The 72,089-nt window shown below is 39.2% G+C and overlaps 1 protein-coding gene across 1 annotated transcript; it reads right to left on the minus strand.

Moving 5' to 3' along the window:
- Window positions 1-27: 27 nt before the first annotated feature.
- Window positions 28-45,513, minus strand: LOC149771702 (uncharacterized). The gene is made up of 9 exons (XM_089948192.1): window positions 45,099-45,513; window positions 42,630-42,944; window positions 41,057-41,356; window positions 39,819-39,896; window positions 37,979-38,056; window positions 36,095-36,169; window positions 2,822-2,917; window positions 1,133-1,918; window positions 28-282 (listed from the first exon to the last, which is right to left on the minus strand). Exons 1-9 carry the CDS (start codon window positions 45,187-45,189, stop codon window positions 83-85), a joined length of 2,019 nt encoding a protein of 672 aa, XP_089804318.1. The 5' UTR covers window positions 45,190-45,513; the 3' UTR covers window positions 28-82.
- Between the last annotated feature and the right edge of the window lie 26,576 nt (window positions 45,514-72,089).

Raw genomic sequence — 72,089 nt, forward strand, 5'->3', positions numbered from 1 at the left:
TATTCACGATCAAATATGATCCTTTGCCCTCTTCCTTCTTTTTCCCTTCTTTGTTTTCTCTTAAAGATGATACGATCAATGTCTAAAGGGAATCGTGACAATCTGTCCTCATACAAGACCTGGCTGATTTTCTCTTCGACCAACGGACACTTGCTATAGCCATCATATCACCAAGTGACTGACTCCTTCGATGTCTTCTATCCATGGCAGAGGGATGGTAAAAATAACTTCGAGGATAATCATAGTTCCAAAACTGGGCAACTCTTCCGCTTTTCGATTTGGCTGAAGCAAAACAAAACTAACTGTGAATAAAATGTAAGAATTAGGACACAATAATTAAAATGTCTAAAGTTTCTATATAGAAACTGTCTCTTACTTTAGTAATATTTCGTTTAAAAAATATCTAGGATTTAGTAGGAATAATTAGACTCAACAAAAGACATCAAATCTGTCTGTTCCATATATATACATATATATATATATATATATATATATATATATATATATATATATATATATATATATAGATATATATATAGATATATATATAGATATATATATATATAGATATATATATAGATATATATATATATAGATATATATATATATATATATATATATATAGATATATATATATATATATATATATATATATATATATATATATATATATATATATATATATATATATATATATATATATATATATATATATATATATATTATATATATATATATATATATATATATATATATATATATATATATACATATATATATATATACATATATATATATATACATATATAGATATACATATATATATACATATATATATACATATATATATATACATATATATATATATATATATATATATATATATATATACATATATATATATATACATATATATATATATATATATATATATATATATATATATATATATATATATATATATATATATATATATATATATATATATTCGCATTAGCAGGTTTACATCATTTGTAAATATCATTATATATTAATTTAGAGCTAATTATCCTATTCTTACTTGGTATGGAGCAAAATGGTACACTCATTAGTTCTTAAAGTAATAGGGAGTCAGTGAATACAAATGCTATACCTCGAAGCTCCGAAAACTCTGATCGTGGAACAAAGTTGCTTGAGTTCACGTTCTCAACCTTCCTCCAGTTTGGACCTCCACCATATGTTAACCAACCTGGCGAATTCATAGTGTCCGTTGCCCGAATACCTTCTAACTCGAAATAACTTGAAGGACCTAATTGGTTGATAAAATCACGGCTTCCTGGCTCTGCGCTGGATACTGTGCAATTACTTTCTCTGGACCTTATTTTGTATAATGTTAATGGATCTACTCTGGATGCTGATTTTGTATTTAATCGTTGATACCACGATATGGAATCAGCCCTTGTACCTCTATCCCTGGTCTTCCTGGTTACAACGGGGTCCGGTGCTGGTGGCCGTAAAGTCATAAAACTATGCTGAACCACGTAATCGTTTTTAAAACAAGGTTCTGCGATGCTTTCTGTCGAATTCGGACTTGAACGCAGATTTGATTTATATGACAAACAGTGATCATGGTTTTCATGAATATAGTCAAATACATGAGCATTAGAATTTATCTGAAAGTTGCGTGTTATTCTCGGGGAAGAGCCTGCGTAGTCAAGTCTTCTATGGTAAATATTTTCTTCATTTAGCCTGACTTTGACCTGGCCTTTATTGCTCGACTTATCGATCAGATAATCTGCATCGTTGTTTTCCTCCGAAACCATTCTGGTTTCTTCGGGAGGAATCGCTTCCTGGACGTTCTGGTACAAATTTTGAGAACTGTTAGCGCTAGGTTCTTCTCTATTTCTATATGTGATATGTTTACTCTCGGTATTTGGTACTGCAAAGGATGAAAAGGTTAAAAGTTAAAAGTCATTTTTTTTCTCCAAAGCCTCAAATATTGGGCTTAAGAACTGGTCTATCGGCATGCCCATTTCAAGACATATTTTGCTGTGTATGTATTTTCTAATGTTAAAGTTTTATTTTAATCAGCCATCTTTTGAAATATAACCAAATATTTTATTTATTTTTTAAATAAAATACTTTCATTAATTTATTTTATTTTCGGTCACCATGTTTTATTTATTGCAAGGACATATTGCTCCAATTTCTTCTGCACAATATAATCTAGCATGTAATCAAAAGTGACGTTAAACACCAGTCAAATGGTCAATCAATCAACCATATACGGACTAATTCATTTACATGCAGTATCGTAGAAAAAGAAAGACGTGGGTTTTCATAATCAAACCATGCGTCATGGCCTCTCAAAAGCGAGAAGTAGATATCTGTGAAATTTACTTGAAATGTTTGCTATTAATTTTTTCAAACGTGACGTTGGAAAAATGGACAATTTTATATATGTTTTGCAACATACATTCAATTTCAGATTTATAACCGTAAGAATGAATGGACATGTGTTATGGCATAAATCTCAATTTGGTTTCTTTTGTTTTGATTCTTACTTGTTTCTATTGAAAGTATCACGTATTGTAAAGCTGAAAATCTACTGGACGTATTTTCACAAGACTGATTATGATCTTTATATTTTATTTATTATTATCCAGCTTGGGGTTTGTATTCAACACATCGTTAGCATTTACCAATTTTAGGAAAGATTCTCCAGTACTCTGTGTTACTATTGCAGGGTGGTAGCAATAATTGCAAACATATTTCAACACTCTTGTTTTTTTCCATAAGCAATTTAGAAACAAGATATATCATTATTAATACAAATTTGTACCTGTCCCATGTCGAATCTTTCTGAGGGCAATCATGGCCAGGCAAGCCGCCACAATTACAACAACTACCGCAGACACTAGAAGCAATGTTGACTTGTCTGAAAGGCAATAAATATAACGTATGCTGGTATTGCAAATAGACTAATAGAGATCGATAAATGCAATAGGTTAAAAACCTATTTAACTACGAACGTGCATATAGGCATTCAAACACACACACACACACACACACACACACACACACACATGCACTTGTATGTTCATTTATGTGTATGTGAGTAGCACCAAACGCTGCTTGAATAAATGATCTACACATATTACATGGCTGTCCCAAAAGAAAGAGTTTTATCTTTAATGAATAAAATAGAATGCATTACATACAGAAGATGCACTTTGGAGACACGATATACATTCATTTCAAAAGTGAAAAATTCATTCTAAGAATCGATGTAGCGATTCATTTTTGAACAAGAAAACAACATTGAAACGATACATTCCATTTAATAGTATTGAACATAATAGGTCCCTTAAGTTGTATACATTGTTGTATTTCAAATGCAAATCTGAGATTAAAAGTATTATTCTATTCCATAATTTTAACTTTTGTATTCCTACCTACTGTTGGATCTTGGTGGGTCATGGCTGAATATTGCCAAAATTGATGATGTCTGATACTCATTTCTAGTTTCCAGGTTTAAACCTTGAATATCAATAAATATCGAATCCAAAAGAACCTTACTGCCATTATAGGCAGCAATTATGGTCCCTTTTAACCATGATACGTCCTTAAATGTGAATGAAAAGTTGTCTTTACTAATTGCACAGCCTTGTATGACAGCCGAATAAGCATTGTGGATCGAAATGTGAGGGATGTTTAGAAATACCTTCCTCCTCTTCAGCTGCATTATCACCTGCTCACGAAGGACCTGCCCCCAAAATCAAAGTCCAAGAGAAATCGGGTATGTTACAGAGTTTACTGGATTCGCCAAACAAGAACTGTCCCAATTTAGTCCGTTGCGAACCCCTCCACGACGTGCGATGCCGTCATCAAGTTCATACGACGTAAAGACAATCAGTGGCGACGCATTCCAGCATAACAAATATTTGCGATAAAGAATGGGGATTAGTGTTTTGCGGTCCTGAACCCCCAAAGATGTCCCCTAAAAAAAGTGCACACCACTCTCTGGCTAAAAAGGGAAAGAAAAGGAAAGGACTTCCTCCATATTTAGCCAAACATTGGGACATGTTTTCTATCTTGTTAGCTCCTTCACCTATACGAAAGCAACTCATTCAAACAGACTCTGACGGCAGCGTCGATACTTAGTGTGAATGTTTCGTGAATGTCTTGAAAGGCACGAAACCTTTGTCTCGACATCAGAAAGAATGCTTAGCCAATCATCGACACGTTCATTGCCAAAGGGTCCAAAAGAAAATAACCATCCGTCAAAAGAAGAAGATGTTGTTGCAACGCAGAGGAATTTATCCAATGTTGGTAGGACCCTTGCTGAAAGGAGTATTAGGAACAATGCTGAGAGGATGGTGGGAAAAAGATAAAAAGACCCAAGAAGATAAAAGGGACCTCTGGAGACAAAAATATCAGGCTTGACCATTCAAATCGAATAGAAGGACGAAAACTGGCTTGAGAGCCTTACAAACGATGGATGGAATACCGTCGTTGGCAATAACAACGGACCCCACATTTGCCTCCCTATCATTATTTGACCGAAATGTCCCAGTTACAACACAAATTGCAGTCGTTGATAAATCGCAACGATGTGTCGAAACAAATTTTTTTGCAAAATTACGGTCAACTATTAAAACGACTGCAACTCTTTCACCAGAAAGCTGTAGATAAATATATTATATCCACTCTGAAATATTTTAAGACCCTGATGACAAATCCATCACCATGACTACCAATACCACGCCAGAGGTCAACACACAAATGCCTGAGGAAGACGTGGTACGAGACGTCTTTCAAACACCGTCAACAGCTCCCATTCCTAGTAAGATTGCAGAGTCCTTGTTGCTCCTTTACCCGACTCCCCAACGAGAAGAACTTAAAACTTCGGTTAAAATGATGACGTTCACTCCTCCTTCGACAGAAGTCAATAACAAAATGGGGAAACCAGAAGTAAAAAAAGAAACGAAACCCAAAGCTATTCTATTAAAACAACCCTTTACTTGCCCGAGTTACAACGCGTGACCAACAAATAATATAACGTGAACGACATCGAAAGCATTCTCAAATGAAGAACCCGTCAAGTGGGAAACGATGTGTCAAAGAAGTCAAAGTACGTTGAAAAGGATATCCTCCCAGTTTTGATTCTTGGATCGACGTTTCACAAGTCATCGGCTATAAAAGGAAGTCACCCTCATGACCTCCCACACAGCCTCAGCTACCGCTACCACCATGACCACTCCTTCACCGAGTCCTTCTCTACAAGTTCTACAAAAACAAACCTTGTGGGTGTGATGTGGAGAACGTGTGTCCAAAACGCAAATTGTCTTTTTCTGCAAAGCTTTGTGGTTTATTGTGTCATCAGTGCTGCCATTGCCAATTTGAGTTTGCAACAAGGAAACGAACAATTGTGGATCATAAACGCTAACGAGGAAGGTGGAAACATCTATCAAATTCACAGCGAATTTGTACATCCTTATTATTTACCCGTCAGTAAGTCGTAATTTGACACTGTCAACAATGCTATAAAAGGAGATCGGAGACAATATATTCCGTTAAATAAAGAGACAGTCACGTTGAAATTCCATTTTCGAAAATGATTCTCTAACGACTCATAAGTAAAGTATCATCTGTACCGAGGCGTCGCTCGACAGCAAGGGCATGGTTTAGGAGACATGTTAAAATCGGCCTTTCTTTTGATGGCCCCAGTTTGAAACCGATGGTAACACGAGGATTGCACACCTTGGACGATGCCGCATTGACGCAAGGTAAACAATTTATCCAAAATGTCATCATCGATAAACAAAACCCTAAAGAAGCTTTCTTGAGAGCAAACAAAAATGTCCTGCTTCAAACGGGCAAAGACATTTGGGCCGACGAGAAACTCTTATAAATTCCCTGTACACTGCCGAGTCAGGTATTCCTGCTTCCCTGACGCCACAGCAATCAGAAGTCATAAAGAGACGACTAAATCACCCCCTCAAAAGCCTTACTCATAAAGCTAGAAAGACTAAGAAAAGAACCGTCCCAGACTTAGACGTTTTTTAATTATAGCAGCAGGGGGGCGAATCCGACATTTTGTCCAAACGTCATTTGGTTTAATTGTTACTTTCTGCACTCAGCGGATCCGGTGTCGTCAGCGCCTGGTAAAAAAAAAACGACGTCGTCGTCGTTGTCATCGTCGAGGGGCCAAATCGACAATTGTCCGGATGTCATTTGGTTTAATTAATACCTTCTGCGCGCCGATCCCCAGCGTCGTCAGCGTCCGGTAAACACAGCGACGACCGCGTCGATGTCATCGCCCCCCCCCCCTGCTGCTAAGTGGTTATTTACAATGAAGATCTTTATGATCTTACAAACAGAGTGATCACTAACTCCTCCTCTTGTAGGTCAATTAGGTTATTTGACTGATCGGTAATTCTAAAATTAATTCTCGTTAAAAACCGATCATGGCATCGCATATAGACCGGATTAATTGGACTCTCAACGATTAAAAATCCCGGAGGGGCTGTTGGTGAAAACGAATAAAGGATATACCCCTGTTGAGCCTGATTTGATTGCTTGGTATCCACCTGGTAACTCCCTTCGATAACATCACACACTAGATTAATCGCTATCACCGATGCGATATTTACGTTGTATGGAGCAATATGCCTACCATCATCTCCGTTATCGTGTTTGAGGATGTAAGTTGATGGACCGAGAAAATCATTAAGAGACTTTCTTAGTTTTGGCGCGTTGTATCCTGGAACCTTTAAATCGGGTAAATAGGCTTCTGTGATATTAAACTCGGTTAGGAATTTTTGTTTATCATCATTGCTGTTAGCAGATATTATCTCAACGATTCGTTTATTAATATATTCCATGTCTGATATAAGTTGATTTAACACCTCAACGTGTTTTCGTTCTTTTGTTTCCCGTAGCTGTTCTAGTTGTAATTGGTAATAATGATTAATCTCGGCAAACATATCAGTGATATTCCTTAAACTAATTACGAATGTGGTGCGCAATTCAGGAGTTTCCCCATACTGAAAATACCATTGCATGTTATTCCTGTCTTGAAATGCAAATATACTGGGTAATAACGCGTTTTTCATAATAGATAATTTATCTCGATAACTGGGATTAATCTCATGATACGATTGCGTGTCCGCGGGGATTTCATGAGGTGGATTCTTAGGCCATCCTAGTATGGTTCTTATTGAACTGTTATAAATATCAACCATATACCCCGGTGTGCTTATTTCAATCGTCGACGATAACGTCGGTTCATGAACCGTAATAGCGATTTTTGATTCTTTTCCTGTGATCGATTTTATCCTGCGTTGAAATTCTTTATTGATTTGTTCTATTTGGTATGACCCAGTTGGTATTGTAACCTCCTCCCAGTCTGGGGTCCCATCGGGTTTATTTGTCCGTGCAAAAACCAGCGAGTTATTAGGTTGTTGTCCGTTAAATGCGTCCGCTCGAATATTAGGCCAACTGTGATATATTCGCAATTTTGCCAGCGCTATTTCCTTCACTGGAACCGGCGATGGGAAGTTCACACTGAATTCGGGTTTCGTTGACGTTATCGATATCATATTTGTTTGTACCGGAGTGGTGTTCTCCGCGATCCGCTGAAGTAATTGAAACCCTTCGGGGTTCAGCGACATTATTATTATTCGTTGTTTTTAGTGTCTAATTTCAACAACCAGGTGGTTCCGGCTTCCAGTTAAAAATCCTCGATTTTTGACATCGCGGAGCTGTACAACTGGACCATCGTGGAGAATTCAACATCGGATATGAACAAATTATCAATCGACAACGAGATCAACCCGGATAATTTCGAGTACGCGTCGGATACTATTTGATGTTTTACTGTATACTCGTCGAGTTTTTTCTGAAAACACGATGATATCTTTTTAGTGATTGCGTTGGCGACTCCAGCAATTGTTGTCATCGCAGAGATAGCGATTGGAACAGCGATCGGGGCTATCGTGGTCACCGTGGATAAAATAACACCGGTACCGGCTACTATACCCGACACCGAGTACACGACCGCGTCGATGGTGGTTATTTTTCTGCGGTATTTTTTTATTTTTGCACGGTATTGTTCGGAAAGCGTTTTCAAGTTCGCGGAGAACTCTTTTGCGGTATCGAATCGATATTGATGTGACGTCGGTGATACCTCTGATTCAATTACCCTGGTGGTCATTTTTATTTTAAAAGAGCTAGTGTTTTTAATTACTTAGATTCGCTACAAATTCCACATACCATGTGATGTTTGCCCCGGCTAAATTTCCATCAACGGCATAAATTGTAAACTGTTCAGTTGCGTTCCTGTCTATAATTGTTGATATTGTATTGTTAAACCCGGATGAACTCGACGATAATATATTAAACTGCATCATTGAAACCAGTGTCAATCGATAAATGCCCTTAACAGTTGCGGTGATATTTACTGTATTCTGTGTAGGAGTCCAATCGAATGATCCATGCCGAATTGTGTATACTGTGTTGATGGTGTTCTCATGAGGGATTTTTATTTTTTCGTATTGCTCTGCTACTCTCGGTAGTCCGTCTTTGATCGCTTCAACATCAGTTCCGATTATTTCTATTCTCCGCCAATTCGCGTCTATATTATTCTTGTTCGCTGCAACATTAGTTTTGATTGTTTCTATTTCCCGTGTATTCTCGGTTATACTTTTTTTGTTCGCTGCAACATCAAGTTTGATTGTTCCTATTTCATATGTATGCACGTCTATACCTTTTTTGTTCGCTGCAACATCAGTTTTGATTATTCTTATTCCCCGCCAATACGCGTCTATATTTTTTTTGTTCGCTTCAATATCAGTTTTGATTGTTCCTATTTCCTGTGTATGAGCGTCTACACCCTTTTTGTTCGCTTCAATATCAGTTTTGATTGTTCCTATTTCCTGTGTATGCGAGTCTACATTATTTATGATTGTTGTAACATCAGTTTTAATTGTTTCTATTTTCCGTCCATGCGAGTCTACATTATTTATGATCGTTGCAACATTAGCGCCGATTATTTCTATTTCCCGTTCATGCACGTCTACACCATTTCTGTTCGTTGCAACATCAAGTTTGATTGTTTTTATTTCCTGTCCATACGCAGTGATATCATTTATAGTTATTGTAATCTCATCCGGTTTGACATTTTTTTTACCAAGGAATTTATCAACGGCGCTATCAAACCTGTTAAAATTTTTTCGTAACGTGTAAAATTGGCCCGACAGCGTTGTAAACTCCGAAATAGTATTTTTTATTGTTGCAAGATTCGGTTCGGTTACCGTCGGGTCCCCGAAAAAACTAGCGGTAGTGAGTTGTATATCGGTGATAGATTTTTTCACCTCGGTGGCAGATTTTTTCACCTGCGCGTCGAGTTCGGTTACCGATCTACCCAACCTTGTAAAACCGTCTCGGATTAATGTTATCGTCGATATATGTTCACCCGGTTTGAGTCGTCCGTCGCTGGTATACAACGCGATAGCGTTCTCGGCGGCATCACGCTGTCGTATTAAAACGTCATCCAGCGACACATTACTGGATTTCAATTTACCCTGGCGGTCTTGAAATACAACTATTTCGCCCGGGTCAGCACTTGTTAAATTCAACGTTTCAGCGATTTCATCCTCGATTAGTTTTTTTATGTCATCGGTGGCGAGCGTTTCCGTGGATTCTTTCAGCGCCGAAACCGGTCGTCCCCAAATATCAATCATCGTTATTGTAAAAAAAAACGGCGTTTCTAATTAACCCGCCGGGCCTCTACGACCCCACTAGTGTATTCGTTTACAACCACATGAGGTGGTTTCCGCGATGATGAAATCGCCGCGAGTACGTTCAATACGTCACGGCCGCATATCGGCGGGTCGCTTAACTGCTGTGTTGGCAGCGTGGAATAAAAAACCCGGGCTGAACACGCCCGGATATACCGCATGAACTCGTTTGGCGGGGCTAACCCGTATGAATCAAAATAGACGATCGCACGCGGATCAATCGCGTACGCAACCCAATGAGTCCCCGCTCCGGAGGACCCATCGAGGTTAATTATGCCTGTTTCAGCATTCCTTGGCGCCGCCGGTAATTGATCCCTCATAAAAACACCTCTGAAGTTTTTTATCGCTAGCGCGTTTGCGGCGTCTATTAAATCAAAATTAGACATGGGAGTCATTGACTCCTGAGTCAATAAACGGTTCCCGGTAGTCTTAGACCCTTTCCCGAGTACCATGAATACGGGGTCCCCGGTAGTCTTAGACCCTTTCCGGCTACGGGTCGTTTTTTTTTTATAGCCTTTCCCGGTTGCCTTTTTCAGTGCCATTCCCGCCGCGATACCAACGGCCCCCAACGCCGCCGCCTTAGCCACTGCTGGTGCGGCCGCGGCAATCAACGCTGGAATCGTAGCTAACAGCGGAAATATCCCACCGGTCTTTTCCATGTTTTTGATTGCTGCGGCCGAAAAATCTATTTGAACAGCCTTTTTATTCTTCATCGCATTATTGAAATGTTTTATTTGACGCGCCGTCAACGATATCTTATGATTACCACCCGCCATCTGCGACGGCTTCAGCGTTATTGTGGTCCCGCATTGTTTAGCCGACTTTGATCGTAATTTCTTGACTTGACCATCAGTCAACTCTACACTGACGACACTATACGACATTTTATTGTAAACGTGTTTGTGCTTTCAATTACATGTTTTCCACTGGCGCATCAACGATTCTCATTCGTCCGCCAACACCTTCCAGCAGCATTGATTTATCGCTGAGAATGACAGAAACCGCTCTATAATTAACACCAGCCGGGGCTATACGAGCTCGGAAGTGTATATCAACGACGGATTGTCTCGTTAAATCAAGATGCTCCAACGAAAAATAATAAATCGGATACAGGTTTTTAAAATCAAGTTGTGATATTTGCAAACCAGTGTCGACGTTTTGATCACGGCCCATATATGACAGCAATCGATGATACACACGTGCGATATGGTTGTCGCCGTAATTAAGCTGTATATCCTCGGATGGTTCCTGTTGTCCGTTTATTCTCAGCGAAACATCCCTGACTCCTAATTGATCAAATATCATATGGCTGCGTTCTTGACTGCCCAATCGTTCCCTATTCTGTAGCGCTATGAATATATGACGCGGGGCTGAAACACCCTGTTTTGACGCCAAGTGCCATGTAAACGTATCGGCGACGTTATCCTCTTTAGCATCAGTTGTTACCGCTAGCCAACTCAACAACGATTTCCCTCCCTGTTCCATAAATGCTAACAATCGTGCTTCCGTGGTAACTGATGGAGTCAGCACCGGCATCCACAATGCCATTTTAGTTAAAACGACTTTACCGGCAGCGACGCCAGCAGCACGCCATATTGCATTGTTATCATCGCCCCTTCGCGTCAGCGCGATTGTATGCTTAGCCCCATAGATGACATTTCTGCAAAATCCAAATATGTGATGGAGTGGAATCGCGCATGAAAACTGTCGGCGTGGTCTTTTTAGCATTAATATTCGTGCTGCGAATCCCATATTGTAATCATTGTTGATACTCTTTATAATATTGAAATTAGCGCCTGGTCTTGCTCTGCGGTCTGGGTTATTTGCTTCAGCCTGTGGGTCAGTTGCGGTATCTCTTTCCACCAGCACGTTGATGTACTGAAAATGATCAGCGTTATCGGCGGTGTCCTTTGCAAACATCATAGATGGGCCCGCCGATCTTGTATAATCGTCCGAATATCTCGCTAACCCAATTATCGTCGTTGCAACATCAACCTCGCGTTCTATTGACTCAATTTCTCGCCCGTCAATAAGATATCTGGCGCTCTCAAATAACGCCATGATACCGTTGTTGACGAAGCCAACTCGAACACGATCGTCATCTGCGTATGGTGCATTATCGGCGGCATTTGTCACGAGTTCTCCCTCGATTTCGATAAACGCTTCACACGGCAAAAAATATTTACTGGTATCTTGGACTTGAAGTTCAATTCGCGATCGTAGGTCAGGTTGCGCTGCATAATAAGAATAATATTGATAATCACGGACAGAATCATCCCTGCGCACTGGGGCATCCATATCAAACGCGGGATCAGCGGTTCGCGCAAACATTTTATTATTTATCATGTTGATGTTTTCAATTGCGATTTTTTCGTCGTAAATTCTTTGAATTCTGTTTAAGACCACTCCCCCGCTATTGTGTTTATGGGCGCGTTGGTGGATGACTGAGCCGCCAACGACTCTAATTTTTCTTCCACGGCGTTATTTATTACTTTACTGACATTTGCAGGCATCACTGTCGTTGATGGCATCACCGGTGGTTTTTGCTTTTTTCTTCTCACCAACGACATTAGTTTGTTCCGCGCGGCTGAAAGCGCCTTTCCGGCAATATCTCCAATAGCGCTGATTCCCTTATCACGAATAACATCAATAGCCTTCATTCCTAATTGTTTGGCTAACGGCGCTACTTTTGGAGCCATTCTTGTAAATAACCCCGCAATGGTGCTACCGAGACCATCTCCATAGTACGCGCGGTAAACAGGCAATCGCGAGTTTACCACGTAGACGAGTACTGGTTTATCGTGGTTGTAGTGTATGATCATCTTTATTATAAAAACACCAGTTTTCCAATTAGTGATTGTGATCACCAGTAATTGACCCCCCTTCCCACCGCCGTGTGGAAAACCGGAATAAATTTTATCAAAATTTCCTTGGGTTTTTGCCCTCGATAAAAATCCGGTTTTTTCCGGTTTTTTCTTGATTTCTAGTCATTTTTGGTCATTTTTTGTTGCCTGTAGTCGTTTTTTTTTCGATTTTTTCAGCAAAAAATTCGATTTTCTCTAAATGATTTCCTGGGGTTTTCACCCGTAAAAACCGACCAAAAACTGTCAAAAAACGACCAAAAACGGTCAAAAAATGGCAAAAAACAGTCAAAAAATGGCAAAAAACGGTCAAAAATGGCAAAAAACGGCCAGAATTAACAAAAACGATAATTTTTTTAATCATCCACGAGTTCGTCTATGAGCGTTCGATACGCACTAACGTCCATGATACCGCCCGTAAATAACCGCTTCCAAATATCAGCGGCCTCATTGATTATTTCCGGAGAGTTACTTCCGGCTCGTTTTCCTCCGATTAGTACCTCTAGCCGTGATATATCACTGAGAACACTGTTAGGACAGGTAACGCCGTAGGATTCTTTGCCAACAGAGTATCCTTTTCCTTTTTTTGGTTTTACCCTTTTTTCAACTTCCTTGTGGAATGCGTCGTAATCGGGATCACCACGATGTGGTAATGCATTCTCGTGTTTACTCGCTAAATACACTATTCTTGTCCAATCCTTTAACGACTTTATATTTTTCTCGTGATCGCTATTGATATGCTCCTTATCTCGTATGCTCTTAGCAAAATTGGAGGCAGTAAAATCAATTAATTCTTCCCTGCTGCTGAAGCCTCTAATTTGATCTATTGTGCTCTTCTTAAGTACATTACGGGGTATATTCCCCCTTTTCTCTTTTTCTTCCGGTATTTCTTCCGGTATTTCTTCTTCTGGTTCTCTTGCGGTAGCACCTAGTTCTTCTTCGTCGGCCATTGTAACATAAGGTTCTTGTGGGTCCATTATAGCGAGTGGTGGTGACCTCCGTGTTGTGGCAGCCGCTATTTTTGCAGGGAGTGTTTCTAAAGACCTTTTTGTTTGTTCGGTTTGAGCCGCTATCTTTTCAAGCGCATCGAGGACGGGTACAGTTGCCGCCGTAACATCTTTGGTCGCTTTAGTTACCGGGGCAAAGAGTTGTTCGCTTCCAACAGTAAAATCGGTTTGTAGTTGCTGCCGCGTTTGAAGTTGCTCTCGGACCCTGTCTCGTAACGGTATGAACTTTTTAAGCGCCGCTAGCCGCTCTCTGGCTAGCCGAGTAGTAAGTGATTCGCCTACCATTATTGCAATTGCAAAGCAATTTCTAATTTCCCGCCGAGTGTACCATCGGGGGCTCCACGGAGTTTTCGTCTATAATCCTTCTAATGTTTTTGATCTTGCTAGAAATCTCCCGGCGTCGTTCATAAACACGTCCGAGTTTTTTTCGTATTATTTCAACGGCAGTAAATAGTCCAATGAATGCATTTGCGTCATTGTGGTACAAGTTTTCATTAATCGTATGTTGTAATCGTTTTATAAAAAAGTACTCGCGGGCCAGGGTAAAACGCCCCCGTTTCGATTGTTCGTTAATAATCTCATAATCGGATAATATTTTTTCGCTGTCGAGACCATCAGATAATTCAATTCCTTGATTTTTTAATTTTGAAATCTCGGCTAATATATTATTGATGTCTTCGATATTCATTATTCCTATAAAACATCTTGTTTTTAAATAAAAAAAAATGAAACCCCGCGTATCAATCCCGGGGTGTTTAACAATTCGTTTTCTTTGAAACAGACGTGACCTTGTCACGATGACTTCGTATCTATATACGAAAATCGAATTCTGTGTCCGGTCTTTTTTGAGATCGCTGTTTGATATACTCGTTCTGCAACAAATCGTACTGCGGGCATACAAATATCAAAATATTTTCCTGCCGCATTCATGGAGTGAAAAGTTTTTTCCTCGTGAGTTATTGTATTAAATGACCTTACGGGTTTTGCTTTCTTTGGGTATTTACCAGTCTGGCCTTTTTTACTGTTTTCACTCTGAGAGATAGCTTGCAAATTACACAGTCTGTTATTTTGAGGGTATCCATCAATGTGATCAATAACGAGACTATCTTTGATTAATCCGTGAAAACATTCATAGATGATTCTGTGACAGAGATATTTTTTTTTCCAGCAGTAAACATCAGATACCCCTGATTATTTACGGTACCAACCGGCTTCTTCAGTTTGCGGTTTCTAACAATGCCGTCGCGAGATGCCTCGTAATTAACGAGCACAGGATGCGGCTGAAATTCTTGGCCCATTTGTATAATAATACTACTTGTCTAATTCATTATTTGGTTTAATTATAAATCTTTCAACGTAGTCCTGAGGAGTTTTGATGACGAAGTCGGCGGTGGGGTCAATGAAGGCGTTTTTAATTCGCTTGTCATAATAGCGTTTTAACTCTCTGTATCGCTTTCCGCCACAATTAATACACAACTGCGATTTTCCTCTTACACCGACGTGGCAAACCAAGCACGGGAGGGGGCCAAGAGAACCATTACGAACGCTTTGTAAATGATACCCGCAGAATTCACCTCTACATGATTTATTGCACGGGGTTGTCGACCCAATCATCAACCATTTGCAGTGATTCATTATACTATATTCTTTCATTTAAATACTTGTTTTAATTATATGGATGAGTTCGAGAGATTGGCAGCAATTAAGCCCTGGAAAAATATTAAGTTCAATCTCGATAGAGTCCTCAGGGACACACCAAAAGCGTTAATAAACGATAGAATCCTGTTGAGTAAAATACGCGATTGTATCAATGAATTCAAGCGTGATGGTGCATCTCATAGTTGGTCAACATTTCGAATTGATGGCGTTGTTGATGCTACCATGAACGACAACCGCGCAGCAACGATAATATCACAACTTGACGGTAAAAAGTATTTCTTCAGAGTAAAATTCATTGTCTGGGTGGAATCAGGTGATTGGATCATACGTGATAAATTTGAACCAGTTCTCAGCAACAAGAAAACAGTCATTGTTAGCCGCGACTCCAAGCCGGGGCTGTTAACCGGAATTGACAGACCATACTATGAACGAGCGTATCCTGAAACAGCAGTTGTTTATGGAATATACCCGTTAAATAAGAAACCTGATATCGGAAAACTAGCGCCGATGAAACAGTCAACGGGGATAAATTGTGTAGCAGAACGAATAATAGAGCATTTTACAAATGCGTGTCGAGGAAACAAATTGACTGATTTACGACGTAGCAAAATCAACCAGTGGGAGGAGACAGTGCGCGAGCGAGGAGCAACCATCAGCGACATAGCGAGATTAGAAACATCGCTGAGATTTCCAATAACCGTTACAACGATAACCGGTGAAGTATTACACGAATCAAAGTACAAATCAAATGGGGCCCCAATCAAAATTATTGATCATAACGAACACGCATGGACGCCCGCGATCACAGTGTTTCCACGGGATAGAACAGTAAAGTATATCCCGGGGGAATTTATACAGGACGGTTTTCTCGCGGAGAGGAAACTATTTGATGCTATCGCTTGTTTGTGTAAAAACGACCCTGTATCAATGTGGTCACTTCGCAGCGCTGATACCTTTGATCAGTTTGTAAGACCAAACGGTGAATTATATCGCACTGAAGCATTTCACAACAGGATGAAAAAAACCGCCATGGAATTTGAAGAGCATGATGAACAACTGCTAACAAATTATTTTACGATTCCATCGGTTGTAGCTCATGTTGCAGCGAGGAAAAATGCGTGGGGTCCAACACGCAAGGAATTTCTACCGGATGTACAATCCAGTTGTTTGGAATATTATCACGGTGGACTATGGAACACTGAATACAACCGCGACGCTATGATTTCCGTTGATATGGTTGCCTGTTATCCAGCGAGTTTTCTCGGGTATGGATCCGCCGCTGAGTATTTCAAACGATTTGGACACCCCAGACATGAAATGACTCGTGTTGCTATTAATGGACCACTGCCTGATTTTGATTTAACCGGATTCGCTCGCATAGTATCATTTGAGTTCGCGGCAGGACTTCATCGCTGTTGCTATATTTGGATCGGTAGACACATGGCTGAAAAGAAGTGGCTGCCAATAGCGCTGCTACGGTATATGATTGATTGTAAAATGCTAGTTTCGTTGATTGTCAGTGACGCGATTATATCATACCGAGCGCAGACTGAAGTCTGGTTACCAGAACCGGAGCGTCTAGATAGCATAATTGACGAGTCCAAAAAACACATCGATGCCGACGAGGAATATATCGTCGAATGGTCCAGGAGGATATTTAACCAACGAAACCGCGAGGCAAAAGATCTCGGTAGAAGAATAATCGGTAAGTTCACACAAGGTGGAAAAAACTGCGACTACAAACGATATTGCTCACGGCTGATTATAGATGACGCAGAATATGATTTCGTAATCAAGGACGCAGTGGCGAAAAATAGATACGTGAACTGCGAGACAGCTTTCTTGTCCAATGGAACAAAGTTGGGTACAGTTGTTACCTACAGCGATGGAGACAGCCCGGCATACCCGCATTTGAGGGCGTCTATGCTAGGTTATGCCGCTATCAATTTATTCTCGATGATAAATAGATTCCCCGACACCGCGGTTAGAGTAGCCGTTGATTCATTTTATGTTGACGTAGCGTATAAGGAAAACGTAGCCGGGTTTACTAGTCCGGACGAGTGTTGGGGTACATGGAGAATTAAAAATGAAATACGACGCGATTATTCCCCGTCAGCGGATGTCACCGTTGAAAACAATTACCTACGCGGTGATAAATTGTCAGAGTGGTCTAATGCACCACCGTGTTCTGATCCAATTTGTAGACACAAAACGGTTTATTTAAGCGGCTGTGGCGGGTCAGGAAAGACGACTCGGGCAATTGAATTATTTCGAACGCAGGCAAGTATAATCGTGCTTACACCAACCCATAGACTAGCGCGAGAGATAAAACAACGAAATGTTGATGCCGTTACTTATCACAGCTTTTTTCGATACAGCGGCGGTGAGTGGACTCCTGATCGAATGGGTGAAAAATTTATTCCTGAGGTTATCATTTGGGATGAGATATGTACTGTTTCGTTAGATGTTTTACAAATGTTTCTTGATTGGTTGCTGCTCGCGAATACGGCGGTAATCATGTGTGGCGACCATGGCCACCACCACCATTTGTCGGCGAGGGTCCACATGATTGGTTAAAGGGTTTTGTGGACTATTATGAAGAAACCGATACTGATTACCGGGCACTTGATGAACAACTGCGCGAGGTTAAAAAATTAATCAGATTGCAGCCGGATAGAATTCAGTGTGAAATAATCCGCGAGGTGATTCCGGAAACGCCGTTAAATGAATTCTGGGAAACATGGAGACCAAACGATTTGATTGTAGCGAGTAGAAAGATAGTCAGAGACACACTTCAGCGGAAGTTGTTTACGTTGCATAAGGAAAAGTTTCCAACGCGTCCAGTGCCGTTATGCTATAGACCCGCGGATACACGGCGGCAGAACATTGAAGTTGAAATTCCAGGCCGGACAGAAAAACAAATTCTCGTGCTGAATGATATCGTGCTCGTTGATATCAGCGTCGTCGAGGACGCGCTACGTGCTGATAAATCCCCGTGGACGCTAGGATACGCAACGACAATACATTCCTCGCAGGGACTGACCATCACGGACACAATTGTTTGGATGGTTGATAATCGCATCGAATGGTCAAATCTGGTCTATCTTGCAGTGTCCAGAGTACGGAGGATAAATCAGCTTCGAAGAATTGTTATTGACGGAGTCACTGACGAAGTCACCAATGACATCATCGATGCAAGCGTCATCGATAGAAAACTCTCGGGTTACCGCCAACAGGATAAAAAAAAACAGCGGCGTTTTGATATTGATGCCGAATTAATAATTGCGTTACGACAACAACAGAATAATCACTGCGCGAGTTGCAATTGTATAATGAGTTGGCGTTATTCGGATAAAGACGCTCGCCAATTTACCGTGGACAGGATCGATAACAGTCTCGGTCATGTCAAAAACAATGTGAGGTTGACATGTCTTGAGTGCAATAGACGCAACGGCGCTAGTTAAGACCACGCGGGGGTAATTGAGTATCGTCAGGTATCACTTGTAGTTGCTCGCGTGTAAACCCCCGCTGCGGGGCAGTTGAATCCAGTCTATAGATCGGTGGTCTACCAGTTGATCGTGTTATCGTTGATATGTTATGTGTGGTAACACTCCAGATAGGATCAGCAGCCCTTTTTTAACCGCCTTCAAGCTCTCCTGGTTCATACAGATATCTAACAGTGACATCGCCGAGAATCGGCTTGGAAACGCTATCTATTTTTGATCTTCCGGGTATATACTCGTGTTTAATCGCGTCGCTGGGCTTCATGTTGATTGCTCGGGTAATCTCGTTATTTAACGCGGAAATTACGCCTGGCAACCTTTTGACCCATTCACGAGATCGTTTTTCTTGGATGAATTCCTTCGCGTATTGATATCCAAATAACCGTTCAGCAAGAGTCCGATTGAATCGTTCAACAATTGCCTGATCACGATGTAGCGCAGTATGACCTCGTCGTACCGCGACGCTATGATGTTTCAGCGTTGATAAAACAGCGCCGCGAAATTCACTACCAGGATCAACTTGCAATAGATTTGGCCAGCGCAGAGGACCTCTTCGATAAATTCTTTCAAACGCAGCGGCTACTTCAGTTGCTGACTTTGTTTTTAACGGCTCCGCTTGTTTGTATCGACTCGCAACATCAACTACGGTTAGCGCGTATTTGTAACCGTTGTCATGCGGCAGAAATAGTATATCAGCCTGATGAACTTCATTAGGTACGCTAACATCAAAGCGCGAGAAGTTGATTTGTTTAGGCGGTGGTAGATAGATTTGCCATATAGCCTGTTTGGATAACCAATTAGCCGCAGTGGCCCTTGTTACCTTTGCAGCGCTTGCAAGCTTACCAATTGCGGCCTTCCCCTTCCAGTATCCTCTCGGAGAATAATAGATGGATTCCATATTGTTATTATAAACGCTAGCGTTTTCAATTACCAGCGCGAGAAGCTCCGCTTCCAATCATTAATTTACCTTTCATAGCCGATTTTACCAACCATGAGGCCAATTTTTCTTTGAAGGATTTATCAGGAATACCATTTAGCGCGTGAATTAATTTTACGTCCGCGATATGACGCTGTTGCAGATCGCTACTTTTGTAAGCAACATCATGAGCATGACACGCCTTATCGATAGCGTTTATTGGATACTCACCGGGCCGGGGTTGATTTTGATCATCGAGTCTGATATCTAATCGTGTTCCGGGGCCACAGTAACTATATCCTGGGAGGTGTTTTTTTCCTGGATACTTTGCCCACGGGGTTCCGGGGAGTTTTGATAACTTGGCTGCAATATCACCTCCTCGCTTTTTTTTAAAACATCTCCGGGTTTAATAGAAATAAATCTAAATTTCTTTGTACCGCATTGTACACACTTACCAGTAAGCGCCGATCTGTTATTTTTTGTTGTAGCGGTTGTCATATCATTTGTGCCAGTACGCACTCTACACTTCACACAATATAGATCCATAATTTATGTATAGAGACATGAATATAATTGCCTCTCCAGCGACTAAAACAAGAGAACCAGTTAAGCATGTTGCAGCGTTACCAAACTCGATCCGGATGATTATCATCGGACCATCTGGATCCGGCAAGACGCAATTGTTACTTAATTTAATAATGAGATGGATGAAGTGGGATAAGTTGTATTTAATCGCCCCTAGCGTAGATGATCAACGATGCTACGAGGTGTTGAAAGATTTCAACGAGAATGCATCAGCGATCGCTAAAAAAAATGTCATCGAGTTTATTACAGATATCAATGATGCACCAGGTATCGATGATATTGATGGCGACGTTAACAATCTAGTCGTGTACGATGATGTTATGTTAGACAATCAAAAAAACCCAGCTAGGATATTTTCCAGAGGCAGGCATAAAAACACTGACGTGATATATGTCACTCAACGATACACTCAGATTCCAAAAGTAATCAGAGACAACTGTAATATTCTTGCTGTATTCAACGGCGTTGATACACACACGCTACGAAATATTTGGCAGACATGGTGCGGCGGTGACATGGACTTTAATGTTTTTCGAAACTTTTTTAGTCATGCTCAGTCGACCCCACATGGATTTGTAACGATAAATTTACATGATCCTCGGACACGATATCGTATCGGACTTGACCAAATATTCGGTTAAATTGTAAATAACCACTTAGCAGCAGGGGGGGCGATGACATCGACGCGGTCGTCGATGTGTTTACCGGACGCTGACGACGCTGGGATCGGCGCGCAGAAGGTATTAATTAAACCAAATGACATCCGGACAATTGTCGATTTGGCCCCTCGACGATGACAACGATGACGTCGTCGTTTTTTTTTTTACCAGGCGCTGACGACACCGGATCCGCTGAGTGCAGAAAGTAACAATTAAACCAAATGACGTTTGGACAAAATGTCGGATTCGCCCCCCCCCCCCGCTGCTATTATTAAATCACAAATAGAGCCAGAAATAAAACAAACAAATCATCCAGAGTTTTGCTCCTGTTCCAAGCCGAAATTGGATTTGTTTGCCATGCCACCCAACATGATGACGATGCAAGAATCGCAATGGGTCCAATTTCATCCAATCTCCTCTTTGACGGCGTCAGCTCCCTTCGATTTTAAAATCAAAGGACAACCCGAAGATTAAATCGATCTTAATAGTAGTTACTTGTACCTGAAAGTAAAAGTGTTAAAAGCGGGCAATTCCAATCCAGAGGAAGACTTTACGGTAGATCCAGTCAACAATTTGATGCATTCCTTGTTCAGCGAAGTGGATTCGTACTTGAATAACAAACTGGTCAGCAGCATGGATACCTACCCTTAACTGCAAAATCTCTTAACGTACGGAATAGAAGCCTTGATCACCCATCTGTATGCCTGCGTGCTATGAAAATCTGACACAGCGAAGAATTTCGACGATGACGATGGTCAAAATAAGGAATTCATGGACTGTAGAAACAAACTGATTAAAGATGTTTATTTAGAACTGACGGATCGTTTGCATTTGGACATGTGGTTACAAGAGAAGTACTTGCTGAACGGTGTAGATGTCCACCTGAGACCGAATTGTAGCGGTACTGCTTTCCATTTGATCACTGATGATGCCAAATACAAAAATGTCATCGATGAAGCCAGACTCTACGTGCGCCGCGTGGAAGTGTTACCTAAAGCGGGAAACGATATCAGTCGTACTTTGAGCAGAACGACCACAAAGTATCCAATTCAACGCGTGGAAGTTAAAACTTTCACCTTTCCCAAGGATCAGCGATCTATGATTGAAGATCATCTGTTCCAATTACAGTTACCTAAACGTTTAATCATTGGCATGGTGAGCACTGAAACCTTCAACAGAGACCCCACCCCACCCCAAAAAAACAAAAAAAAAAAAAGATTTCCACTTTCAACACTTTGGCGTGTCCAAGATCAAAGTCAGTCGCGACGGCAAAACCTTATGTACCAGACTCTTTGAACCTGACTTTAATGTTAGTAAAGAAGAATAGAAAAAGAAGAAGGCCAATTACTTGAGATCGAACTTATCCCTGTACGAAGCCACTGGACAGTTAGGGACCAACACCAGTCATTGCATTACGTTCGAGGATTATGCAGTAGGTTATGCTTTGTGGGCTTTTGATTTCACTCCTGACTAAGGCAACGACAAATGATATTTCCACCCTATAAAATGCAGCCAATTTCGTGTGGATCTTCAGTTTAAAGTACCACTGAGGGAAAGAGTGGACGTCATCATGTATGCTGAATTTGACAATACCATAGAAATCAATAGTTTGAGAGAAGTAATTCCAGAACAGTAAAGCTATGGCAAATTCTAAACCCTCTTTGAAAAGTGAAGAATCTATGGAAATGGAATGGGAATATACCGTGGAAACAGATCCCCAAGACAAAAACGAAGAAGACATGGTCATGAAGTGTTGATGGCCAGAACAAGAACAACATTTAGTTTCATGTTTTACCAAACACAAGGCAGAAATATTTACGGAAATGATCAAGAAAGATTGCTATGGATGTCAAAATGAACCTTCCAGTCAAAGTCAACACGATACATGTCTGATGCTGAGTCAAGAAGAAACATTGGGCGGGTATCTGGATCAAGCTTGGAGTCTCATCTCGGAAGAAGCCGTGTTGCATCAGCGGTATAAAGACTTGCGTGATCATTCCTCTCCTCCATTGATGGCTCTAGAGACCCATCACATCGAAGCTCATTTGGTTCAGAGTGCGGATACCAAGCGAAGAAACAGTTACTTGTCAGACATTTTCAAATAAAAAGTTTAGATTGAATTGATGACTTATCATTACCTGTGAAGTAAACAAAAAAATTAAAAGAACACAAACAAATGTATACCTGTGTACTTTATTACATTTTGAACCACAGTTCGTACACTTCTTGGAATCATGTCGTGTGTGCTAAAGATGAAATGCCTCATCGCAAACCTCAAGACCATCAAGCTTATGTCATCAACATGGACGAAAGTCATCTCCCAGCTACCCACTGGGTAGGTGTCCACTTCCCTAAAGAGGGTTTTGTGGAGTATTTTGATTCGTATGGATGCCACCTTTGGAAGACGACATCATTGACTTTATGAGAAGAAATGCCCAGGCGACACGATTCAATAATGTGAAATTACAAGGCACAGATTCCAGGGTGTTTGGACAATATGTTTTGCATTTTCTTTATCAACGCAGTCTTGGATATTATTTAGAACATTTAGTGACTTATTGTGATCATCACTCTTCTAGAAACGATGACAAAGTAGATCTATGGTTTTGTTACCATTATGGATATATTATGCCTTTAGGGAGTAAACATAGTGTACATCAATGGCCTAATGAATTCCATCAGTGGAAGTCTAGCTTCACTTCACAACGTTGTCAACCTAGTCAAAAGAAGTTTCTTAGTTGAAAAATGTTTGTTAGAAAAAATGTTTTATTGTTAATTGTTGGTTAGTTATTTTAATAAAAAATTTATTTTGTTTTCAATTCTTAGCATGATACATGATCTTTGACGTTACTCTTTCCGTCACCCAAAAATGAAATTATCAAAGCGTTCCGACCCAAGAAAAAATCGTTGGGGTGTTTTCTTTCGCATCCGCGCTTGAACAATATAAAGCGAAACAGTCTCCAGTCTGACCATCTATTTTTGACTAATCCTCCTATGAAGATACCTTCTAATTTAGCTTAACTAAACGAAGCCCACGTGCATTTGCACCGAGTCAGACAAAGCATGATACCCAAACCTGAAGAGATAAGGACTATCCTAATGTTGAAAGTGGTCGAATACCTGATAGGAGAGGTCTTCAGAGAGGAAATCAAGAAAGAGCAAAAAAAAGTGGTCGGAGAATTACATACTTCAGAGGGAGAAAGGGCAGAGAAAACATATACAGCAGCAACAACAACAACAACAGCAACAAGACAGAGGATTTATTGACTGCCGTGTAGACACGAAAGATTTCTCATTCTCTTTCCGAAGAAGCAGACCATATCATGTGGGAAAGCCTGTCGTCAGACTGGGACAATCTTAGACGATAAAAGATTGCTATCATTCCCCGTCCACAAGAAATAACTCTTATCTGAGCTATCCAAATTCTCTATAAAAAAATACATCCTAGTTAATTTGCCAATGGAAGTGTGTATATAATCAATTGGTTTCTATGTTTTATGTAAAGATAGAGGTGTGTCTGTAAGCCCTTTGTTTCTCTAGCTTGTCAGATAGTCTGTGTTTATGTTTGTAGTTAGTGTTTGTAAAGAAAAAGTGAGTGAATGTTTATTTTAGGTCCGCGAGTTCCATGTTTTTGGGGTGATCATATGAACCGTACGAGTTTGTTTTCTTTCACGTCCGCGCTTCACAAATATAGATCGAAAACATTCATCAGTCTGGCTACCATCGTTGATTCATCAGCTGAAAGAAAATGGGCAGACTCACCAAGCTTTTGGAACTCCAGATGCGCCTGAAATATGCCAGGCGCTTCTGGACAAGCTGACTATAGAGACAATTCAGGAAAGAGTTAGGCTAGAAGAGGAGGAGGAAAAAAGAAGAAAGAAGACAAGAAGGAAAAGAAGAGAGAGATCCTTCCTCGTCTGAAGATAATACCTCCGTGTGAGGTGAAGCCAATGGTCAGTATACCTCCACAGGCAATAGCAGCACTACCACACCCACGTCAGCTACAGCCACAGCCACAACAGCCACACCATCCACTACCCCCATTACCAAGAGCAGTTATCCCACACACGGAATACAATGAAAATTAAATAAGAAGGCCACAGCATCCACGAGTACGGTATAGGATAAAGGTAAAAAGTCTTCACTACCCCTTAAACAGAGGAGTGGAATAGTGAAGCCACTCAAGTCCCGTTTGCACTTCCAAAAACAACAATCGACTGGCACAACGATTGGAGTCGGTGTTTTGCCTGTGGTGCCCGGCCTTGGAGGTTAAAGCATTAAGAAAAGTGTATTTGGAGTTAAAAGAAACAGCCCTTCTCAAAGCTACCCAAATATCTTGAAAGCAGACTATTAAATTTGCCATTTTGTATGAGTGTGAAGTATTGTGATTAGAAACACTCACTCCTTTACTGATATGATAGTGTGTGTGTATGTGTATGAGCGCGTGTACGTTTGTGTGGATAGTAGAGTAGAGTGTGTGTTTGCATGAGTGTGCATACGTTTGTGTGGATAGTAGAGTGTGTGTTTGTTCCAGTGCGCGTACGTTTGTGTGGATAGTATAGTGTGTGTTTGTATGAGTGCGCGTACGTTTGTGTGGATAGTATTGGGTTTTTCCTTTCCCTTCTGTGTGGATAATATAATTGTGTTTGTATGCGTGCGCGTACGTCTTTGTGGATATTTATATTTTAAGGTGTTGTTCTCCTCCCGCGTGTGGATAGCATATTTTGGTGTTTGTGGACAGTATATAAGTTTTTTCTTCTTTCCGTGTGTGGATAGTAGATTTGGAGTTTGCGGATAGTATATAATAGTTTTCCTTCCCTTCTGGTAAGTCAAGTCAATTGAATTATAGTGGTGTTCGTTCATATAGAACATGTACCACTGGTTGCTGATGCCAGAGGCATCTTTTTAATTACTCCTGGGGGAAGGAATTGGAGCCACCTCCCCCAGGCTTTACTGTACTCACGGAGTACTATTAATTGGGCCGACAGATCGAGGTACTATTGTGTGCCTGTCGATCTGAGTGTAGGACCAGAATCAGTGGGATTGGACCCAACACACACTCAGTTTTCAGTTGATATGATATGATATGCGTCTAGGGGGAATGGTCCCATCCTACGGTCGCATTGCTGCTTGTTAGGCGTGCACTGCACGTATTGGTGTCTGTTCGTGGAAAAGGAGGTCAGGCTGCAGTCCGGGAGGCGGCCAATGGCACAGGATGGTGGTGCTTAGACATCCGGGTATCCATGGTCTAAATTCCGCCTTAATTTTGAATAAAAAACCTCTGTGCTGTTTTGTAGAGAGTTGGTTAGAATAAGGTTATTAGAGTAGGTTGACAGCTATGGTTGTAAGAGTTGACACTTGATGTGGCGGCCCTGCTGATATTGGATTTTTGGTCCACTTTTTGCTGATAAGAGCGCAGTGGTTATTGTTAATTGGTTGTTTTGTGGTCCTGGTTCCTGATTCTATTTAGTTTGCAGCCTTATGCTGCCGGGCCTGATAGTCTTGGGTTTTTAGACTACCTTATGTGTACTAATTTGGGGTCCTTCTGCCTAGTTCGATTTAATTTGCAGCCTTGTGCTGCCGGGCCTGATAGTCTTTGGGCTCTTAGACTACCTTATATAATTAGACTTGGGTCATATCTTGTGATGTGGACGGCCTTGATGGTTTGGGTTTTTGACCACCTAATACGTATTAATTTGGGGTGTTGATAATAAAACGTACTTTATTGGTGCTGTAACCTAGGTGGTGGTGTTAGTTGTTTGGAGTAGTTACGTTTGTTATTATTTGGATGTTGTTATAGAGTGCTATGATAGGAGGAGAGAGATTGATTGTTTGGCTGGTCCATATCTTTTAAGATAATAATTTTTTAATTATTTTTTTTTTAATTTTAATTATTGTTTTCTTTTATTTTTTTATTTATTTTTATTAAAGATATTAATATGTTATATTAAGCTCTATCTGTGGTTAATTGGTCAGATTTTATCCCAGATAGTCATCCTTGTCGATTGATCGGTCCTTCTAAGAGGAGTCAAGGACATGCTATCTGGTTGGTCCTTATTGAGTTTTCCTAATTGTAAGCTTATTATTTTTGTTTTAGTTATAATATATTTATTTTACTATTTATTTGTAAGTTTATGGTTAGCTAAATGGATTTTGACTTTTCATGTTTTCATTGTACCCTATTTGAGGTTAATTGGTCTGCTTTATTATTGAGCCAGGTTTTATTCCTTGTCGATTAATCGAACCTTCTAAGAGGTTTCAAGGACATCCAGTCTGGTTGGTCCCTATTGGGTTTACCCTATTTTACCTTTTATTGATATGTTGATTGTTAGCTATTATATTTTTTGTCTAAACCTGTTTTTCGTAAGTAGGATGTTATATTCTTATAAGCATTGTTAAGGTTAGGGTTGGATTTGTTTAGGATTTCTGAGTATGTGTCTGGGGATCCTATTTTTTATATTTTTTGTTCAATTTTGAATAACTCCCTATCTTTTTTATACTTACGACCTACGTTGAAAATGTGTGGTAAGTCTTCTGGGACCTGACAGTGATAGCAGTTCGGGTTGTGTGGCTTGGGTCGTATATATTTTCCATAGCTGCTAGCCAACTTAGTTTGTCCTGATAGAATTATATTTATTTTCATTTGTTCTTCGTATTTAGCTAAAGTTGGTATCGTATTTCTGCTTACTTCTTTTATGATGTTATATAGTTTTCAACCTTTTTTGTTGTCATTCCAGTTTTCCTGCCATTTTCTATTTATTAGTGCCGTGATAAGGCTATATATTTCACTTACACTGTAGTCTGGTGGTACGTAATTGGTTTCATTCAGTTTTTGTTTGGTTGTTTGATCAGTTAGGTCGTTTCCTGGGATGTTGATGTGGGACGGGGTCCACATGAATTCTATGTGTCGATGGTTGTTGCTTAATTTTTTTAATGTGAGGTTGATTTGATTTAGGTAGTTTTCTCTAAATTTAGTATTATTGCTGAGTATCGATGAAATGACACTGAGCGAGTCACTAATGGTGACTGTTCTGGGAGAGTTATTTTTTTCTATCCATTTGAGTGATTCCTTTATGGCCCAGAATTCTGCAGTGAATATTGAGCAGTGATCTGGTAGTCTATTTCCTATTTTGATGTTTAGTTCTGGAATGACAAATGCAGCTGCTGTTTTTGGTGGCTCTGTTATTTGTGATCCATCAGTGTAAATTTTGAGGTAGTTTGGGTATTTCGAATGGACTTCTTTTAGAGTAATTGTGTGCGATTGGTGTTCTTGTTCGTTTTTGTTGCCATATTTGGCGATTGAGATGTTAACTTTAGGTTCTTCGGTTGTCCAAGGTGCCACATCTACGAATTTGTTCGTTTCTGATTGTATGCTTTTTGTGGGAAGTTGCTCTGTAAGTTCATGCACTATTTTTCCTGTAGAGATTAGGTGTTTAAGTTTGGTGCCGAATGGTTTATTGCACTTGTTTATTGCTATTTTTTGTGGGGTGGCTACCAGAGTGGGATGATAGTCTGGTTGCGTATCTCAGAATTAGTTCTTGCCTTCTGAGATGGAGTGGGAGTTCTCCTGTTATTACCTGCAGTTCTGCCAGTGATGTTGAGGGGAGTGCCACAGTGATGGTTATGAGGGCCTTTCTTTGTATAGAGTCGAGTTTTTTAAGGTGTCGTTTAGGTGCTGAGTTATATATTTGACAGCTATAGTCAAGTTCGGATCGAATTAGTGCCCTGTAAAGTGCTAATAGCGTTTTCTGGTTGGATCCCAAGTTAGAACCTTTTAGGTTTTTTAGGAGGTGGAGATTCTTATTACACCTTCTTACTACTTCATTTATATGTTGTCCCCAGTTAAGATATTCGTCATAATACATACCCAGGAATCGTGTGACTTTGACATATTTTATTTCATGATTTTGTATAGTGAATTTAGGGTAGTGCAGGTTTATTTTACGCTTGGGAGTGAATATTACCGCTACTGTTTTATCATGAGATATTTTAAATCCCCATTTATCAGCCCATCTCCCTATGTTGTTAAGACTGGTTTGTATTTCATTATTTTGTGGTTGGAGGGGTTTCCTGCTCTCCATAGTCCACTGTCGTCCACAAATTGTGAGATTTCAATTAGGTTGGATGCCAGGTTTTTGTCGAGATCATTGATCATATGGTTGAACAGAGTGGGACTGATTACACTTCCTTGCGGAGTTCCGTTTTCCAAGGGGTGTAGCTCGGAGTAAGTTTCCCCTACTCTGGTTATTCTTTTGCGGTCTTTTAAGAAGTTTTCAATGAATTTGAACATTCGGCCTGTTATGTTGTAGTGGTTTAATTTGGCTAGTAAGCCTTTCGTCCATACTAGATCGAATGCTTTTTCTAAGTCAATAAATACCGCTATGAGATTCCTATCTGATTTTCTTTTTGAGTTGAATGCAATTTTTGTTGCTCTTTCTAATCGTATAAGCTGATCCTTAGTGGATCTTTTGTTTCTGAATCCGCATTGGTTTTCCGATATCAGTTTATTTTCTACTAGGTGATGTTTCAGTCTGTTGGTAATAATAGTTTCCATGATTTTGCATATATTGTTTTTTAGTGAGATGGGTCTGTAGGAGCTAATGTTATTGGGATCTTTATTAGGTTTTAGGATGGGAATAAGTACGACAGTGTTCCATTTTTTGGTAGTATGCCTGTTGACCATATTTTGTTTATTTATTTGAGTGTGGTTTGTTTAATATTATTTGGTAGGTTTTTGTACATTATGTATCCAATTTGGTCCTCTCCAGGTGATGTATCCTTTTTGGACCTTAGTGCTAGGTCCCATCGTCTTTAAGTCCTAGGTCTAGAGATAAGTTTGTGTGTACTTGTTCTACTTTGGATCTATGTTGCTGGAAGGGTTTGGTATGATTGGAGTTGCTACTCATTTCAGAGAAGTAGGTTGCTAATTTGTTAGCTTTTTCCTGGTTAGAGTTAGCGCCAGGTATCTTTGGGGCCGTGTAGGTTTTCTTCCCTCTTATTGCTCTAATTTTGTCCCAGACTTGATTAGTGCTAGTTTTGATGTCCATGCTGGAGCAATATTCTTGCCATGTTGTTTCCTTAGCTTGTCTGATGATGTGTTTGAGATTCCTTTCTCTGTTTTTATAGTCGCTAAAGTCTACAGAGTTTCCTGTTTTTCCAAATTTGTTAAGGGCGTGCTTTTTCTCCCTATGCGCTATTTTGCGATGTTCATTCCACCATGGTACCGGCTGTTTGGTTGGGATACAGCTAGTTTTTGGTATGCTAATAGTAGCTGCTTGATTAATGGTGTTGACAAGGTTTTCGTAGTAGATGTCTATATTTTCATTTTCAATTTCTTTTGTGTTTACTTGGTTTAGGTGTGATTTATATGTGCCCCAGTTAGCTTTTTCATATTTCCATTTAAGGTTGCTTTTAAGCGGGTTTACTTGAACGGTTATTTGAAGGGTGGTTTTTAATAGAAAGTGGTCGCTTCCAATAGTATCGGTTTGATCCACCTCCCATGCGGCCACCTGTCAGATTATTGGAGACAATATGGTGAGATCGATGACAGAGAGTGATCCTTCCTCGGGATTTAATCGAGTTTTGGTGCCGTTGTTGAGGATTGCCTCGTTTATCTGTTCGATTGCTTCCCTATAGCTCATTATGTGCATTAAAGTCTCCGCAAATAACTATTTGATAAACTCGCGTGTTTTGAATAATTAATCTATATGTGTTAAGTTTTGCGTAATTGGAGCTACCACCTGGGTCATAGAGGTTAAAAATCTGTATATTGTTTTGGCCTATGTTAATTATCAGGAATTGTATTTCTACTAAGTATTTGTTGTTGGGCATAGATAAGATGGGGACGGGGATTACGTTAGGTAGGTTATTGTTAATATAGGTTGCTAAACCTCCACCTTGCCCTTTAATCCTATTTTGAAAAAAACTTGGGGCGTATCCCTGAATTTTTGGTAGAGACCTGATGTTATTAATGATTTTAGTCTCTTGTATACAGATTATATCAGGTTTTACAGTCAGGTTTTGTAATTTAATTCTGAGTTCATCTTTGTTTCCTGACAGCCCTCTACCGTTCCATTGCCATATTATTATATTTCTACTGTAGATAGTTATATTGGTGTGGGTTATTTGCTGGTTGATTGTTGGGGTGCTGTCTTGATTATTTTCTGGACAGGATTTTTTCAATTTCAGTCATTATTTGTCCTATTTTGATTTCAGGTACTATCGGGTTGTTTAGGAGTACTGTCCATATTTCCTTAATTGGGTTATTTGTTACGGTTTCCTGTCCTGCACTGTGGTTGAGGTTTACCTTTTCTGAATGTTGGGTTTGTTTAGTTTTACTAATTTGTGGGTTGCTTTTAGTTTTAGGTGGCATTAGTGTTTTTGGTGTTTTTGGTTTAGTGGTATTAATGTTTATATTGTGGGCGGTTTGATATTGCAAAATTTCCTTTTTTGCCATATAATAAGGGAGGTTATTTGCATTCATGTGTTCAGTAATTTGTTTTTCTCTGATTGCATGAGGGCATTCTAATGATTGAGGTAAGTGTTGGCCTCTACAACTAGTGCATTTAGGATGGATTCTGTTACATTTCCCCTGATGGTTCCCCCCGCATTGTTTACAGGGTTTTTTTTGAATTTACATTTGGACCCCAGTGTTGGCAGTTGCTGCACAGCCTTGGTTTATTTATGAATGGTTCGATACGGTATCGTATCCCATAGGGGTGCAGTTTTATCGGTGATTTAAGTGGGAGTTGGGACTCTAGCACTACTGTGTCCGTTTCCTGCCCTTTATAGTCCCTAAGCCTAAATGCCCTGTTGATGGGTGACCCACCTAACTTAACTTGTGTTGTTATCTGTTCATTATTTAATTCTGTAATTCTACCGTTCAGTTTAAGGATTGCTTTGTATGAAAGTGGGTTAGAACTGGGTTTAGGTGTTGTTGAGATTTTGGGTTGCTTTGTGGATTTCTAAGTGGTTTGTTTTTGTTTAATTGCCTCTGGAATGATTGTTTTGCTTGTTTTTGGCTTTATGGTGTGTTTCGATAATTACTGGAATTTTGTTGATTGTCTCTATTTCTAAGAGTTTGGCCATTTGCGATTCAGTATTGCAATAGATTATAATATATCCTGTTTTTGGTCTGATAATCCTAAATTACCCTGTTTTTACTCTTTGAAGTGCTCCTGCGATGCTACTTGTGGTTAAATTTAACAATCTTGATGAGGGATATTTTTATAAGTAGAGTGAGTTCCAACGGGTGAAATTTGTTTGGTTTATTGTTTGGTTTTGCCTGAGGGGGGTTTGTTGTGATAATCGGTGGGTTGGTGTGGGGCTGTTTAATGGTTTTCTTTCCATTTGTGAGTATTAGCATGCTAGGGGGTTGGGAAGTATTTTTCCAAGGTTCGGGTTTTTGTGTTGATTTCTTGACCACTAATTTTTTGTTTTCGTTATGAGAGCCTTTTCCCGTCCCTTCCCTTCCATGTCCCCTTTGTTGTTCTTTGTTTAAACGCCAGATGTAGTGTGGTATATTTGTTTGATATGATCTTCATTAGTGCAATTGTCATATATCAGGTCTTGCTCCGTTAATGGTTTGGATGGCCCTGGGGTTTGACCATTGTGGTATATGGGTCATTTACTTTGTCCTGGATTAGCTTCTTTGTTGGGGTTGAGCCTCTAGGCGTTGTTACAGCGCTGCCATTGTTTACCTGTGTGGTTATAGGTTTCCTATTGTAAGAAGAGTTCTCCCTTGTGTTATTTCCTCTCCATACCGGACTGTTTTCAATGCTAATTGGTATGGGTTTGTTCCTGGGTGATAGCGCCGGTGTTATGTAATTGGGGGTGGGTGATTTTTTTTGGGGGGGGATTGAGTTTTGATGAGTTCTTTGAACTCTACAGGCAAGGGTGCATCCAATACTTCCTCCCCCACAGTTTTGTCAAAAAGATGGAATAGTATTGGTGAATCCGGGTTCAATTTTTCCGCTTGTTCTTTAATTAATGCAAAATCTGGAGTGGAGAAAGTGAATGGCAACTCGTGAAATCTCTGTTTTTTGTTTGGGTTATGAGATAGATTTAGTTTTCCTATGTTTGTCGGATTTACAGGAGTTTTAGTGGATGAGGCATTGTGGGTTGTCATTTTTTTTTCGTAATTTGCTCTCTTTGTAATTTTTAACGTTTCTTTCCTTTATGCATTTTTTGTTGACTAATTGTGAAGCGATTAGAGATTGAGGGTTAAATACGGGTATGTTGTTAGTGTAGAGAAAGGCGAAGTAGGGCTGTTTGATATCCTTTGACAGAAAATCTTGCAAAATTACATCAGCTTGTACTTTGTAAGGATTCTGTCTAGGCATGTACTAGTTTGGTTCCCAGTGCCTGTTTTCGGAATGGTGCTAACAGCTAGAGTGGGTTATGCGTTATATCGAAAGAAGAGTGTAATTTGCCGGGGTTATTTCTTCTAATTGAAAATCGCACAGCGGTTATGGTGCTTAATTGAGTGCGGATCCAATCCAGGGCATTCTAGTATGATTCCTAGATCCTGTTTGAAAAAATAGTCGGTAAATTACCAGAAATGGTTTAGTTGGAGTTTTAGTTTTAGGAAAAAAGAGTATGATAATAGCACAGAGGTTTTGATTGCCCGCAGGCTTAATAATATTCCTACCTTCTATGCATGAATTAAATAAAGCAAGGTGTTATATATCCTATCTAACTGCTGAGCGGGCTGCTAGGCAGACTGCTTGGCTGGTTTTCCTTTATTGAAGATGGCGGCTATAGTCGGCTTTGTTCGTCTCCCTTTCTTGTGTCTTGCCTGTATATCTGCAGGATTTGGCGGTTAAAAAAAATGCACAACTTCAGGCAAACAACCATCCATCTAGACAAGAGCGCGCCTAGACGGCTATAACGAAATTTAAAGTCCGGAAGTCCGAACGTCTGGTGTCTTGAATCGAATCTGGATAGTAGATTATATGTGAATTGAGTGTAAGGGGTGTTTTCCTTCCCGTCCTTGCGTGAAGTATATAAATCATAGCCGTCGTTGGAATAACTGAGGTAGCGCTATATGTGGTGTGGAATTCACCCAATAAGCAAAGCAACTGAGACAGATTAAAAACGCCGAGATTGGGTGCTCCTATTCCCACTCGTCGTTTGTCCCGTGGGATTACATTATCCCGAAATCCCACACAACTATGTAATACACTTTGTATGCATTAAAGCGTTGGGGGATAAGGCTCTTTTTCCATCCACCTAGAAAAATTAATTTAGTCCGCTATTGCGAAATTTAAATCGTCGCGCATGCACTATGCACGCAAGCGACGCTAATCAAATATCATCATCATGGAATAGCTATCATGCCATTCCGTTCATTCCATTCCATCCAGGCAATGGACACAGAGCGAGCAGGACCGGCTTATTGGGAGGGCTGTCTAGGTCATAGGCAGGAAACGCAGGAAAAACGTGTTTATATGAACACATGATAGGGCTATGTGCGTTTTCGCCTGCTACCGTGTACCTCTCTTCCCTTCCCTCTCCAGGACTTCCTGTACCGTGACGGAGATGTGGAACCATTTCCACCCGTCCAGACAAAGGTGTCCCGATGTGACGTTATAGTAGCGACCAATCGCTACGGGCGTCACATACTGCTTTGGTAGACTCCTGGCTAAGTAGATACCAGACTAAAATGACATATTTAAACATGAGTGTGTGTTGGGTCCATTCCCACTCATGAAAGTCCCTCATTCAGGTCGTTAGAGACATTTAGTCCCACGGCCAGAAGGCTAAATTAAATTGTGCTCTGTGAGCACATAAATGCCTGAGATATGTGGAACTAACTCCGTCCCTCAGGAGTAATTAATTAACATCCATTGCTGGTAGAAATCAGCGGTACATGTGCATATGTACGAAAAACCACTTCAATCCAATTAGTCAGTCAATCAGTCTGGCTACCCAGCGTTGACTGGTCAACACGTCTGGAAAATGGATTTGTTTAACAACCTAAAAGAGAGATGGTATTGGCTGGCTTGTGTAGTGGAAAGGCTTGCATATGAATGGAAGTATCTAGGTAGCCTAGACTTTGTGACCAATCCGAAAGTAGCGAGAGATCTGATTAAATACATGATAGACGAGGAAGTGAAGAGTTTAAGAGGCTTCATTCACCCTAGGTATATTAGAGTTGGAAACAGTAAACGAGGCACTTGATGGTGTGATGAAAGTCATGTGTGTTTTAAAGCATATAGAAAAGTTGACAGATTGGTCTTTTGTGAAATGGGGATTAAACCAATTAAAGAAAGCTGAAGAAATGCTGAGAAATGTATTGAAAGAGGAAGTGAAGAAAATAAAAGATAACTGTTCAAAGGAGAGAAAGGACAAAGAAAACAGAAAGAAAAGGAGGACTTTGAAAGACTGAATCAAAACTGGATCAAGGTGCAGGAAATTTTTATATCCATAGGACATTCTGACTGAATGCCAGAGAAGGAAACAAAGAAGGGGTTAATAGAGAGAGTGAGGAGATGGTGGAAGAAGGGGAGAAAACAGAAGAAGAACCAAAATGCAATTTTAAGGGACACTGATATGCCTAGAAAAAAAATTTGCTTTCTACCCTAAAAATATTTTAGTCGGTTGTATAACTTATTGTGTGATGGATTGATATTCTATATCTGTATGTTGTATGTTGTATGTGTTATATATGTCTATGTCCCGCCAAACGTTCTAGGTTTTTTCCCGCTCTTTGGTCCCGATTGAAGTCAGCCACTTGCCGTGGAGTCACCCCTGTTCCAATCCTACTGACCCTATACAGGCTCAATCCATTTTCCCTATGTTAAATTCCCCTTGACCCTATACAGACCCAACTATGTCAAAGTTCCATAGACCCCATAGTTTTGCGACACATTTTTGACTGTGATTTCGACAGACCCTATACCGCCCCTCTATACAACTGACAAATAATCATGTTTGCAAAATATGCAATAAAGGACTTCGTTGTATTTTAATTCCATTAAATTTTGCCCGTTTTGAGTTTTTTTCTTCATTTATATTTGTTTAATTATTTGTTTTAAGTCGTTACTTCATTTTTGTTTACATGCAGAGTTTGATAAACAAATGTTTAAGACACTAATTTGCTTTTTAATTTCACTACTTACCATTTTCTTTTGCATTTGCCGTAGACGATAGAGTGATATACCCTTTCGCATTCTCCAGGTTTGATGTTGTGGTGTCTTCGAAGAGAAAATAAAATGAAAGAATTATATGGATCACGAAAAAATATTTCCTAAAAGATTCACTCTAACTCAGGTCATTAGCAAACTTATCACTTCCACAAAAGCGTTGAAATTATATTTTTTCTGTTCATCCAAATTGCTTGGTCCCGTTATAGTTTTGTTTCGTTATGTATTTTTTACAGGTATCATCTCAGTTATTGAAAGAAATAAGAATCTCTGAATCAAATTTTAACACATTTAGTTTGCCAGAAACAAACTGAATGAGTTTTCTTCTTTGATTTTTTCCTACGATTATGACCCTTACATGATTTAGATTTGACTGCGTGTAATAATCAAAACAGTCCGTTTTTAGCCGTTTTTTGACACGCGAGTGATAGCGGAAGTACTTTTAAATCGAACTGTTTGTATAGTAAGAAATATACCCGAACAATCGCATATTGGCCAATCATGAGAGACTTTACAGAATATAACAGAATACTGCATACAGACTTGGTTATTATTGTACAAATTAAATAACAGCACTTAGTATAGATGCAACACATCTGAAATGAACCTAATTTGATCCAAATATCTTAATTAACAAGCAGTCAAGTGTAATTCACATAAGGGACATAACCCTATGAAAAAGCCAATACAAAACTCATTCATTTTTTCTTACAAATTAAATGATCTCTTTCAACAGCTAAGAAAATATCTGTAGAAAAATACATAACTAAACAAAACGACAAAGGGACAAATATACGCGAATACAAAATTAAAACGAGATTATATATATATATATATATATATATATATATATATATATATATATATATATATATATATATATATATATATATATATATATATACCAATTGATAGTGAGCTGGACACTAATAAATTTAAAAAATGTACTCAAATATCTCAAAGAGCTTCTTCCTCTGCATAAAACTAATTTCATATCTTTCTTATCGCCTAGTTTTGAACAATAGATTTTTTAATTATTTATTTACATATTGACTCACTGAATATCAAACACCCATCAAACAAATTAAAGTACTGTTATAATGCCGTTAATTTCTTATAATAATTAACACTTTATACATTTTACCAGAATAATTGTCATGGAAAATGTATCAAATGATCATGTACTATGTGATATTCGTCGAGCAAAGAGTTAATACTTGGTCCATTTCATTTGCAAGACAAATTTACATTGAACGTTGAGATCTATTGAATCCAAAAGGAATCCATTGTCATCCCAGGCAGCATAGTTGCCCTTGTCTAACCATGATACTTTTTGCAACGTTAAAGAAAAACTGTTTACATTCAATACACAGCTTTCTATTCCACTCGTACACAGATACCCTGAACAGTTTGCCTGTTTTACGTCATAGATTGCAATAGGAAGATGTGTAGGATCGATCATCTCAATTTTAATCGAAGATATGTTCGTTTTGTTACACATATACTAAACAATTTATGAATGGGCATTGCACATTTCTCAAAATGGAGACTTAGCTATCAAGTTGATCAGAATAATCATGATGCAGTGGATGATCATATAGATAACTTAAGAGATAAACGTTTATGTTAAAGATTACAACATTTCAAACAGTATAATGAAGATATAAATGATCATGTTTGAAAAATATGCAATAATGGTCTTGTTGTATTGTAATTACTTTAATTTTTGCCCGTTTTGAGTTCTTTCTATATTCATAGTTCTCTAACTATTTGTCTTAAGGCGTTATTTTCTTTTCTTCAAATGCAGTTAGAAAACCAAATGTTCAAGACACTAATTTTCGTTTCAACTTCAATACTTACCATCTTGTTTTGCATTTGCAGTAGACGGTACAGTGACATACCCTTTTGTAGTTTCAAGGATTGATGTTGTGGTGTCTTCTAAGCGAAAATAAAATTAAAGAATTATACTAATGGGGAAAAAAGAATTCCTGAAAGATCCACTCTAACTCGGGTATTTAGTACAACGATCATGTTCATTTATCGTTTTGTTTGTGTATTTTTTACAGGCATCACCTCAGTTGTTGAAATAAATCAGAATCTCTAAATCAAATTTTAAAATAATTTAGTTTGCAAGAAAAAAACTGAATGAGTTTTCCTTTGATTTTTTTCATAGGATTATGACCCTTACATGATTAAGATTTGACTGCGTGTAATAATCAAGACAGTCCGTGTTTAAATTTTTCGTTGTAAAAGGGGTGATGGTGGAAGTAATTTTCAATCGAACTGTTTGTATGGTAAAGAAATGTACCACAACCTATTGCATATTTGCCAATCATGAGAGAATTTAAAGAATATAAGAGAATACTGCACACAGACTTGTTTATCATTGTACAAATTAAATAACATACCACTTAGTATAGACACAACACATCTGAAACGATCCTACTTTGTTCCAAATATCTTAATTAACAAGCAGCCAAGTGTAAATCACATAAGGGACATAACCCTATGAAAAAGCCAAGACAAAACTCATTCATTATTTCTTACAAATTAAATGATCTCTTTCAACAGCTAAGAAAATATCTGTAGAAAAATACATAACTAAACAAAACGACAAAGGGACAAATATACGCGAATACAAAATTAAAACGAGATTATATATATATATATATATATATATATATATATATATATATATATATATATATATATATATATATATATATATATATACATACCAATTGATAGTGAGCTGGACACTAATAAATTTAAAAAATGTACTCAAATAACTCATAGAGCTTCTTCCGCTGCATAAAACTAATTTCATATCTTTCTTATCGCCTAGTTTTTAACAATAGATTTTTTAATTATTTATTTATTTACATATTGACTCACTGAATATCAAACACCCATCAAAACACTTACAATAGTGTTATAATGTTGTTAATCTCTTATAATAATTAACACTTTACTCATTTTACCACTATAATTGTCATGGAAAGTGTATCAAATGATCTTGTACTATGTGACATTCTTCGAGCAAAGAGTTAATACGTGGTTCATTTCATCTGCAAGCCAAATTTACATTGAATGTCGAGGTCTATTGAATCCAAAAGGAATCTATTGTCATCCCAGGGAACATACGTGCCCTTGTCTAACCATGATACGTTTTGCAACGTTAAAGAAATACTGTTTACATTCAATACACAGATTTCTACTGGACTCGTATACAGATACTCTGGACAGTTTGCCTGTTTCACGTCATAGATTGCAATAAGAAAACGTGTAGGCTTGATCATCTCAATTTTAATCGAAGATATATTCGTTTTGTTACACATAACCTGAACAATTTATTAATGGGCATTCCACATTTCTCAAAATGGAGACTTAGCTATCAAGTTGCTCAGAATAATCATAATGCAGTGGATGATAATATAGATAACTTAAGAGATAAACGTTTATGTTAAAGATTACAACATTTCAACCAGTATAATGAAGATATAAATGATCATGTTTGAAAAATATGCAATAAAGGTCTTTGTTGTATTGTAATTACATTAATTTGTGCCCGTTTTGAGTTCTTTCTATGTTTATAGTTCTTTACCTATTTGTTTTAAGGCGTTATGTTCTTTTCTTTAAATGAACAGTTAGAAAAACAAATGTTCAAGACACTAATTTTCGTTTCAACTTCAATACTTACCATCTTGTTTTGCATTTGCAGTAGACGGTACAGTGACATACCCTTTTGTAGTTTCCAGGTTTGATGTTGTGGTGTCTTCTAAGCGAAAATAAAATTAAAGAATTATACTAATGGGGAAAAAAGAATTCCTGAAAGATCCACTCTAACTCGGGTATTTAGTACAACGATCATGTTCATTTATCGTTTTGTTTGCGTCTTTTTTTACAGGTATCACCTCAGTTGTTGAAATAAATTAGAATCCCTAAATCAAATTTTAATATAAATTAGTTTGCAAGAAAAAAACTGAATGAGTTTTCCTTTGATTTTTTTCATAGGATTATGACCCTTACATGATTAAGATTTGACTGCGTGTAATAATCAAGACAGTCCGTGCTTAAATTTTTCGTTGTAAAAGGGGTGATGGTGGAAGTAATTTTCAATCGAACTGTTTGTATGGTAAAGAAATGTACCACAACCCATCGCATCATTGCCAATCATGAGAGAATTTAAAGAATATAAAGGAATACTGCATACAGACTTGTTTATTATTGTACAAATTAAATAACATACCACTTAGTATAGACACAACACATCTGAAACGATCCTACTTTGTTCCAAATATCTTAATTAACAAGCAGTCAAGTGTAAATCACATAAGGGACATACCCCTATGAAAAAGCCAAGACAAAACTCATTCATTTTTTCTTACAAATTAAATGATCTCTTTTAACAGCTAAGAAAATACCTGAAGAAAAATACATAACTAAACTAAACGGTAGAGGGACAAATATATGCGAATACAAAATTAAAACGAGATTATATATATATATATATATATATATATATATATATATATATATATATATATATATATATATATATATATATATATATATATATATATATATATACCAATTGCTTATGAACCGGACACTAGTAAATTAAAAAATGTACTCAAATATCTCAAGGACCTTCTTCCTCTGCATAAAACTAATTTCATATCTTTCTTATCGCCTAGTTTTTAACAATGGATTTTTTAATTATTTATTTATTTACATATTGACTCACTGAATATCAAACACCCATCAAAACATTTAAAATATTATTATAATGTCGTTAATCTCTTACAATTAACTAACACTTTATAAATTTTACCACTATAATTGTCATGGAAAATGTATCAAATGAACTTCTACTATGTGATATTCTTCGAGCAAAGAGTTAATAGGTGCATCATATAATTTGCAAGACACATTTACCTTGAAGGGCGAGATGTATTGAATCCAAAAGAAATCCCTTATCATCCCAGGTAACATACGTGCCAATGTCTAACCATGATACTTTTTCCAACGTTAAAGAAAAAATGTTTTCATTCAATACACAGTTTTCTATTCGATCCGTATACAGATACTCTGAACAGTTTGCCTGTTTCACGTCATAGATTGCAATAAGAAGATGTGTAGGATCGATCATCTCAATTTTAATTGAAGATATATTCGTTTTGTTACACATAAACTGAACAATCAACGATGCACCGTCTTGTACACGTATCACCGTACCTACAACATAAAATTCAAGGTATTATAACAAATAATATCTGCAACCGAATGTTTGTTTAAAGAGTAATAAGTGTGACAGCCTGTAAAAAATTTCAAAGATCTGTTGACTTTAACATTATCGTATTCTGAATCGTATATGTCTCTCATCGTTCTGATTGAGTGAATGACCATTATGATACTCTGGTTAAGGGTTGCTTGTAAACATATTGTATTATTGCTTAACTAAGCAATAATTCACTTATCGAGGTCCTTTGATAGAAATAAAAATGACAAAAACATGAGTATACATAACGTTATGTCAGAATTTCATAGAAGAAAGACCAAAATAAAATTTCAACTCAAAATATAATACAAGCAATTTCAATGAAAAACGAAATAAACATATATTTTTATAATTAAGTGAATTAACATGTATTTTAAATAAGTGAAAAGGGTGGGGGGAACACGACATTTCACTAGTTATAGCAACTACTGTCCTTGTGTATAATTGATAAATTTTGTATGTAGAATATAAATATTTCGGGACATTTAGGAATATTGCACAATTTCTTCTGTGTCACATTTCAATCTAAAAAAATCAATCGTACCAAAGGATAAAGCTGAAAGATACAATGAAATGGCTGCGTTCTCTGACTAGTAAATAAGGACCAACAGCAAAGGAGTGTCCAACGTCTTCTTTATCACGAATATCAACTCGCATCTGAGCAGAGAACATAACATTATGGACCCATCAAGTTGTAATAGGCTCCATTATCTGCTGGTCCGTTACCACTAATGGATTCTGCTTTGTCGGAAGTCGATGGGTACTAGCATCCGTTGGACGATTAAACTTGTTTGGTTCTGTCGATTCAGCTTTAAACGGGACTATGGTTCTTGTATCTTTATATGGCCATTTCATATCCAGTAGGAACGAAAAAATACGTGTTGAACGTTTCCTTTTTTATAAAAACAATTATTTTTGGTACAAACTACTGAAGTATCGGGATGTGAGAGTGATCAGTTATAATTGATTCTTAACAATGAATGTACATTTTTAGTCCGTTGAAACGGGACTGTATTTGATTTAAATGTGTGCCTACCATTCAAGTGGCGACGAAACAGTGGGATGGGCAGCCAGGAGCAAACGGTGAGAGAGCGAGACTTCCATTAGGGCAGGATAATATTTATCCCATGAGTTTGTGGTGCATCAATAAATATTATTTACAAAATAGTTTTAAAACAGTTGGCGCCCCTGTTCTGGCTACCTTGCATACAAAATAATAAGAAAACTTACGTGGGACAAAAATGCTTTTTCTCTCTTTCTCCACGGAACTGTCCATTGTAGAGACTGTATAATTTCCACTGTCCATAAAATTGACATTTAATAAGAGAAAATTGAGAGTGCCATTGTTCATTTCGATTATACGTCCAGTGTAATTTTTGTTAATAGATATGACCGCATTAACATTCGTCCTTGAGTCATAGACCATTACGTTAGTGACATGTAGCTTACTGGTGAAACCAAAGAAGGTTATTTCTAAATTTTGTTTTCCATTCATTTTAGGTACGGTCACATTTTCTCCCTTAGCATATATCTCAGGTTTCCATCCTGCAAAAAAAAAAACATCATTTGAAATATGATTAAAATGTGATAATTACATTTCGATTGCTTTATTGAAAATCAGAAGTGATAGGTTTTAGAAGCACACGAACATTTATATCCGTTCATCCAATTTTTCATTTGTTCTGGAAGTGTTATGACTCTGCAAGTATTAATTCCCTCTTTTAGCTAAAAATATAGTCCATATTTCTTATATGTTAAAATGTTTATTTTTAACTTCAGCCTATCCCTGTCAGATGAGTCAAATAATATATATATATATATATATATATATATATATATATATATATATATATATATAAACACCACATACTTTATAAATAGCATGGCTTTTAAAGAGGTGATATAAAGCAAAATCTTATAACAGTGCTACTGTTATATTAAACTGCGATTGCCCCATGTCCCATACATACGCAATTAGAAACAATTTTTCAGATTTAGGTTATATTTCAAAAGCTAGTGATCGCTTCTATATTCGATACATCTCTGATGAATCTCTCTCTCTCTCTCTCTCTCTCTCTCTCTCTCTCTCTCTCTCTCTCATGCGTAAGGAAGATAATACGGGGAAGTCTGTGGCAGTGCCTGATTAATCCCTGTGGAGGCCCTTAGGCAGTGGAAATATTGGAGCCACCCTCGCAAATGATCTCCTAATTCGTTTTATCAATATTATTTTCATCCGTTGCCGTGGAGCCCATAGGGTGCCTACTCTGCATATTTGGTAATCCGGCTCTGGTCTGTGGAGTGTGAGGGAAAAATAAAACTGAATTTGCGCACCTAGAAGAACATGGTCTTGGTAACTGGTAGGTGTACACGATCCGTGAGATTTTACTACAGTGTTCACAATACCAATTATACAAAGTTGCAACAGCCTGGCGATATTATAAGATAAATGTATGGGTTAGGAGGGGGAACATACTATAATATATGTAATGCTTTGTTTGTTCTTAAGAAACATTGGGATAGGCATTGAACAAATGCGTTATGAAAATCTCCCCAACCGCACCAGCACATCTTTCTCTCTCTCTCTCTCTCTCTCTCTCTCTCTCTCTCTCTCTCTCTCTCTCTCTCAGAAACAACTGCATGGTTGATTAAATAAATCACAATAACCACTTAAATTAACTGAAAATAACTATAAATGTTTGGAGTACCTCTTGTGGGTTAGTTTATAGTTCACGCTTGTTTCAGTACGCCAGCCGGAATGTGAATGTCTGCTAGTTAATGTTACAGAAGCTCACCATGCTGTATTTGTAGTTCTCTACTTTCTTCTTTCAGGTTTAAATCATTAGAGTGCTTTTATATATATTTAATCAATGAAAATAAAAGTAGAAGCTGAAATGAAAGAAGTCGCATTTCAATATGCAAATGATATTGCGATTACTCACAAAAAGAAATAAACTACATTTTATGGCAGGGGCCCCGAGTGGCCGAGTGGTCTAAAGCCCTCTCCGTTATGGATCACTGCCATCTCACCTCTGTCTGCGTGGGTTCGAGTCTCGGATTCGCCTAATGTAGGTATGTGAGAAAGCTTTCCAGTAGCTTCTCGTGGGTCGGTTGTTCTTTCCGGGGTTTTCCCAGGTTCTTCCTCCACCATTAATACTGGCCACCATGTATATCGTGTGCTGATAAATGACGTTAAACCCTACAACAACAACAACATTTTGTGGCGGATACACTCGACAGGGCTGAGACGAGTTCATTCATTCTGTAGGTAATCTTAATTTGTTGGAAATGCAGATATGTGTATTTGTATATAATATCAATAAAATCTATGTGAAGTATGAACTCTGTATCTTTGACATACCACTAGTTGTATAGTTGCATGAATTTTTCATTAAAAGAAAGTTCGTGGTATATCAATGATACAGTACAGACTATAATGCGTGCGCGCGTGTGTGTGTGTGTGTGTGTGTGTGTGTGTGTGTGTGTGTACTCGTCATTTGCTGCCTTTCACAATTGCGTCGTAGAATTCATAGTAAGGAAAACTCAATAGATATCATTGTCAGTCGGAAAGAACTGTCGATGTCTTGTTTTGTTTTATACCTTTACATTTTTTAGAACATATAGTGAAGTCTTATTCTCAGTTTATTACGAATTCCATAGTACCACATTGGAAACATTATACTACATCAGTTTATCGCTTACCTGTTGTATCATATATTCCAAACAGCATAAGAAAAACGCATATCTTGATTAGAATAGCCATGATTTTGCACCAAGATGTGGTTCTCCACATTTTAGCAATGTATTCAAAATCTCAAGAAACGGTATATTATGTTAGATTGTAGTCAAGAACCGTAATTCTCTAAGGTAGTCATGTGTGGTTCACAGCCTGTGGTGCAAAGCAGAATGACGGATGATGCGTTCTAGATAACTGAAATACGTCTTAAGATCCGCATCAGAATCATAGACTGCAGAGATGCGATGACAAATCTAATTCTGACACTTTTTAAAATTAGGGATCACGTACAAGCGGTGGTGATAATGAACGGGCATATGCTCGCTGTTAAACGACATTTTTGGAACAGTGTCAAAAGGAACAAAAGTGAATTGTTAACTTCGGCTGTATAAAGAGTTCTGACAAAATTGTAGATGGCGATATCCAATATCCGGTATATATGTACAACGAGTTGTTGCTAGGTCTCGTAGTTCTCTTTCTTCACTCTATTATTTAATGCTATGAAGGAAATAATTTACCAAACCATATATGCGTCATCAAATCAATCTCTAATCGAGGTCTTAGCTCTAGACTGGAATTTCACATTTTTCAGTTTCAGAATACGGTTAGTTTCTCGCAGCAGAGTAATCCTGGAGTTTGTTTTAATAAGGATAAACAATTCAGAGAGAGAGTCAGAGAGAGAGAATACAAATGTTTCAGTACACAAGGCAATTATATATATTGGCTGCAACAATAAATTAAGCATATGAATTCATGAGTCTGTGAAAGTGTAAGAAGAACGTTGTGACTATTAACATAACACGGGATAATTTTATTGGTCGTTTTTACTCAAACTGATGTTTTTTCAAACGCACTTCTGCTGTTGAATTCGTGCAAACTATGTGATTTCTTCTGTATTTGTAGAAGATACATGAACAAAAAGCAATGAGATATTTTTGTCTTGTTTGCCAATGACGGTTTTTCCTAAACCGAAGCAATTAATGAATTAACAAATAAACGCCTCTTCTAACAGTGGTTTATATAAGACTATTGATGATTTCGCAGTAATTTTTTCCATGCCTTATAGGCCAGTTTTTAACAAACATGTAATGAAGCTCTCTCTCTCTCTCTCTCTCTCTCTCTCTCTCTCTTATACACACACATTTTTTATACTGATGTTACCTAAATTAATATGTTACATCAGTTAAAGAATGATACTTTAATCAAAATCTTCTGACAGAAAAATGTACATGAGAGGTACATTTTCAAAATAATGTTTTTTATGATTATTACAAATAACAACATTGCCATTGTTGCATGCAAATATAATCACACCAGTCTTATATGCATACAAACTAACCACATTTGATATCACTCCATAAATTAGTTCTAATGATCTTTTCTGTATGCGCGGACCAATAATAACACGGTCGAAACCAAAGCAAAACGTCACCACTGCCACTAGTAGTAGCCTAACTTGTAGCAAATGAAACTAAAACCCATTTATTACTGAGGAAAACAATTATCACACAAAGATACTCCAGACAATGCATTTTCTACGTCCACTCAACCCTATTAATGAAACCATTATTATAATGAAAGTAAAGCCTACATTGAACATGTATCTCAGACGATGAAGGAAGTATGAAGTGTGGTGGTTATTTTTGGGAAACAATCTTTGTGTCGTAGTGTTACTTTGATAACACACAAATGAGATAATATATGTTTTAGTCTTAAATAATTGTTCTATTATCGCTCTCAGAAGCTTCTGGAGATTATCAGTGTTACACACACACAGATATATATATATATATATATATATATATATATATATATATATATATATATATATACACAAACACAGCGGATGACCAAAAGTGAGCTTTTAGTGAATATAGTTAGGTTAATATACATTTGCAGAGCCGTGACTTAAAACTCGCCCATCCATTTAATTGTACTACAAGTGTGAGGATGTCGATGGGGGGTGGGGTGGGGGTAAAATGTCTACCGTGTTGAACAATGACGCATAATATAAATCTTCTGAGAACTTTGTTTTTGTAGATATTGGCTCTTATTTCCCTAATCACACCAACGACAGTTTCATTTTTGTATTTGATCATAAGATTACTTTTACTGTAAATATGTTCATTGTAGAGGTTCCTTCTGGAAAAGAACGTGTTTTCGGGAATCGTCCTAATTCACTTTGTTGAATATATCATTTGCACGTCCCTTATATAAAATGAAATTATGAATGCTTAATAATACTTTGTAAATAAGTATTAAATTTATGTTATCCTAAATTTGCAGAGCCAGACAAGTATGAGCTATGTAATCTTCTCAAATGTGTTACTATAGCATTCGCACACCCTGCCGTTTATTTCTATCCTTAACCGATTTTAAAAATTTAAAGCATCTAGTATATACAAAAACACAATAACTTAGTCATTTCATTAATCAATTTATAAGTTATATACTGAGTGTCGCCAGGGAGTCCCTAACACCGTTTGTAAACAAGCAAACAGACTGATAATTGTCCCTTCTGGAGTCCAGAAAAGAATAAAAAAAATTCTCAATAAAAACTGTGTTTTCTGCGTTTAATATTTGCCGTATCTATTTTTTTCTTTCTTTCTAAACAAATATAGTGACTGTGTTACTAAAGAAACTCCCGTTTGATTCAATATGCCAACAACCTGACAGTGTCTGGGACCCACAGGCGACAACCTGGTTAGAACTTATAAATTGATGAATAAAATGACTAAGTGTTGTGCATTTTTATATCCTTGACGCCTTTTGTTTTTAACAAACAAACGAGATAGTGTCCGAATAATGTAAAAGCTGCATTAAATGTCTCTAAGACCCGGTAGAGCAAAGGAAGGCGGCTTTCGTTGCAACATGCGTTGCTTATTGAAAGTTTACAGTGATTGCTATGACTGGGGCATGTTGCATTATGTCCCACCCAGTCACATTACTTTGACACCAGACAGACCAGTCCTAACACTAGCTTCCTAATGTTGAGCGCCAAGCTAGTACCATTTTCAAAAGTCTTTGGTATTAGTTTGAACCCGCAACAGCCTGCATCCAGAGGGATGACTTTTGCTAAAAGTGGCTTTAAATTTTCTACTTGTTTTATTCAGCAAGGAATAAATTGTTTTTGCTGGGTTTTCTTAAACAATGCATTTTATATAGTCCCTTTCTCTTATACTGCGTCTTTCTCTTAAACATTCATCTCTAGTTCAAACTAACGGAACTGTACATGAGTGAAAGGGCAAATGTAAACAACAAAAAGCAATTAAACGATTTTATAGAATAAAAAATTATTCTTAACCATAATACTCGGTGAATACAAAAATATCACTGTTCTGTTAATGACTGCACCCTTTCCACATAAAGAGTAATAGTAAATTCAATAAACTATCAAATAATAAGGCAATGTAACCTCAATATTTACCTCAAAACGTAGACCAGAATCGTATCCGAAAGGAGCCCATTGACTACATTTCATCATACAGGACCTTATCTAACCAAAGTTTTACCAAGATAAACGGGAATTTAATTTAGGTTTCGCTACACGCAGACAAACGCTAGTAGGTGATAGCAGAAATTTTTCATGTGCAATTCCACTGTCTCATATCTTTGGATTTTGCCGGGGTGTCAGAAAGGTAATTTTCGGAGCAAAACATACAGTCGTGCTTGTTAGAAAAGGCGACGACAATGATGCGCTATGGCGACCTATAGGTGATGCTGGTAAAGTAGAAATAACAAAACTATCACTGTGGATGCCAGTGCTGTCCCCTGCACTTGCCCAAGAACAGCGACTGCTTTCTTTCATGGATCAGGGTGGCAAAACGCTGCTATCGTGGTTTACAACAACCACAGATAGTATTCAAAGTAACATCAATGGTTTATTCACGTGGAATATAGCAACACAGCAGGGGGTTTCAGCGCCGCGACATATTTTCATTGCTTTTCAGGATGTTGCACGATTAGGTGATCAAACACGTTCGCATATGATATTTGATCAACTTGGTGTCACTGACGTTTCTCTGAAAATAAACGGGCATCAAGAACCAGCTGAAAATATACAATTAAATTTTGCTAACAACCATGTTGCACGTGCATATCACCGATTGACAAAGTATCTAGCGCGTGATCTAAATATCGACACTGGTTTGCAAATATCACAGTTGGATTTTATATCTCATTATCCAATCTATTACTTCTCGCTGGAGCATCTTGATTTAACCAGACAGTCTGTCGTTGATATTCACTTCAGGGCTACCGTGAATAGAGGAGCTATAGCTAATTACAGAGCCGTCGCGGTCATACTTTCCGATAAAGCAATGTTGTTTGAAGGTACTGGCGGCCGAATGAGAGTCATCGATGCTCCCGTGGAAAGCTTATAGGTTTTCGAAAACATGTCAATTAGATCAATCTCTGATAAATAAAATGTCATATCATCACGCTAACGTCGCTCTGACCCTTGGTCAGATCAACAAATTGAAATCAAAGCAAGCATCAGCGTCTGGAACGTCAATAACACTTAAACACGGACAACTTAGTGGTGGTCAAAATAAGTTATCGGTTACTCAAACACAGCTTAATCAAATCAATCGCGCAAGAGCATCAGGAAGAGGAATCAGACTTGATTTTACTGCCACAGCTGTCCGTGATATGGTTAAGTCCGGTGGAATATTTCCACTTATTCCAATACTTGCCGCAACACTAGCACCAGCAGCAGCCGCAGCAGCAAAGGCAGCAGCGTTAGGAGCAGTTGGAACCGCAGCAGGAATGGCCCTTAAGAAAGCAGTTGGAAAAGGATATAACAAACGAGGAGGAAATATATCACAAATAGCACCACTCCTAGCGGGACCATTGCTTGCTGCTAGAGCATTTCAACAATCTAGTATCCCAACATCTAGAAATTTTGGACCAGCTATGATGGCAGCAGCAGGACCAGCTCTAGCAAAAGTAAAAGCAGCAGCAGCATCAGCTATAGCAAGAGCATTAGCATCAAGACAACTACAAACAGGATCAGGTTATAAAAAAACAGGCCGCGGTCTCAGACTTCCAGGAACTTCCGCGTCATGGTACCCAAAAAGATTTTAAAAACGCTTTCAATGACGCAGTTTCCGCTAAGCAATTTTGATTTACTTGATGCTGTCGCGCAGTTACGTATAAAGAATTTCAGAGGTGTATTCATGCGAGATGAATTACCGGCACGACCAAACAGCACAGAAACAGGAATTATTAATCTCGACAACAAGGAAGATCCTGGAACTCATTGGGTTGCTTACGCGATCGATCCACGTGGAATTATATATTTCGATTCGTACGGGCTAGCACCGCCAGTTGAGTTTTTCAGGTACATAAAAAGATTTTCCAACATTCCAGTTTGGCAGTCAACGCTGCTAACACAAACACTAACCGATCCTCCGATATGCGGCTGTGAAGTATTAAATGTTCTTGATGCGATCTCGAAATCAGCGAGTCCTCCTCACAAAGTCGTGCATGAATACACGCTGAAAAATCAATGATTTTTCCAAATTTAAACAACCCTGTAATTGATAATGGTTGATATTTACGGAAGATCAAGCAGAACCAAGGGAAAAAAAAGAAGATATCGATTTATCGAAGTATGCGACCAAAGATGAAGTTGATAATCTTTTAACGTTAACCGGGATAGACCCAGATGAGGTTGTTATTTTTCAGGACAGGCACGGCAAACTAAAAACCAGTAACATTAAGTGGAATGACATAATTCGCAGGGTTATTGGAGCTACCACGGACAACATCGTTGTATTCACTGACAGCGGCAGAATCAGAGATTCGTTGATATCAATCGCGGCGCTTCGAGATGATGCACAGAAGGCTGCAGAAAGACGTGTAGCAAAGACCGGTGATACAATGACAGGTGAACTCAGCATGAACGGTAACAAAATAACTGTGTTAGCGGATCCGGAAGGTCCCGAAGATGCCAACAACAAAAAATATGTAGACACCATTGACGGTAAACTAGCCACGTTGCGGGCAGAGTATGATGTTCACGTGGGCTCGTTTACAAGACTTCGAAGAAACTTCGCAAAAGCTGATGAGTCCATTGATAAGTTCTTTGGGGTTCCTCCAGTCATCGACATAAAACTTTCTGAAATCAAGACCGACATTGACACTATCAAACAAACACAGCAAAACATCGTAGCGGGGATTCCTGAGATCGTTAACAAAACCAGTCTGATTAAAGTCCCCACTAGAGTTACTCCCGGGCATATCACCAACATCGTATTCACGGTATCATCGGGATTCGCAACATGGTCCCGACAAAATAATACTATCAAATACACAGCAACAGCCACTGGCGTGTACAGGTTGTCTGTGTTTTCCGCCGCTAAATTTGAAATCTTCACAACGTTTCCATGGCGTCATTCCACCGACAGGTTTTCCGGGGTTGTAACTGTAATATTGAACAGCGGAACCGAAGAAATATTTATACTTGAAGCCGCAGACAAGAAATTAACCGCAACATCTTACTGGTGGTGTTTGGAATTCGTCGCAGAAACGCATCAATTGGTTACCGCGTAATTGAAAATCACTGGTGATTTTGAATAATAAAAATGAAATCAGCATCAACGACAACATTAGACACTCAGCAATACCGGTATGATCAGGAACGCGAATGGCAGTCAACGTTGAAAAGCGCCATTGACAAATGCGCAACAAAGATAAAAAAATACAAACGGCGTGTGACCGTGTTGGATACAATAGTGTATTCGGTATCCGCGGTAGTTGCATCCACGGGTGTGCTATTGTCAGCGCTGACACCAGTGACAACTGCAATCGCGATCACAATCACAATTTCAGCATCAACGACGATTGCAGGAGTTGCTAATATTATCGCGAAAAAAATATCCTCGTGCGCGATAACAAAATTACACGAGTATGAGCGGCTAAACAGCGCGGCCAACAGCGCCTATTCGAAATTCTCCACGCTACGAAAACACGTCACTGATATCGTCGATGAATACTTCCCGGATATTCTTGACGCGTACAAGCGAATATTGCCACCGCCAACTATCCTCAGCGTTGACAATTCCACAGCGAGAGATGGCAGACATATTTCTCCAGGGATAGTAAATATCACTGATGTCGTCGCGGTCAATCTTGTATGTGACGTAATCGATGGCAGCTACAACATAGACAAAACAATATCAAATCAAGCCCAGCAAGGGTTTATATTGTATTCATTTACTCCTAGAGAACCACCTGGATTTTTTATTGTGCAAGAACCAATCAATCCTGTATTTCTGCGGTGTCATAACCCTACGCTGACAAGGATAAATTTTAAAGTCACTGACCAGCAGGGTAGACTTTTGGACCTACGTGGCGAGACTGTTAGTATAAACTTGCTGGTGAAATCGTGAAACGATTTCCATCTTAAAGGAGTTTCGTCGTGAAAATACGAAGTATTTTTCAGGGACTTTCAATTAGCGATATCGCTATCATAATAATGTCCAAAAAATCTTCGAATTACCAGAAGTATGATTCCGATGATGAAGATGAAAATGTCTCCGACATTTCCACTGACAGTGAAACACAAAGTGTTTCCAACGCTAGCGTGGAAACACAATATGTTTGTGAATCACTAAGTGATTTTGACAGTGATTTTGTTGTCAGTGATGAAGATGTCTCTGACAGTGAAACACAAAGTGATTGTGAATCACAAAGTGATTCCGATGATAGCACTGTGGGAAACGCTAACGACATCACCATCAGCGACAGCACTGTCGTAATAAATTATATTAAATGAACGCGAAAATAATAGTATGTATCAACACGTGAAATGTTCCATCGTTGACAAGCGCGCGCTTGAAGAATTCATCCGAAAAATATTTACCGGAAACCATTTCCCGGGCGTTGTTAAAATAATCATCGATAAGTACGGCAATGATGATTTTTTACTGACAGATTTTCAGCTGAAGCAACTCCGCGAAAACAATATCACGATGATTACTTGTGATGCAGACCAAATCCTCAATGTTGCTCACTCGTGCATTTCACGCGATCATCTTGATAAAATACTACAGTAGAAATATCTTCGATATTTCCATCCTTTAGGATTTTTAAAAATGTCTTAAAAATATTTTACTTTGTATATATTTTTTTTTACCACTGACAATTTCGCTGATTTTCATAGGGTATCAGCTAGTACAAACCAACGAAATCGGACAGTTGCATAATTTACACAGTAAAAAAAAAATATTACTTTTTTTTTACTTTCGATTTCACTTCTAGGTACCCGATTTCACTTCCTTGATGAAATCAAGGACGACGTCAAGGAAGTAATGCAATCAAGGTGAGGTATTTACTTCGTCATCCGTGACGAAGCTATCATTGCTTTCTAAATTCTCTGGATTTTCACCTTTGATGAAATCAGCGGACATTCAATGCTTTAATTTTCTGACCCGATTGTTAATTATCTTCTTTGTTTCATACTCGGCTGCCAGTGCCAGCCTGATCTTTTCGATTGCACGAGACAGTGGAACAAATTCATTTATTTGTGTCTCCGCTACGCTGGCCAGTGATTTATACAAATTATTTTGGATCATCTTTATGAATCGATATTGAGCAGGAAGAATATAACGCCCTGCGCGCTTAGCTTCGTATAATGATTCAAAATCTGACAGAATAGTTTCAACATTTAGTAATATATTAAATCCTTGTTTTTCTAATTTTTTAATAGCATCAATCACATTATTGATATTTTCTTGATTCATATTTATATATATTTTTATATATTTAAAATAAAAAAACATCACATCTCCTTTGAGTCTCTAGCTTATCATATGATAGGCTACCAAACTCAGGAGGGGGCGGAAACACTACCCCCGATTGAGCTCCTAAACTGCCAAATAACAGTCTAGAAAGCCCAGAGGGTGTGTTTGCGAAACGACGAGACATTCCCCATTTGTGAACCTCCTAGCTTACCATTTGATATGCTAGCAAGGCTCATATGGGGACAACACATAACATATAACTTATCCTAGTACTTAATTCTAACTTATCCTAGGGACGGCACAAACATATAGTATTTACAGTAGAAGCATATTTACAGCAGTAGAAGTATATTTACAGCAGTTGCATTTTACAATTGTATATATAACTTATCCTAGGACGGTACAAACATATAACTTAATTCTAACTTATCTTAAGACGGCACAAACATATAACTTATCCTAGGACGGTACAAACATATAGACAACACAGACAGATGCGGGATTATAATTCTACATCCAACGAAGTTGCACCCCTATCCCCCAAATCAATCCCGTTTGGGGCAAAAGATCACCCCTGACGGGCGATAACGGAGAAAGTTGTGCAACTTCGTTGGGGTTCGACCCCCCCCACAACTATTATAAAAACCCTATAAATCGGGCCCGTCGAACAATATGTCCGTAACGAGGATTCGAACATGACATTTGATAGCGCCGGGACGAAAGTCAAACGCGTTACCATTGTGCCACTTTCCAATCTGATAATACAGGGTTTAAAAATTATTATATACTGATCTACCTGTCGTGAAATTTATACAGGTGGGTTATTTACTTCCTTGTGCAGAAAATAGTCTGAGCGCACCTATAAAGTGTTATAGCGCTCTGTTGACAAAGTCACCTTGACAAAGTCACCTTGACAGAATCATGGTGGAAGTAATTGTATCATTGACTTTCACACAGTCGCTGCAGAGTTATCTCCGTTTGGAAAATTCTCGTGATAACGAAATATAATTTTCTGATTATTATACTTTTTTGCCAACGCGGATTTATATATTTTTTCTGCGACTTTTCGTACTGAGGGTGCACAGATACCAAAATGCTTACTGGCTGCATATATCGATTGAAATATTATTTGTTCATTCGTACCTAAATTTATTGAAACAACCTTCTTGGCTCTTTTATTGTTACGGCCAGTATTACCAGCCTTGCAATTTTCGCTCTGCGTCACAACTCTCAGATTGGATAAATTATTATTAAGTTTATTATTATCAATATGATCAATTACAAAGCCGTTTTTGATCTCTCCGCGGAAACACTCGTGCACGAATCTATGATTATAGTAGCTTTTACCGCCAGAAACCTTAAAATGGAGATAACCAGAATTAGTAACAACACCAACTGGTTTTTTCAACCTGCAGTGTCTCACTATTCCCTTGCGAGATGCTTCGTAATTCTTGATTGTGGGATGTGAGACAAATTCTTGATTCATATATACTTCATGTATTTGTCTAATTTATAATTTGTCTGAAAACTTAGTTATATAATCACTTTCGGATTTTAGCGCGTCTCCGTTATTTTTTTATTGTAATATCGCTTGAGTTCCCGGTATCGTTTCCCCCCACACCCCACACATAATTGTGTTTTACCCCTGACACCAATGCCACATCGCAGGCAACGAATAGGTCCTGTGCTTCCTCGTTTGATGCTCTGTATGTGTTCACCGCAGAATTCTTTCCTGCAGGGCTTACCACAGACTTTTAACCATTTGCAGTTGTTCATTGTATGTATAATATTTTCTTATTTAAATATTTGTCTTAAATATAATATAACAGTGTTTTCGAAATTATCCGCAGTTGGCGCCGGGAGATTCGATCTTGACAGGCTAAATCCGGATCCACGACGACGGCATCTAACTGAGCTGTTTAATATTATCAACGAGGGTAAAAAAGAATTTCGCGACGACGGCGCATCTCATGCATGGTCGTCATTTAAAATTATCTGCGACGCTGACGATGTCAGTGATGAGGTCATCATCGATGCTACAATGACTGATGCCCGAGCAAAAACAATTATTGATTATATTGATTTTCATCAACGTGAAAAGAAATATTTTTTCATAATAAAATTTATTGTCAACGTTGAAGACGATACGTGGATTATCCGTGACAAACTCGACCCTGTTCTTGCTAACGGAAAGACCGCTCTGTTAAGCAGCAATTGTAAACCAGGAATGCTGACCGGGATTGATATACCATATTACGCTCGAGCGTATCCTGTAACCGCAGTCATTTATGGAATATATCCTGTAAAAAAAACAAAAATTGATAAACTCGCTCCGATGCGAATGACTGCGTCATTTACTTCGTCGACGACTACGTCGTTGGTGTTGAATTGTGTAGCCGAGCGAGTAATGGAACATTTTAAAAACGCAAAACGAGGAAACGGTTTAACCGATCTGCGACGTAAAATAATAACAGCCTGGGGCGATTCGGTTAAGAATACCGGGGCAACAATAAATGATGTTGCTGCGCTATCAAGTAAATTAAAATACTCAATAACAGTAAAAACACTAACCGGGGAAATATTATACAGTTCGAAGCATTATAAAATGTCAGGATCACCGATTGAAATTATTGATCATAATTCGCACGCGTGGACTGATGCGGTTACAATATTTCCACGAGACCGTGTTGTCAAGTTTTATTCTGGAAACATATACGAGGTTATTTACGCGCTGAGTAAAACCGACCCTGTGTCAGTGTGGTTATTTAGGAGCTCTGAAGATTCCGAGTATGATCAATCTGTAAGACCCAACGGAGAATTATACAGAACAGAATCGTTGCAACAACAAATGAAAAAACTCGCAGAGAAATATGTGAGAAATGCTAGCGATGAGCAGTTATTGGTTAATTGTTTTACAGTTCCAAGTGTTGCCGCTCACGCCGCCAGAGAAAGAAATTCGTGGAGACCAACCCGAAGTCAATTTCTTTCGGATATACAATTAAGTTGTGTCGAGTATGGTCATGGCGGGTTGTGGAATACCCGATATGACTATCGGGATATGATTTCCGTGGATATGATTGCCTGCTACCCAGGAAGCTTTCTCGGGAACGGCGAGTGCCGCGAATACTTTGCGCGGTTTGGACATCCCACGAACTCGATGACACGAGTCGCCGTAAACGGCGTTTTACCCGACGCTGACCTGACAGGATTTGCTCGTGTGACTTCGTTTGAATTTGCTGCGGGACTTCATCCGATTTGTTATGTTTGGTTTGGCAGACACTTCGTCGAAAAGCGCTGGGTACCAATAGTGTTATTGCGATACATGCTTGACAGCGGCATACTGGTATCGTTGACTGTCAGTGAAGCAATCATATGTTATCGACCGCAGACCTCAGTTTGGTTGCCAACACCGGAGCGTGTTACACTCGAAGAAGTTATCGGCGAGTATGCACGAGAGTGTCCAAATACCCCGATGGATGTCATCGTCAGTGAGGCTCCTAAAATTCTCAAGATTAAACTCAAAAACAGTGAAAGCACAGCGAAAGATCTTGGACGAAGAATAATCGGTAAATTTACTCAGGGTGCAGCATTTCATCATAAAATGCATCACTCGCGGTTGATTATCGATGAAGCTGAATTGGATTTTATAATCGCCGACGCGGTTGCCAGAGACATATTTTGTAACAGGGAGAATGTGTTCTTGTCCGACGGGAAAAAGTTGGGCACAATTGTAAGTTATATCGACGGAGAATCGCCTCAATACACACATTTGAGATCTTCAATGCTGGCTTATGTTTCTATAAATTTGTTATCGATGGTAAATCGATTTTCTGGTAACGCAGTCAGAGTTGCCACGGATTCATTTTACATCTACAAGAAATGTTCAGAATCACTGACCGGTATAATGAAATTCTGCGGCGAAGATGAATGGGGTTCGTGGAGAATAAAAGCCGAGATGTTGCACGAGTATTGTGAATCCGCTGATGTTGCAATCGAGGATGATTATTATAAATCAACAATGCCAGAAATATCTTCCGCACCGTCTGTGAATGATCCAATCACCAGACATAAAACTGTTTATTTGAACGGGCCGGGAGGGTCTGGTAAAACAACTCGAGCGATTGAATTATTTCGAAATTCAGATATGATTGTGCTAACACCCACACACAGACTTGCCAGAGAGATGAAACAGCGAGGAGTCAATTCTTGAACTTATCACAGCTTTTTCAAATACAGCGGCGGTGTATGGACGTCAGATCGAATGGGCACAAAATATATCAATGATATAATAATTTGGGATGAGATATGTACTGTGTCGCTGGAAACGTTAAAAACATTTCTTGATTGGCTGTTAACGAAAAATACTGCAGTCGTTATGTGCGGCGATCACGGTCAAACACCTCCGTTTGTCGGCGCATCTCCGCATGATTGGCTGAGGAATTTTGTTGATCATCACGAAGAAGTGTCTGATGATTACCGAGCACTTGATGCAACGCTGAAAGAATTTAAAACACTAATCAGGCTACAACCGAATAAAATTCAATGTGAAATCATGCGCGAGATGATTCCTGAAACTTCGATGAGTGACTTTTTACAAGTGTGGAAACCAGACGATTTGATAGTGGCGAGTAGAAAGATAGTCAGAGACACAATTCAACAACAGCTATTTCGGTTGCGACAAAAAAAGTTTCTAGTGCTGCCAACGCCGTTATGTTATAGACCAACTGATACGCGGTTACAAAATATAGATGTTGATATTTCAGGAAAGACAGAGAAACAGAATTTAGTATTGAATGATATTGTGTTAGTTGACATCGATGCTGTCGAGGATGCACTAGCGATGAATAAATCTCCGTGGACGCTAGGATACGCAATGACCATTCATTGTTCTCAAGGACTGACTATTTCAGATACAACTGTCTGGATCATTGATGATCGAATCGAATGGTCAAACTTAGTTTACTTAGCGGTGTCCAGAGTCAGAAGAATATCTCAACTGCGAAGAATTGTCTTGAAAAATCCTTCGGATTTTCATTCAAACGCTGATAAAATTAATAATGAAAACAACAGCAACATAATAAGAAAAAAACTCGCTGGTTACAAACAGAGTGACAAAAAAAATAATCGCGATTTTGATCTTGACGATGACTTCGTTGTTGTGCTGAAACAACAACAGAATAATCACTGCGCGAGCTGTAATTGTATAATGCTATGGCAGTATTCGAATAAAAATTCAAGACAATTTACCGTAGACAGAAAAGATAACAATCGCGGTCATACACGTGATAATGTCATGTTGACCTGTCTTGAGTGTAATCGACGTCGGGGTACCAACGCTAGTTAAGTGATCGAAATCACTTCAGTGATTTTGGCGGCACTTGTGTGTCCTCGGGAATTACCTGAAGTTGCTCACGGGTGAATCCGCGTTGAGGAGCAGTTGAATCCAGCCTGTAGATTGCTGGTCTGCCAGTGGATCTTGTCACGGTGGATATCTTATGTGTGGTAACACTCCAAATGGGATCAGTCGCTCTTCGTTTACCACCTTCAAGTTCACCTGGTTCATATAAATATCTTACAGTAACATTACCCAGTATTTGCTGTTTTTCTTTCTTTCGTTGTAGGGGTATATTTTTTTGAAAAACACCTTGTGTTTTTGTGATGGCGATGGAAGGTTTCATGTTGGTTGTTCGAGTTATTTCATTATTTAGTGCAGTTATCACACTTGGTAATCTTGCAACCCATTCGCGCGATCTCGTATCCTGAATAAATTCCTTCGCGTATTGATATCCAAATAACCGCTCAGCAAGTGTTCTATTGAATCGCTCAACAATTGCCTGATCACGGTGAATTTCAGTGTGTCCTCGTCGTATGGTGAGCAGCAGGGGGGGGGGCGAATCGGACATTTTGTCCAAACGTCATTTGGCTTAATTAATACTTTCTGCACTCAGCGGATCCGGTGTCGTCAGCGCCTGGTAAAAAAAAAAACGACGTCGTCGTCGTTGTCATCGTCGAGGGGCCAAATCGACAATTGTCCGGACGTCATTTGGTTTAATTAATACCTTCTGCGCGCCGATCCCAGCGTCGTCAGCGTCCGGTAAACACAGCGACGACCGCGTCGATGTCATCGTCCCCCCCCCCCCGCTGCTATGATCTTACAAACAGAGTGATCACTAACTCCTCCTCTTGTAGATCAATTAGGTTATTTGACTGATCGGTAAGTCTAAAATTAATTCTCGTTAAAAACCGATTATGGCATCGCATATAGACCGGATTAATCGGACTCTCAACGACTAAGAATCCGGGAGGGGCTGTTGGTGAAAATGAATAAAGGATATACCCCTGTTGAGCTTGATTTGATTGCTTGGTATCCACCTGGTAACTCCCTTCGATAGCATCACACACTAGATTGATTGCTATCACCGATGCGATATTTACGTTGTATGGAGCAATATGCCTACCACCATCTTTGTTATCGTGTTTGAGGATAGTTAATGAATCGAGAAAATCATTAAGAGACTTTCTTAGTTCTGGCGCGTTGTATCCTGAAAACCTAAAATCGGGTAAATTGGCTTCTGCGATATTATACTCGGCTAGGAATTTTTGTTTATCATCAGTTCTGCTAGCGGATATTATCCCGACGATTCGTTCATTGATATATTCCATGTCTGATATAAGTTGATTTAACACCTCAACGTGTTTTTGTGCTTTTGTTTTCCGTAGTTGTTCTAGTTGCAATCGGTAATTACGATTAATCTCGGCAAACGCATCAGTGATATCATTTAAATTAACTGCGATCTCGACGAGCGATTCAGGAGTTTTCTTATATATAAAATACCATTTAATGGTATTCCTGTCTTGAAATGTAAACCTGGGGGGTAAGAACGCGTTTTTCATAATAGACAAATTATCTCGATAACTGGGATTAATCTCATGATACGATTGCGCATTCGTGTGAAATTCCCGCGGACTTTCATGAGGTGGATTCTTAGGCCATCCTAGTATGGTTCTTATTGAACTGTTATAAATATCAACCATATACCCCGGTGTGCTTATTTCAATCGTCGACGATAACGTCGGTTCATGAACCGTAATAGCGATTTTTGATTCCTTTCCTGTGATCGATTTTATCCTGCGTTGAAATTCTTTATTGATTTGTTCTATTTGGTATGACCCAGTTGGTATTGTAACCTCCTTCCAGTCTGGGGTCCCATCGGGTTTACTTGTCCATGCAAAAACCAGCGAGTTATTATGTTGTTGTCCGTTAAATGCGTCCGCTCGAATATTAGGCCAACTGTGATATACTCGCAATTTTGCCAGCGCTATTTCCTTCACTGGAACCGGTGATGGGAAGTTCACACTGAATTCGGGTTTCGTTGACGTTATCGATATCATATTTGTTTGTACCGGAGTGGTGTTCTCCGCGATCCGCTGAAGTAATTGAAACCCTTCGGGGTTCAGCGACATTATTATTATTCGTTGTTTTTAGTGTCTAATTTCAACAACCAGAGCCCATTGAAGTGGTTCCGGCTTCCAGTTGAAAATCCTCGATTTTTGACATCGCGGAGCTGTACAACTGGACCATCGTGGAGAATTCAACATCGGATATGAACAAATTATCAATCGACAACGAGATCAACCCGGATAATTTCGAGTACGCGTCGGATACTATTTGATGTTTTACTGTATACTCGTCGAGTTTTTTCTGAAAGCACGATGATATCTTCCTAGTGATTGCGTTGGCAACTCCAGCAATTGTTGTCATCGCGGAGATAGCGATTGGAACAGCGATCGGGGCTATCGTGGTCACCGTGGATAAAATAACACCGGTACCGGCTACTATACCCGACACCGAGTACACGACCGCGTCGATGGCGGTTATTTTTCGGCGGTATTTTTTTATTTTTGCGCGGTATTGTTCGGAAAGCGTTTTCAAATTCGCGGAGAATTCTTTTGCGGTATCGAATCGATATTGATGTGACGTCGGTGATACCTCTGATTCAATTACCTTGGTGGTCATTTTTATTTTAAAAGAGCTAGTGTTTTTAATTAATTAGATTCGCTACAAATTCCACATACCATGTGATGTTTGCCCCGGCTAAATTTCCATCAACGGCATAAATTGTAAACTGTTCAGTTGCGTTCTTGTCTATAATTGTTGATATTGTATTGTTAAACCCGAATGAACTCGACGATAATATATTAAACTGCATCATTGAAACCAGTGTCAATTGATAAATGCCCTTAACAGTTGCGGTAATATTTACTGTATTCTGTGTAGGAGTCCAATTGAATGATCCATGCCGAATTGTGTATACTGTGTTGATGATGTTCTCATGAGGGGTTTTTATTTTTTCGAATTGCTCTGCTACTCTCGGTAGTCCGTCTTTAATCGCTTCAACATCAGTTCTGATTATTTCTATTTCCCGCCGACTCGCGTTTATATTATTCTTGTTCGCTGCAACATTAGTTTTGATTGTTTCTATTTCCCGTGTATTCTCGGTCATACTTTTTTTGTTCGCTGCAACATCAAGTTTGATTGTTCCTATTTCATATGTATGCACGTCTATACCTTTTTTGTTCGCTGCAACATCAGTTTTGATTAATCCTATTCCCCGCCAATACGCGTCTATATTTTTTTTTTTGTTCGCTTCAATATCAGTTTTGATTGTTCCTATTTCCTGTGTATGCGAGTCTACATTATTTATGATCGTTGTAACATCAGTTTTAATTGTTCCTATTTCCTGTGTATGCGAGTCTACACTATTTATGATCGTTGCAACATTAGCGCCGATTATTTCTATTTCCCATTCATGCACGTCTACACTCCTTTTGTTCGCTGCAACATCAGTTTTGATTGTTTCTATTTCCTGTCTATACGCAGTGACATCATTTATAGTTGCTGTAATCTCATCCAGCTTGGTATTTTTTTTACCAAAGAATTTATCAAAGTTGTCATCGATCCTGTTAACATTTTTTCGTAACGTGTAAAATTGGCCCGACAGCGTTGTAAACTCCGAAATAGTATTTTTTATTGTTGCAAGATTCGGTTCGGTTACCGTCGGGGTCCCAAAAAAACTAGCGGTAGTGAGTTGTATATCGGTGACAGATTTTTTCACCTCGGTGACAGATTTTTTCACCTGCGCGTCAAGTTCGGTCACCGATCTATCCAACCTTATAAAACCGTCTTTGACTAATGTTATCGTCGACAGATGTTCACCCGGTTTGAGTCGTCCGTCGCTGGTATACAGCGCGATAGTGTCCTCGGCGGCATCACGCTGTCGTGTTAAAACGTCATCCAGCGACACATTACTGGATTTCAATTTACCCTGGCGGTCTTGAAATACAACTATTTCACCTGGGTCAACACTTGTTAAATTCAACGTATCAGCGATTTCATCCTCAATTAGTTTTTTTATGTCATCGGTGGCGGGCGTTTTTGTGGATTCTTTCAGCGCCGAAACCGGTCGTCCCCAAATATCAATCATCGTTATTGTAAAAAAAACAGCGTTTCTAATTAACCCGCCGGGCCTCTACGACCCCACTAGTGTATTCGTTTACAACCACATGAGGTGGTTTCCGCGATGATGAAATCGACGCGAGTACGTTCAATACCTCACGGCCACATATCGGTGGGTCACTTAATCGCTGTGTTGGCAGCGTGGAATAAAAAACCCGGGCTGAACACGCCCGGATATACCGCATAAACTCTTTCGGCGGAGCTAACCCGTATGAATCAAAATAGACGATCGCACGCGGATCAATCGCGTATGCAACCCAATGAGTTCCCGCTCCGGAGGACCCATCGAGGTTAATTATGCCGGTTTCAATATTCCTTGGTGCCGCCGGTAATTGATCCCTCATAAAAACACCTCTGAAGTTTTTTATCGCTAACGAGTCGGCGGCGTCTATTAAATCAAAATTAGACATAGGAGTCATTAAACGGTTCCCGGTAGTCTTAGACCCTTTCCCGAGTACCATGAATACGGGGTTCCCGGTAGTCTTAGACCCTTTCCGGCCACGGATCGTTTTTTTTTAGCCTTTCCCGGTTGCCTTCTTCAATGCCATCCCCGCCGCGGTACCAACGGCTCCTAACGCCGCCGCCTTAGCCACTGCTGGTGCGGCCGCGGCAATCAACGCTGGAATCGCAGCTAACAGCGGAAATATCCCACCGGTCTTTTCCATGTTTTTAATCGCTGCGGCTGAAAAATCTATTTGAACACCCTTTTTATTCTTCATCGCATTATTGAAATGTTTTATTTGACGCGCCGTCAACGATATCTTATGATTACCACCTGCCATCTGTGACGGCTTCAGCGTTATTGTGGTTCCGCATTGTTTAGCCGACTTTGATCGTAATTTCTTGACTTGACCATCAGTCAACTCTACACTGACGACACTATACGACATTTATTGTAAACGCGTTTGTGCTTTCAATTACATGTTTTCTACTGGCGCATCAACGATTCTCATTCGTCCACCAACACCTTCCAACAGCATTGATTTATCGCTGAGAATGACAGCAACCGCTCTATAATTAACACCACCCGGGGCTATACGAGCTCTAAAGTGTATATCAACGACGGATTGTCTCGTTAAATCAAGATGTTCCAATGAAAAATAATAAATCGGATACAGGTTTTTAAAATCAAATTGTGATATTTGCAAACCAGTGTCGACGTTTTGATCACGACCCATATATGACAGCAATCGATGGTACACACGTGCGACATGGTTGTCGCCGTAATTAAGCTGTATATCCTCGGATGGTTCCTGTTGTCCGTTTATTCTCAGCGAAACATCCCTGACTCCTAATTGATCAAATATCATATGGCTGCGTTCTTGATTACCCAATCGTTCCCTATTCTGTAACGCAACAAATATATGACGCGGGGCTGAAACACCCTGTTTTGATGCCAAGTGCCATGTAAACGTATCGGCGACGTTATCCTCTTTAGCATCAGTTGTTACCGCTAGCCAAATCAACAACGATTTTCCCCCCTGTTCCATAAATGATAACAATCGTGCTTCCGTGGTAACTGATGGAGTCAACACCGGCATCCACAATGCTATTTTAGTTAAAACGACTTTACCGTCAGCGACACCAGCAGCACGCCATATTGCATTGTTATCATCGCCCCTTCGCGTTAGCGCGATTGTATGCTTAGCCCCATAGATAACTTTTCTGACATTTCTGCAGAATCCAAATATGTGATGGAGTGGAATCGCGCATGAAAACTTTCGGCGTGGTCTTTGCAACATTGTTACTCGTGCTGCGAATCCCATATTGTAATTATCGTTAATACTTTTCATAATATTGAAATCAGCGTCCGGTTTTGCTCTGCGGTCTGGATTGGCTGCTTCAGCCTGATCACCTGCGGTATCTTTTTTCGCCAGCACGTTAACGTACTGAAGATGATCAGCGTTATTAGTGGTATCCTTTGCGAACATCATAGATGGGCCCGCCGATCTCGTATAATCGTCCGAGTATCTCGCTAACCCAATTATCGTCGTTGCAACATCAACCTCGCGTTCTATTGATTCAATTTCTCGCCCGTCAATAAGATATCTGGCGCTCTCAAATAACGCCATGATACCGTTGTTGACGAAACCAACTCGAACACGATTGTCATCTGCGTATGGTGCATTATCGGCAGCATTTGTCACGAGTTCTCCCTCAATTTCGATAAACGCTTCACACGGCAAAAAATATTTACTGGTATCTTGGACTTGAAGTTCAATTCGCGATCGTAGGTCGGCTTGTGGTGGTTGATAGGAATAAAATTGATAATCGCGGACAGAATCGTCCCTGCGCACTGGGGCATCCATATCAAACGCGGGATCAGCGGTTCGCGCAAACATTTTATTATTTATCATGTTGATGTTTTCAATTGCGATTTTTTCGTCGTAAATTCTTTGAATTCTGTTTAAGACCACTCCCCCGCTATTGCGTTCATGGGCGCGTTGGTGGATGACTGAGCCGCCAACGACTCTAGTTTTTCTTCCACGGCGTTATTTATTACTTTACTGACATTTGCAGGCATCACCGTCGTTGATGGCATCTGTTTTCGTTTTCTCACCAACGACATTAGTTTGTTCCGCGCGGCTGAAAGCGCCTTTCCGGCAACATCTCCAATAGCACTAATACCCTTATCACGAATAACATCAATAGCCTTCATTCCTAATTGTTTGGCTAACGGCGCTACTTTTGGAGCCATTCTTGTAAATAACCCCGCAATGGTATTACCGAGACCATCTCCATAGTACGCGCGGTAAACAGGCAATCGCGAGTTTACCACGTAGACGAGTACTGGTTTATCGTGGTTGTAGTGTATGATCATCTTTATTATAAAACACCGGTTTTCCAATTAGTGATTGATCACCCCCCCCCCCCTTCCCACCGCCGCGTTGAAAAACCGGAATAAATTTTGTCAAAATTTCCTTGGGTTTTTGCCCTCGATAAAAATCCGGTTTTTTCTGGTTTTTAGTCATTTTTGGTCATTTTTTGTTGCCTATAGTCGTTTTATTCGATTTTTTCAGCAAAAACATCGATTTTCTCTAAATGATTTCCTGGGGTTTTCACCCGTAAAAACCGACCAAAAACGACCAAAAACGACAATTTTATAATTTTTTTAATCATCCACTAACTCGTCTATGAGCGTTCGATACGCACTAATGTCCATGATACCGCCCGTAAATAACCGCTTGCAAATATCAGCTGCCTCATTGATTATTTCCGGAGAGTTATTTCCGGCTCGTTTTCCTCCGATTAGTACCTCTAGCCGTGATATATCACTGAGAACACTGTTAGGACAGGTAACGCCGTAGGATTCTTTACCAACAGAGTATCCTTTTCCTTTTTTTAGTTTTACCCTTTTTTCAACTTCTTTGTGGAATGCGTCGTAATCGGGATTACCACGATGTGATAATGCATTCTCGTGTTTACTCGCTAAATACACTATTCTTGTCCAATCCTTTAACGTCTTTATATTTTTCTCGTAATCGCTATTGATATGCTCCTTATCTCGTATGCTCTTAGCAAAATTAGAGGCAGTAAAATCAACTAATTCTTCCCTGCTGCTGAAGCCTCTAATTTGATCTATTGTGCTCTTCTTGAGTACATTACGGGGTATATTCCCCCTTTTCTCTTTTTCTTCCGGTATTTCTTCCGGTATTTCTTCCGGTATTTCTTCTTCTGGTTTTCTTGCGGTAGCACCTAGTTCTTCTTCGTCGGCCATTGTAACATAAGGTTCTTGTGGGTCCATTATAGTGAGTGGTGGTGACCTCAAAGACCTCTTCGCTTGTTCGGTCTGAGCCGCTATCTTTTCAAGTACGCCAAGCAGTGACGCCTTTTTCTTTCTTTCTTCGTCGGGAATATCCCCGTATATCGCTGTTTTCACGTCTTTGGTTGCACTCGTTATCGGAGCAAAGAGTTGTTCGCTTCCAACAGTAAAATCGGTTTGTAGTTGCTGCCGCGTTTGAAGTTGTTCTCGGACCCTGTCTCGTAACGGTATGAACTTTTTAAGCGCCGCCAGCCGCTCTCTGGCTAGCCGAGTAGTAAGTGATTCGCCTACCATTATTGCAATTGCTCCGCAATTTCTAATTTCCCGCCGAGTGTACCATCGGGGGCTCCACGGAGTTTTCGTCTATAATCCTTCTAATGTTTTTGATCTTGCTAGAAATCTCCCGGCGTCGTTCATAAACACGTCCAAGTTTTTTTCGTATTATTTCAACGGCAGTGAATAGTCCAATGAATGCATTTGCGTCATTGTGGTACAAGTTTTCATTAATCGTATGTTGTAATCGTTTTATAAAAAAGTACTCGCGGGCCAGGGTAAAACGCCCCCGTTTCGATTGTTCGTTAATAATCTCATAATCGGATAATATTTTTTCGCTGTCGAGACCATCAGATAATTCAATTCCTTGATTTTTTAATTTTGAAATCTCGGCTAATATATTATTGATGTCTTCGATATTCATTATTCTTATAAAACATCTTGTTTTTAAATAAAAAAAAATGAACTCTGCACAGTGTGCTAATTCGTCAGCGCCATAGGCCCCGGTGGCCTTATTTCTGTTATATATGAAAATCGAATTCTGTGCCCAGTCTTTTTTGAGATCGCTGAATTCTGTATTCCTTCTGCAACAAATCGTACTGAGGTTATACAAATGTCGAAATATTTTCCTGCCGCATTCATGGAGTGAAATGTTTTGATGTATCAAACGATTTGACACCCCTTGCTTGCTTTGAGCACTTACCAGTTTGGCCTTTTTTACTGTTTTCACTCTGAGAGATGGCTTGCAGATTACACAGTCTGTTATTTTGAGGGCATCCATCAATATGATCAATAACGAGACCGTCCTCGATTGGTCCGTTAAACGCTTCATATACCACCCTGTGAACAAGATAAATTTTCCCTCCAGCATTAAATATCAAATACCCCTGATTATTTTTCCATCCAACCGGCTTCTTCAGTCTACAATTTCTAACAACACCGTCGCGAGATGCCTCGTAATTAACGAGCACAGGATGCGGCTGAAATTCTTGGTCCATTTGTATAATAATACTATTTGTCTAATTCATTATTTGGTTTAATTATAAATCTTTCAACGTAGTCCTGAGGAGTTTTGATGACGAAGTCGGCGGTGGGGTCAATGACGGCGTTTTTAATTCGCTTGTCATAATAGCGTTTTAACTCTCTGTATCGCTTTCCGCCACAATTAATACACAACTGCGATTTTCCTCTTACACCGACGTGGCAAACCAAGCACGGGAGGGGGCCAAGAGAACCATTACGAACGCTTTGTAAATGATACCCGCAGAATTCACCTCTACATGATTTATTGCACGGGGTTGTCGACCCAATCATCAACCATTTGCATTTATTCATTATACTATATTCTTTCATTTAAATACTTGTTTTAATTATATGGATGAGTTCGAGAGATTAGCAGCAATTAAGCCCTGGAAAAATATTAAGTTCAATCTCGATAGAGTCCTCAAGGACGCACCAAAAGCGTTAATAAACGATAGAACCCTGTTGAATAAAATACGCGATTGTATCAATGAATTCAAGCGTGATGGTGCATCTCATAGTTGGTCAACATTTCGAATTGATGGCGTTGTTGATGCTACTATGAACGACAACCGCGCAGCAACGATAATATCACAACTTGACGGTAAAAAGTATTTCTTCAGAGTAAAATTCATTGTCCGGGTGGAATCAGGTAATTGGATCATACGTGATAAATTTGAACCAGTTCTCAGCGACAAGAAAACAGTCATTGTTAGCCGTGACTCCAAGCCGGGGCTGTTAACCGGAATTGACAGACCATACTATGAACGAGCGTATCCTGAAACAGCAGTTGTTTATGGAATATACCCGTTAAATAAGAAACCTGATATCGGAAAACTAGCGCCGATGAAACAGTCAACGGGGATAAATTGTGTAGCAGAACGAATAATAGAGCATTTTACAAATGCATGTCGAGGAAACAAATTGACTGATTTACGACGTAGCAAAATCAACCAGTGGGAGGAGACAGTGCGCGAGCGAGGAGCAACCATCAGCGACATAGCGAGATTAGAAACGTCGTTGAGATTTCCAATAACCGTTACAACGATAACCGGTGAAGTATTACACGAATCAAAGTACAAATCAAAGGGAGCCCCAATCAAAATTATTGATCATAACGAACACGCGTGGACGCCCGCGATCACAGTGTTTCCACGGGATAGAACAGTAAAGTATATCCCGGGGGAATTTATACAAGATGGTTTTCTCGCGGAGAGGAAACTATTTGATGCTATTGCTTGTTTGTGTAAAAACGACCCTGTGTCAGTGTGGTTACTTCGCAGCGCTGAAAACGATGCGGATACTTTTGATCAGTTTGTAAGACCAAACGGTGAATTATACCGCACTGAAGCGTTTCACAACAAGATGAAAAAAACCGCCATAGAATTTGAGGAGCATGATGAACAACTGCTAACAAATTGTTTTACGATTTCATCGGTTGCGGCTCATGTTGCAGCAAGGAAAAATGCGTGGAGTCCAACACGCAAGGAATTTCTACCGGATGTACAATCCAGTTGTTTGGAATATTATCACGGTGGACTATGGAACACTGAATACAGCCGCGACGCTATGATTTCCGTTGATATGGTTGCCTGTTATCCAGCGAGTTTTCTCGGGTATGGATCCGCCGCTTAGTACTTTAAACGATTTGGACACCCCAGACATGAAATGACTCGTGTTGCTATTAATGGACCACTGCCTGATTTTGATTTAACCGGATTCGCTCGCATAGTATCATTTGAATTCGCAGCAGGACTTCATCGCTGTTGCTATATTTGGATCGGTAGACATATGTCTGAAAAAAAGTGGTTGCCAATAGCGCTGCTACGGTATATGATTGATTGTAAAATGCTAATTTCGTTGATTGTCAGTGACGCGATTATATCATACCGAGCGCAAACTGAAGTCTGGTTACCAGAACCGGAGCGTCTAGATAGCATAATTGACGAGTCCAGAAAGCACATTGATGCCGACGAGGAATATATCATCGAATGGTCCAGGAGGATATTCAACCAACGAAACCACGAGGCAAAAGATCTCGGTAGAAGAATAATTGGTAAGTTCACACAAGGTGGAAAAAACTGCGACTACAAACGATATTGCTCACGGCTGATTATAGATGACGCAGAATATGATTTCGTAATCAAGGACGCAGTGGCGAAAAATAGATACGTGAACTGCGAAACAGCTTTCTTGTCCAATGGAACAAGGTTGGGTACAGTTGTTACCTACAGCGATGGAGACAGCCCGGCATACCCGCATTTGAGGGCATCTATGCTGGGTTACGCCGCTATCAATTTATTCTCGACAATAAATAGATTTCCCGACACCGCGGTTAGAGTAGCCGTTGATTCATTTTACATAGACGCGAAGTACAAGAAAAACGTAGCCGGGTTTACTAGTCCGGACGAGAGTTGGGGTACATGGAGAATTAAAAATGAAATACGACGCGATTATTCCCCGTCAGCAGATGTCACCGTTGAGAACAATTACTTACGCGGTGATAAATTGTCAGAATGGTCTAATGCACCACCGTGTTCTGATCCAATTTGTAGACATAAAACAGTTTATTTAAGCGGCTGTGGCGGGTCAGGAAAGACGACCCGGGCAATTGAATTATTTCGAACGCGGGCAAGTATAATCGTGCTTACACCGACCCATAGACTAGCGCGAAAGATAAAACAACGAAATGTTGACGCCGTTACTTATCACAGCTTTTTTCGATACAGCGGCGGTGAGTGGACTCCTGATCGAATGGGTGAAAAATTTATTCCTGAGGTTATCATCTGGGATGAAATATGTACTGTTTCGTTAGACGTTTTACAAATGTTTCTTGATTGGTTGCTGCGCGCGAATACAGCGGTAATCATGTGTGGGGATCATGGCCAACCACCACCATTTGTCGGCGAGGGTCCACATGATTGGTTGAGCGGGTTTGTGGACTATTATGAAGAAACCGATACTGATTACCGGGCACTTGATGAACAACTGCGCGAGGTTAAAAAATTAATCAGATTACAGCCGGATAGAATTCAGTGTGAAATAATCCGCGAGGTGATTCCGGAAACGCCGTTAAATGAATTCTGGGAAACATGGAAACCAAACGATTTGATTGTAGCGAGTAGAAAGATAGTCAGAGACACACTTCAGCAAAAGTTGTTTACGTTGCATAAGGAAAAGTTTCCAACGCGCCCAGTGCGGCGGCAGAACATTGAAGTTGAAATCCCGGGCCGGACAGAAAAACAAATTCTCGTGCTGAATGATATTGTGCTCGTTGATATCAGCGTCGTCGAGGACGCGCTACGTGCTGATAAATCCCCGTGGACGCTAGGATACGCAAAGACAATACATTCCTCGCAGGGACTGACTATCACGGATACAATTGTTTGGATGGTTGATAATCGCATCGAATGGTCAAATCTAGTCTATCTTGCGGTGTCCCGAGTACGGAGGATAAATCAGCTTCGAAGAATCGTTATTGACGAAGCCACCGACGAAGTCACCAACGACATCATCGATGCAAGCGTCATTGATAGAAAACTCTCGGGTTACCGCCAACAGGATAAAAAAAAACAGCGGCGTTTTGATATTGATGCCGAATTAATAATCTCGCTACGACAACAACAGAATAATCACT

The sequence above is a fragment of the Sinohyriopsis cumingii genome, unplaced genomic scaffold (assembly GCF_028554795.1).
Source record: "Sinohyriopsis cumingii isolate HCF-2022 unplaced genomic scaffold, ASM2855479v2 utg001710l, whole genome shotgun sequence".
In the NCBI taxonomy this organism is placed as follows: domain Eukaryota; kingdom Metazoa; phylum Mollusca; class Bivalvia; order Unionida; family Unionidae; genus Sinohyriopsis; species Sinohyriopsis cumingii.

Coding starts and splice junctions, on each gene's coding strand:
- LOC149771702 (XM_089948192.1), bottom strand. CDS start 45,189: ATGTGGAGAACCACATCTTGGTGCAAAATCATGGCTATTCTAATCAAG. Junction 41,357..42,629: donor AAAAAGCATTTTTGTCCCAC/GTAAGTTTTCTT, acceptor TTTATGTTGTAG/GTACGGTGATACGTGTACAA. Junction 38,057..39,818: donor TGCAAATGCAAAACAAGATG/GTAAGTATTGAA, acceptor ATTTTCGCTTAG/AAGACACCACAACATCAATC.